Source organism: Gastrolobium bilobum, unplaced genomic scaffold (assembly GCF_033153095.1).
Source record: "Gastrolobium bilobum isolate Gb01-03AN ecotype WA unplaced genomic scaffold, APGP_CSIRO_Gbil_v1 utg8229, whole genome shotgun sequence".
In the NCBI taxonomy this organism is placed as follows: Eukaryota; Viridiplantae; Streptophyta; class Magnoliopsida; order Fabales; family Fabaceae; genus Gastrolobium; species Gastrolobium bilobum.
The window spans coordinates 101,988-174,076 of record NW_026896985.1 but is presented as its reverse complement, the minus strand read 5'-3'; the positions used below and the strand labels follow the sequence as shown (position 1 = coordinate 174,076).

Here is a 72,089-nt window from a genome sequence, read left to right as displayed (position 1 = left end):
GCCTTACTCGGAAGGAGACTCCATTTGTGCGGACTCACGAGTGTGAGGTCTGTTTTCAGGAGTTGAAGGAGAGACTGACTACTGCTCCTGTGTTGGTCCTTCCTGATCCTGCGCTTGAGATTGAGCTTTACACCGACGCCTCCCGGAAGGGGCTAGGTTGTGTGTTGATGCAGTTGGGCAAAGTGATTGCCTATGCTTCGAGGCAGTTGAAACCTCATGAGGAGAACTACCCTACTCATGACTTGGAGTTGGCTGCTATTGTGTTTGCTTTCAAGATTTGGAGGCATTATCTTTTTGGCTTGAGGTTTGTGGTTTTCAGTGACCACAAGAGTTTGAAGTACTTGTTCGACCAGAAGGAGTTGAACATGAGGCAAAGGAGATGGATGGAGTTCATAAAGGACTACGACTTCGAGCTAAGGTATCATCCTGGCAAGGCCAATGTGGTAGCTGATGCTTTGAGTCAGAGATCCAGTAGTTCATCCAGTTTGTTACTTGGTAACTTCGATGTGGTTGAGAAGTTCCGCAACTTGGCAGTGACCGTTCCGTGTGAGAGTGTACTTCTCGGACTGGAAGCATCCGATGTTGTGAACGAGCTGCTTGAAAAGATTAAAGATGCACAAGTTCAGAGAGAGTGTCTGGATTATGTGAAGAACCAAGACAGTGTGTCTTGGAATGAGGATGGATTGTTTTTGTTTCAGCAGAGGATTGTAGTTTCTCGAGGCCCGTTAACAGAGTAGATTATGGAAGAAGGCCATAAGGGTCAGTTTTCTATCCACCCTGGTGCTACTAAGATGTATCAAGACTTGAAGAAGAACTTCTGGTGGCCGGGCATGAAGAAAGATGTTGTTGTCTTTGTGTCTAAGTGTTTGGTTTCCAGAAGGTGAAGATTGAGCATCAGAGACCGTCTGGTGAACTTCAACCTCTTGAAGTACCACAGTGGAAGTGGGAAGGTATTTCCATGGACTTCGTGGTGGGATTGCCGAAGACTCAGGCGGGTTGTGACTCTATTTGGGTCATTGTGGACAGACTGACGAAGTCTGCCCATTTTCTTCAGTGAAGGTGAGCTTCACTACAGAGCAGTTGGCCAAGCTTTATGTCCGCGAGATTGTGAGGCTTCACGGGGTGCCCGAGAGTATCATTAGTGATAGGGACCCGAAGTTCACATCTCGGTTCTGGGAGGCGCTGCAGGAGGCTTTTGGTACGCAGTTGAGATTGAGTACCGCCTATCACCCTCAGACTAATGGACATACTGAGAGGACCATCCAGACCTTGGAGGACATGTTGCGAGCTTGTACGTTGGAGCAGGGCTCGGCATGGGATAGGTACCTTCCGTTGGTTGAGTTTTCTTACAACAACAGCTTTCATGCTAGCCTGGGCATGGCGCCCTACTAAGCACTGTATGGTAGGAGGTGTCGGACTCCTACTTGTTGGTCTGAGGTTGGGGACAAGGAGCTTTTTGGCTTGGACTTTGTTCAAGATACCACCTTGCAGATTCAGATGATCCGTGAAAAGTTGAAGCAGACGCAGAATCGCCAAAAGAGCTACTATGATGTCAAGCATCGTCCACTGGAGTTCAGTGAGGGTGAGCACGTTTTTGTGAGACTTTCACCTGTCACCGGTGTAGGTCGGGCACTCGGAGTGAGGAAGCTGAGCCCGCGATATATTGGGCCATACCAGATCCTTGGTAGAGTAGGACATGTTGCCTAGCGGCTTGCCTTGCCTCCGAACCTGGCTAACATCCATGACGTGTTTCACGTGTCTCAGCTTCGGAAGTACATAGCAGATCCGTCGCACGTGGTGCAACCAGATGACGTGGAGGTTCGAGAGAACCTAAAGACTCCCGTCAGACCACTCAGAATTCTCGATCGTGGCGAGAAACAGCTGAGGAGCAAGATCATTCCGATGGTCAAGGTGCAGTGGACCGGAAGGACTCCTGAGGAGTGTACTTGGGAGCGTGAGGACGAGCTTCTCCGGCAGTAGCCCGAGTTTCGACCAGGTATGTTCTGATTTTGAGGTCAAAATCCTAAAAAGGTGGGGTGAATGTAAGAACCCGCACCGTTAATTAAGGTATTTAATTAATTAATTATGCAAAAATAGGAAATGATTCCATAATTGACCCTAATAATTATTTATGAGGCTTAATAATCATAATAAGTGATTAAGAATGCTGAAAGTCGCTTTTCGGAAGAAAAGTGCAGATACCGGTTCTGCTAGTCGGTATAACTGTGTACCGAAAAAGTATCCCGGAAAATTAAAGTAAGTGCATGATAATTACTAGAATAATATGTAGGACTTGTAAAACGAGTTTCAAGTCCAAATAATGAGAACTGGTGCTAGAAACCGGTACTGACTTGGAAAAGCGCGTACCGGAAAGTTGCTCAGAAAATTATGAGAAAAATATGTTAATTCTTAGAAAATTATGTAGTTTCATAATCCAAAGTTTGGGATTAAAATGCTAAGCGTAGCAATTAAAGTTAATAATGTGCGCTTAAGTGAGTTTTGGCTATATATATGCATTTTAGCACATAACCCTAGGCACTCAGATTTGTCTACGTGACTTGGTGGCTGACTTGCACCTTATACATTGTTCCATTGCCTTCCCTTCCATTTCTTGAGCAAGCTTCCACCTTTGAGGCTTGTTCTTCCATTTAAACACTTGGTGAGGGAGAGGGTTGGCCTTGGGACTACATTGGGGTGGTGTTTCTGAGTTAGAGAACCTGTGTGAGGGAGTTTGAAGAGCTGTGTTTGCTGTTCTTGAGGGGTGTGACCTTTTGTTGGCATTTTGATGCTTCAAGGTGTCTTCTTGTTGAGTAAAAGAGTCATCTTGTGTTCATTTTCGTGCATCATCTTGTGGCAGTAGCTTGAGTCTGGTTGTGAGCTCCAAGAGCATCTCCCTTTGCTGTTTTTGAGCTTTGGTATGTATATCAACCTTTAACTTGAGTTTTAAGGCTTAAAAATGGAAGCTTGATGCATGTTAAGGTTAAAAGATGATAACTTGTTGTTGGGTAAGGCTTAACACACCTAGATATGCATGAATAGGTGTTTAAAATCGGTAAAAGGGAACCTTTAAGGGATATCTTCACGGAAATGCAGAAACTCCATTCTGTCGTGAAATATCCGGATATCTGCCCGTGGAATATCCGGATATGGGATATCCGGATATGATATCTGGATATATGTATTCGAATATGGGGTTTTAGGATATCTGGATATTGTATATTCGGATATGGGATTCTGGATATCCGGATATTGAATATCCGGATATGTACAGTGAGATATCCGGATATTGCATATCCGGATATGGTCCCGAGGAGTATCCGGATATTCTGGGATTTCGCAGAACAGTAGCTGTGCTGTGCATCAGTAGGCTATTGGGGGTTTGTAGACCCTAGATTGATGAAGTTGAACTTCTGTATTTAATGGATTAAGCCAGAATCATGGGATTTAGGGCTTGTGGCTTTGTTAGAAGCTTTAAGACTTGAAAACGTAATGAAAAGGCGTTGTCTTTAGTTTGTATGCATGTGGTATATGTTATTGATTTATGTTTGGTCCATATCAGATTGTGATCTGCTGTGACTGGACTTTGAGCTTGTGGCATTGGATAGCTAGCTTAGAGGTAAGCTTTCGTGTCCTCGGTTTAGCCATGTTGTGGTTCCACCATGTCCCATGGGGATATGGTATATGCATGTTGTGTTACATGCTTTTGATGTTTTGGAAATGTTGTTGAGCTATTATATGTTAGTGCCTTGTTGATATGCATGGAGGTGTTCCACCTATACGGTAAGCCTGAGTATGTAGAACATACAAGAGGGTGAGGCTGTGGGTGAGGTGCAAGCGGTGTTCGTTGTACTACATGTAGGGAATAGACGTATTCCTACATTTCTCTGGCCAGTAGATAGTGATTACACACATGCCATAGATATCTGTTGCACTACATAGTTTTGGAACTAATAATGATATAAATGCTTTTTGAACTTATATTGCACATGTAAGTGAGCTTGGGGTGGAAGATCCTTGAGGACCCCTTGTCTTACTAAGATTTCTAGTTTAGAGATCTCACCCCACGTTTGGAGAATGCTTATTTCAGGATCAGGTAATGTTGAGACCTCAGGCGGCAGGAGGCCGGAGCTGAGTTAGATTGCTGTTATATTATGCTGCCATGATTGGATGCTGGATTTGCATGCTGCTTTTATGCTTATAGTTTCAGTTTATGTTTTGGAGTATTATGTTGAGACTGGTTGTTTACTATGATTTATTTGGTGAGCGTGGGGATTGTCCATGACACATAGTATTATTATGCCTTGATTATGTCTTGAGTCTTTTGGAGTTGTAATAATGTATCAGGATATTGTCCGGATTACTTGATGTAATGTCGTGATTTAGATACACACTTTATCTATATATTGAGGTATTTCAGTAGATGTCTTGCTGCAATTTACATACAGGCGATATTTTATGAAATTGATTAAGTAATCAAGTTGGTAATTGATAATGACGTCATAATTGAAAAGAAAAAGAATATTCCGCTTTTTTAATTAAGCACCGCTTAATACGATGTAATGTTAATATTCCGGATATACACGGGGTAGGGGTGTTCATCAACCGATCCAAACCGATTCAAACTGCGAAAACCGAACCGAAAAATCGATAACCGAATAAATCGAAAACCGAAAAATCTGAAACCGAAAGAAAACCGCAAATTATAATTGGATTGGATCGGTTTTCGGATGGGTTGATGAAAATCGATCCAATCCAAACCGATCCAATATATTAATTATCCTCTACCTACTTGTCCTTTCTCCAATCATAGCCCAAAAATTTCTAAACTCAAGACCCATTAACTCATCAACTAAACCAAAAAAAAAACTTAGTCACGTCTCATCAACTATAGTATTGTTTAGTGATATTTTTTTATTTCAATTCTTATTTTTTTTTACAAAGCCAATATGTACAAAAGATGTTATTTGTACAATAATCATGAAACTAATTTTAGGATATTCAAAAAACCGAAAAACGACCCAATCCAAACCGAAAAAAATTGGATTGGATCGGATCGGATTTGAAAAAAATCTAAACCGAATGGATGATTACATGATCAAACCGAAGGATTGGATCGGATGAGTTTTGCTTCCAAAACCGATCCAATCCAGACCGCGAACACCCCTAACACGGGGTGTTACAATTAGCTTGTGAATATCGATTTGTAGATGTAATTGGTTGAATTATATTAAGTATATTTTGAATATTTAATGATGGGTGGTTTGATTTTTTTTGAATTTTTTATATAGAATATATAATTATATTTTTTTAATGTATAAAACAGGGTCAGCGAAGTGATTTCGTGACCCCCCAATTGAACTCGTGACCCCTGACCTCGGCTGAATCGATGGCCGGACCGAGTTTTTAAACACTGATTTCAACACTACACTTTCCCAAAGAAAAATATCATCTGACCCATGATATAATTTTTTTCCCACCCCTTGGGAAAAGATGAAGCAAATTGTTGGACAAAATTGCCCTGTCTTGGGAAACTATTAAACAGATGATATATTCAAACAAATGGATATTTTGTAATTCCATTCAATATTCTCAATATTTTACAATCAATCAAATATAGCATCAGAAAAATAACCCAACATTTTCGAAAAAAATTTGTCATACCAAACAACTTTTTGATAATATTCTCAAAAAAAAAAAATCCTACCATATTGCCATAAATCATGATTTTCAGATAAATTTTTTTCTCTCGTACCAAACACCTCCACTTAAACTACCAGATTTTATCTTGCTCTTCTTAAGAACGTGATTATATATTATCCTGAATTGGAATTCCGCGTAACACTAATCAAGAAAGATATGTTGCTAGTGAGTAGGGGTGAAACTGGGCCGGACCGACCTACAGGGGCCTACGGCTCGGCCTACATCAGGCCAGATCTGACCTAGTATATTTTGTATAATAGGCCGGACTTGGGCCTTAAAAAAGCCTGTTTAATAAAAAGGTCGTAGGCCCACTTTCAAAAGGCCGGACCTATAAGCCCACAGGCCAACCTATATTGTACTATTTATTTTAAATAAAATAAAATAGAGCAAGTATGTCTTGAAAAAAAAAACAAAAGATATAAATTTAATCAATTGCAATTATTTATAACTTAATTATATTCGATTATATTTTAATAGAAATCTTATTTTATTTCTTATATAGGAGGAACCAACATCTCAACATGTTAGATTGTATATATGAATATATTAAAAGATTTTTGGGAGAATTATACTTACTACAAGCAACATGATTTGTTTGTTGGATTCATGTAGTTATTTTAATTTACATAGTATGGATTTGTTTATTGGATCTGATGAAATATATGTTATTTAGTTTGAGCATTTTGCTTTCGAAAATGACTGAAGTGCATATTGTATGAGTTTTGTTATGATTCATGATTCTGTTTGGACGTTGAAATTATGATTTTTGGTGTAGCAACTGAATTTGAGTACTTTGTAAAGTTGATTCATGGTTCTGCTTGGAAGTTAAAAATTAACAGGCTAACGGGCCAAGCCAGGCCATTTGTTTTTTTATAAACGGGCCAAACCAGGCTAACGGTTAGACTCATACTAGGCTTGAGCCAGGCCAAATTGAAATTTTTTGACGTAGGCTTGGGCTTCTCGGGGCAAAGCTTGGCCCAGCCCAGTCCACTTTCACCCCTACTAGTGAGTGCCCATGTTAGCTGACTGCAGTGGTAACAAAATGTTCACAAAGAGAGAGAGAGGGAATTACGAATGCATGTACACAAATTAGGGCTTTTTGACCTTTTTACCCTTCATTAATTAATTAATAACTATTTTGCTATGGTGCACCGATAGCAACTATGTAGCACCGATACTGACACGGGACACGTGACACGATACGACACGACACTTCGTCACGTTAATTCTAAAAAATGTTAGATTTCGACACGTTAGGACACGTTTTGATATTAAATAATATTTTTAATTTATGTAGTATATATTATATTTAATATTCAATAATTTAACAAAAAAATGAATCTAAACTTATAATATTCATAAATTTTGCAAAGAAACATAAGATATCCCAAATATTTATATTAAACTCAATAAAATAGTAATCATAATCCAACGAATCTAATAGTTGAAACTAAAAACTCAACGCAATATAACCTTTGAACCTTTTTTTGAATTTCTATAACGCGTGTTGGAGTGTCGAGGAGTGTCGGAGTCTCCGAGAGTGTCGGGAAGTGTCGGACACGACACACCAGAATTTTTGAAGTGTCGGTGCTTCATAGCCTACCAATTTGCCCCTCTTTAATCGATTAACGTGAAGATTTAATCGATTAAATGGTCAAAACTGGCAAAAATGGTTGACTTGAAGATTTAATCGATTAAATCTTCAAGTTAATCGATTAAATCTCCCAACAGGCAATAAATGTCAAATCTCCTCCATAAACAAAAGCAGATTCCATGCATATTTAATAAGATTTGATTGCGATTTGTATTTAATAGGAGCTGATTGCATTTTGTATTTAATATGAGCTGATTGCGTTTTGTATTTAATAGGGGTTGATTGTGTTTTGAATTCATTTCATTGAAATGTTGCTCATAAATAGGCTTAGAATTACAAATTACAAATAAATTTGAATTGGTGACAATCTGTAACCAACTCGTAAAATGACAACTCCTAATAAAACACAATCAACTCCTATTAAATACAAAATACATGCAACTCCTATTAAATACAAAACGCAATCAGCTCCTATTAAATACAAAATGCAATCAGCTTCTATTAAATACAAAACGCAATCAATCAATACTTTCACACTCATTTGGTATAATTACTCATTTCATTGAAATGTTGCCCATAAATAGGCTCAGAATTACAAATTACAAATAAATTTGAATTGGTGACAATATGTAACAACTCGTAAAATAGCAACTCCTAATAAAGCGCAATCAGTTTCTATTAAATACAAAACACATTCACCTCCTATTAAATACAAAGCGCAATCAATCAATGCTTTCACGCTCATTTGGTATATTTAATCGATTAAATATAAGTTTTAATCGATTAAATCAATTAAAAGGGAGATTTAATCGATTAAGAGGGATATTTAATCGATTAAATCTTCAAGTCAATCATTTTTGCCAGTTTTGACCATTTAATCGATTAAATCTTCAAGTTAATCGATTAAAGAGGGATAGATTGGTAGATAGTTTTGGATAAGGGGCAAAATGGTTATTAATTAATTAATGAAGAGCAAAAGGGCCAAAAAGTTCACAAATTAGTCTCCCAAATGAGTTAGATAGTGAAATTATTATGTTATCTTTTTTAAAAAGTAAAAATAAAATATTATGCTATCTAAACCTTCCAAAACAATATAATACATTTTTATATATAAGTCAGACATACAAAGGTGATCTATGAAGCGTTTGGTACAGGAGAAATTTTTATTTGTCCGGGAATCTCAATTTTCAAAAATATAATTTTTACATTCAGTTTATGATAATATCTGAAAATTTAAAATTTTAAAAATTTCAGTTTCCATAAATTCAAAAAAAATCTGTGTACCAACGTAATGTTCACAGAACTAAATTCACGAATCAATTGGCCTAATGAGAAAAGCATGTAAGCCAGAGAACTTACAAAGTACAGATGCACGCCCAAATTCTGCTGACCAAACCTTGACAATTTTATCATCACCAGCGGAGACAAAGAACTTCCCTTTTGCACCAAACTGAATAGCGCTTATAATCCTAATGAGGTGGCCCACTAGAGTCGTTGACTAAAGAAGCTGCAGAGCCAGCACTCTGTGACCAAGTTAAACCATCCACAAAGTTATCATTTTTAACCTCGGATAAATATTAAAAAAATAAAAATAAAAATCCTAGTAAGTAGTAACATACATGGCTCTTTTTATTTTTATTTTTAGGAGCGGGCCTTATAATCATATTAATCATATTTTGATCTGTAAAAGGACAAATGAATTGTTGAATAGCAAACTTAATTTTGATTTACTGGACTTAGTATTATTTGGTCCAAATATATTAGGAGTAATTTAGCCCAATTTCAAAAATAGTCTGCTCTAAATTACTTACGATAGTTCTAGAGATTTGTTGCACCTATCATAATTAATAACTCTAGAGAGTCACTTATAGCCATTGAATGAGAAACGTGTTCCTATAATCCTAACCATTGGTACCATTAGTATAAATAGATATGTTTTCGGACATTTTGAATCAAGCCAAATAGAAAATGAATATTATTGAGTAGAAATAAGAGAAGCCTCTTCCATCTAATATAAATAACAGTAATTTAATATTCATACGCTTCCTGATGTTGCGATACATTTTCTTTCAAGGCATGGGAAAATGATAGTCAATAACCAAATAGCTTTTCTAATTAATTAAAACCAACAAAATAGTAGTACATCTTCATATCAAATTATTGTATTGAATATTCATTATTTACACAAGTACATATATCTTTTGTGGCAAGGAAAGCTAAACATAAAATTTAAGTATTAGCTCAAGTGTCTGTGACTCAAAATCAGAATTTGGAGATGGTTGAGACAAAACTCGCAATGACAAGAAGATAGAGCACCAAGGGGGAAGGGACTTTAATAGTGTTTCCATCAGATGAACCACCGTCAGTTGATGGAACAGTTTTAGATCCTGCACCTGCAATTGACCAAAATGTTATAATTAAAATATTGAGTAAACACCTTTTTTAGTCCCTGACAATATCTACGAAGTCATTTTCAGTCCCTGGCAATAAAAAAGGACCAAATTGGTCCTTGAAAGTACAAGAAAAGGGCCACTCTACATATTTGGGAGTTGACATAAGGACTAACATGGCCTTTTTTTTGTAATTTCAGGGACCAATTTGGTCCTTTTTTATTGCCAGGGACTAAAAAGAACTTCGTAGATATTGACAGGAACTAAAAGGGTGTTTACTCTAAAATATTTTCTGCAATATTCGCACGTGTAATTCTTCTGCTAACCGTCTCAGTAAATATTGATGGTATTATGCCTTAATTTGAAGAGTGATCTTGCCTATACTACCATGTGATAATGTTAACTGAGTGAATAAATAAATGATATATTGTTATTTTAAAGTAAAAAATACTTATATTTATACCAAACTTTATATAATTATCTAATATAAATTAATTTAGCACGCGCAAGTGCGAATTGAATATCAGAATTTCTCGACTTTATCTGTTTTTCCTAGTTTATTGTACAACTTCAAGGTGTTGTAATGTACCTGAGGGAAAGTCTGAAGCAGAAGGTGTAATAGAGCCTTCAGGTGATTCTGTTGGAGAACCAACTGGAGCAATTGAAGGAGATATTGGTCCATTGCCAGCTAAATTCATGACATGAAAACAAAGTTATGTTAATTAGCCTCTATATATATTAATATATATGTATATATATCGATCAGGATCATATTACATCGATGTAAGTTATACTCTCAACTTTGATTTGATCGTTATCCCATTTATATCTAATGGTTTGAAAAAAAAAAGAAAAGGGACTTGGGCTGTAAGAGTTATAATTACCTTTGCACTGGCTAATTGGTGGAGTTTGCACTTTACAAGCGGCAGGGAGAGAGAGAGCAAGAGTTTGATTTATGGTGATTCCAAAAGAGGAAGCACCACCATTAAGCACGGAGCAGAGGCACTGTGGCGAAGATTGAACTACACTTGAGAGCTGTGAGCAACATGAAGCTGATGGGGTTGATGAACTTCCCATTATGTAGTTCAGGCAAGGGCTCAAGCTAGTGAGTGCACTGGTGCAACCTGATTGGGCTGCACTTTGAGTACACATAATGGCCACAACTAGACTCAGGACAAATCCCCTAAATGCCATATTAGTTCTAATCTTTTGGAACTTCTCACAGATGTGGATACGTTGTGTTGCTGATACTGATCGATGTTTCAGTGAGAATGAAAAGACACTGAAGAATAAGTTATATAGAAAAAAAGTTCAAAGAAAAGAACAAGTAAATGCAGGTTACCTACCCTTTCTAATTAGAGGCCCTCTCGTACACAAAAAAGGCTAACCTTTTCCGAAAAGCTAGGTGTTTACCATAACTATAATTAAAGGATTACTTTATTCAATATTCTAGAATATGTTACTCTCTACCACCACAAGATAAATGGGACCTAATAAATTATAAACAGTTTTTTAACTTTTTTTCAAGACCAACATACAAATGGATTGTCAATGATTACATTGAGTCATTCAAAAATTTGTCAAAATATAAAATGTTCCATTCTAGCCAACCATACCAAACTATAAATCGGGTAATTAACAAGACATTCTTCCAATAGAAACGGTAGTTAAGGTAGTTGAACTCCCATATCATATTCAAATCTACCTGTTCCTCACCTCCTGCATGATGTTGAGTCATTGCAACATATAAATTATGTCATTATCTTTAATCAAACCCATCATCGTCTGAGACAGACTCATCATATTCTTCTTGCAGCTAATATTGACCCTCCTTTCATTCATTACAAACGACAGTGATATTAGCCCTTATAATCGCTTCAGTAAATTTGGTTACAGGGGAAACTAGGACGCCCTGCACAACCTCTATGATCAGAAGTTTCACCCCATGCGCCAATTAACTTTGTTACTGGAAGCACCAATAATGGTTTAAGGCCATTAACTACATGTTTGTGATGCATTACGGTCTTTGATGAACACTTGAATGGATTGTGCTTGCTGTTAGGTAGTAAAATCCAAAGATTAAGATCATGGAACGGTTGATTTAGTTTTCTTTTGTATTCTATTTCTTAATTCTTGAATTTTAAGTAATCAAGCCTTCAACAAAGAAAAGACTAAATGAATTGAAATTGTATTCTGATTTGTATTAACAAAAGTAACAGAGATATCTATTCAAATAAGAACAGCAATTATAAAATCCTGGACTCCTCAGTTCATGGACTTCCCTAAGCAATTCGCATTCCTGCATTTTATCATTGCTAAAGTACTTTTATCACATAGTTTGAACTACTAAAGCACGTTTATTGGAATTTCCCAATTCCAGTTTTAATCCTCAAAAGGATCATTTCGCAAGATCTTCTGATTCATTATACAAAAATGTCAAATCCTTCCTCTGGTTATCCGTAACCTAAAAGATTTAATTAGCAAAAGAATGCATTCACTTGATTTCCCAATCGCAATTATGCTAAAAATATTCCAAGATCCATTCCCATAGTTTTCTTGAAATTAAAATTGAAAGATTGCTAATTAAATGAAACTAAAGAAAGCATCACAGTGTTAATAAAAATAAGAGAATCATTCAATCATCTTGAATTCCAGAAAAAAGAAAAATTAGCTAGCCATTTCAGAGAACAAAATTAAATATTCTAAAATTGAAGTAACATGCATTACCGAATACGAAAAGGAAAAGAAAAGTAGAGTGCAGTGAGTTACAGACCAGTACTTCTTGAAACGAAAAACTCCTAATGCTAGAACTAATCAGAATTGCAGAATTTCAAAGCTTGCATGCCTTTGGTCTTTGATCTCTCCAGAAAGAAGCTTGTCAATTCCCTTTCTTCAGGAGGCAGAAGACATTACATCAAGTTTAACAAAATGTTCAAGAAAATTCTAAAGAAAATTCACTCTCAACTACAAATGAAAAATAAAAGACTTCAATGTGTACATCACAACCTAGAAAAAAACCAAAAATCATCCAAAGTATTGCTGCCGTCCTTCTTTATGTTCATCCAATTTGTTCCTTACTTACATTAACTTGGTCACGTGCTCATGTGCTCTCTCTTTTTTAAAATCTGCAAGCAATTAGTAAAATATATAAGTAAATTACTAAATTTCTATTTTTTTTAACCATTTTACCTTAATGGGCTATTTTCTTAGACTTTAGCCCACTTTTCACCTTCAACCTGAGTTATACTTAGTAATTCAAGCTTATTTAAAAGCTAACACTGGGCTATAATATAGCCAACGAGATTATTAGAAATTTAACGTGAGCGATAAAAAGTTACATTTCTAGAAGAAATGAGTTAAGCACGATACATATAAGTGAAAGCGCCATAAATTTAATGTTTTAAACTTTTTAATTTGAATTGATTATTTACTATCCTAATTACCAACTATGCGTTATATTAATATTCATATTAGACCTCAAAAAGGGCTAAAGCCCTGGGCCAACCCATATGGCCCCATGCAAAGTCCATTCAATTTTAGCCCTTTATTTAATAGGGCCAATATAACCTTGAGCCCATAAAGCCCTTTCATTTACAGAGCCAGGTGGGGCTGCCCCGAGGGCCAAAATTATTACCATCAGTTTACACTTTCTCTCCCAATCTCCCATGCCCTTTGGGCGTTTTCCACTATAGCCATAGTTTTCTCTGGAAAATACAAAATTCTTCATCCCCTTCTCAAAACCCCAGTATCTTTTGGGTTTGTTAGAATCAATTGCACGTAGATAAGCATCACACATTGCATTCTATTTTCTTCTCCAAACCATTCAAGGTATATTTCTCTAATACCCTGATTTTCTGCAATCACCTTTTGCTTTGAAATCATGGTGACGGTCATTCCCTAATTTACTTGTTCTTTATCCTCATAATACTGAGAAATCTGTTTCGATTTTATATTTGTTTTCTGTTATTGTTGCTTGGGTAGTGACTGAAAGAAAAAAAAAATGTTGGGAAACTTTTTCATTCGAAAATCAAGACTAAAATACTCACGTTGGAGCTGTTTTGGGATTTTTATTTTTTTAATATTGATAAGGCAAGTCCATTCATGTCAAACTGTTCTGAAATGCAAAATTCTGGGAGCTTTAGTTTGGATAAGGCAAGTCCATTCATGCTAGCAAAGGAAAACGTCTTTGTTCTGTTTGGTTGTTCCACAACATCTCCAGTGTTTGATTCAACAGAAGATTTCTGTGATACAGGTTCTGGTTCTCGTGTTTGTAGAGGAATGTATTCTTGCAAAGGGGTGACAGGAATTGGGTTGGCACAGAATGCACCAATCAACACTTGTTGTGTCTATGATTACCCCACTGGACTTGGCTTAGGCTATAGTTTAGATCTTCCAAAGTAAAAGAACGTGAAAAATGGTCACGAATCTTGAGTTTGGAAACAATCAATCAAGGGATAAAGTTATTCCAGCAATATTTAGGTCTTTTAATAATTTTATATCGGATAAATTTATATAGAGCAACGCCTATATAAATTTTGACAGCTTTAATTTTACCTATTTCTACTGTGCTTCATTTCAATTATTAGCAGGTTACTTTTTTCTTATTGTTATTTGATTATATGGAGATTTAATTTTAAAATGTCTAGTGTTTAATCAAACATGCAATGATCAAAGTTACCCCTTTTCTTTTTGGTTGTGTTTAATCAATAATTAAAGAAGATAAATCTGTTTAATATGTCCACACACACAAAAAAAATCTATTTAATATTGCACAGTCCTTTCGGGGTCGATTCAGGGCCATATCTAGTGACACAAAGTTGTTGTTGTCTTTCTTGCTTTGGTTGTTGCATAAATATGTAACAAAACCACATCTTTCTTGTAGAATTGTGTAGAGCTATCCGAATTCTGTGTTGTGCTGTTGGAACTGTGGTTTTCCAATTATCTGGTTTTGTAAGTCACATCTTTTTTTTTTTTTGTGAATAATAAATCTGATTGTTTCTAACTTAGATTTTGACCTAGTTAATTGGAAGACTGAATTCATGTGAGTTCTCTTCAAGATTATGTTTCTGCTTTTCATGTTTGTGGATGCTGAATAATTGTTTTAAGGGGAAATAGGGGAATTGGGTGGATCTGTTTAGGTGGGTCTGGTATACTTTTTAAGTAGTGGCATTGACATCTAGCTATGTTAGATTATTTCTCTTTAGAGGGTGGAGGTGGAACTGCTATCCAACTACTACCAACTGCATGGAAATATTATGTTAGTGGATCTATTTACTTACGTCTAATACATAGATGCATTCTTGACTTGTTAAATTCTAAAGTAATGACACTGAGTAGATATGCTGAGTTATATCTTTCCATATAACTCAGCATATTTTCCACCTAGTTACAACATGGGAATATTATAATCGCATGTGTGCATGATTCAATTTATTGATATACGGTATAACATATTTTCATCCTTTAATGGTTACTCAAATGGAATGTAGTTTAGATCATTGACGATTCTATTGGTTCTAGATGCAATTTCTGGAATTCAGCAAGCATTAGCTTTTAGTTATACTAATTATAGATGCATCAGTTGTATTGCAATATAGTTGGTTTGTCCTCAGAGACAATGGAAAGGAAACACTTGGATTACTCAAACTAAAAGTTGTCTGTTCTATATCCCTTATCTTTTTCTATCCCTCGTGTCTTGAGTCTAAGTGGTGATGGACTGGTGGTAACAAAGTGGTATTTCAAAGGCAATGAGAAATAAAGTTTTGATTCTGGAAACTATGTGAGAAGCTTTAATCTTGGATTGTAATATCTCCTTCCTTTTTGTCCGCTTCAGTACAGCCTTGAATTCATCTATCGCTTGTGGTATTGTATGGTAAACAATATGTCGAATCTAGTATATCATATGTTCAGGCTTGGCTTATCTACAATGTTATCTATATGGGCTTTTTTTTTTAACAAAAAAAAGACACATTAAATTTTTGGAAGGCCCACGGGCTGGGCCTAACCCATAGGGCTTTTGGCCCATGTGGCCCAATATCATTGTGGGCTTTTTGGCCCTAATCCACATGGGCTAGGGTTAAATGGGCCGGGCTAGCCCATTTTGACAGCTCTACATATGATGAATGGCTAATCCTGCTCCATGTATTCAGCTGCCAAAAATGAAGAACCAAATGAGAAATTTTCATATTCTTATTATTGGAATAAAAAATTCATTTAGTGAAAAAACAAGCCAACATTAATAACTATTGCTTCAAGTAATAAAGAATTTGATTTCCTCAACTAAAGATTTCAAATTAAAAATGGATTGGATAAAAAAAACAAACAAACGAACAAGATTGTGTTAAAAAAAAATTAGAGACTATTGTTAGTTTATTACATTCAAATTTTTTGAAATAAAAATGATTCTCAACGTAAAAGAGTAAAATTGTTTTCTATATAAGGTTGATAAAATTGATTTGTCAATGCATTTAATTTCAAACTTTTAATTAATTGAGTTATATAATTAAATTCGCTTAAACAAATAAATTAATTGGTTTAATTTTTTTATTTGTATTTTTAAATTTTCTTTTAGGGCTTTTTCAGCTTATGCCTTCATTTTTTCCCCCTTCCCAGGTGCGTAGCACACCACACCACACGACTACAGCAGCATAAGACAGAGTGACAGACACCCCTTCTCTTCCTCTCCGCACCGCACTCTACCGCTACCAGAGTACCAGGTACCATTAATTCGTTTCATTCTGAGTTTTCATTATGTTTGGTTTTCAGTTTTCTCTTCTTAATTACTGCTGAATGCTAAATCTGCTGTCGATATTGCGTACTGCGTAATATGTTTATTCTGTGAAAGGTTTTAATTATTTTCATTTTTGCATGCTTAATTTTTTTTCCTACTGTTGTACATTTTAGATTTAGCTCTCTTTTTTTATTTGTTTCTTAGCCTGTTATGCTATTATATATATACTCATTCAAATATGAAAGTTTCGGATGAAGTAGTAGAGAAAGAACAATAATTAATGCTGTGGTAGAAATATCTGCAAAGGTATGGAGATATCTTACTTTCTGGATTTATGATTACGCAATCACTCCTTGGCGTTTGGAAGGGTTAGAGCCAGGTGTGAACTTCAAAGTAAAATAGCAAATTTGCTAGAATTTTAGTTGGAATTTGGATAGGGAACAACCTAGAAAACTATCCCTCTTTATCCTCTGTTAAATCTTGATCAATTTTAGTTGGAGAGGAAGACTGGAGAAGTTCTTCAATTATGAAATGGCAATTTGTGTTACCGCTTCCTTTCTTTGTTTCCTCTCTCCCCTGTGATCCTTCTGCTTTTTTGAACAAGTTGTGAGTGAAAAAGGGTTATGTGTTCCCTTTATTCAACTTGAGAATTTTGGATTTTTGGTTTAGAAAATTTCTTCCTTACTTCCATTATTTCATTGACTGGCTCTCTTTCCAATTCCTCTACCTGATTCTTGTCCTGATTAAAATGTTCTCAATTCCAATCATCAAGTTCAGATCTAATGACTCTGACTTATTTTACCACATTTATAATTCTAAACTTCTATTTGACATAGTTAACATTTAACAAACATTTAAATACAGTACAAGCTTATATTTTTCCTATCTTTCTCAAAACAAATATGCTAGTGAAACGCTCACTTTTAGATTTTCCATTGCTGAAGTACAACTTGGAACATTAGAAGGCTTCTTTTTATATCTGAAAAAAAGAATCTTTAATATAATTAAAGGCAAAGAGATACATTGTTTTGCACTATATAAGATCAAGACTCTTCATATACACCAATTGTAAGTGATGATGTAGTACCTTAAATTGTAATTAGATGTTGCCAATTGTAATTCCTTGTGTTCATACAAGTAGCTAAAGATCCTATGCTCGTGGAGAAAAGCATTGTTTGTTTCCTTGTGTTTCATTGCTTATTATTTAGAAGGGAGGATTGGTGTTTACGAAGAGTGAATCAACGCATACCGTCCCATCCCATTTTTTCAGGTTAGAGGCAGGGAGGGGTGGGTCAACCCTCTCTGCGACCTCCGGTGCTAGAGTTCTTTTATAAAATTTATTTATTTCATCATCTAACATTTAAATATTGTATAAAGAAAATGATACTTTAATTTGAATAAATCATACACTGATATAACTCAAATATTAGCAATAAATGATATATCTTTAAAAAATATTTTTATTAAGTAATATGTAAGATTAACAAAACTATAATTGATGAAAAATAAAATAAAATAGATAAAAAGAATATATGTAGTAATGAATTGATAGAAGTGAAGATATTTGTTATGAAAGACAAAAATATGAGACGAGGCCCATATAGTGTGAGATCCAGTCCAGGCTTGAGCAATATTATTCAGTTGAGTACCTCAACTTAAGTTTCGAGTTCACAGTTTCAACGTTGCCCTAACTCTGTTCTCTTGCACCAACAATTTCATCCATTACCCCCTCTCCTCCTCCTCTATCTCTTCAATTCAAGCTTACCTTTGTTTTCACGGCGAGGAGGTTTGTGCTTTCTCATTCTTTTCATTTAATTAAGTGATGGGTTTTATTATGTCCAAAGGAAAGATGGATTCCCTTTTGGGGTTGGATTTGCAATTTCCATTTCCTGTGTGTAGAAGCTTATGTTATGGGATTAGTTGTCAAATTCATCTGTTTGCTGCATAGAATAGAACAGAGATTAACAAAAAAACAAACCTTCAAAGTTGGACCATTCAAAGATATAATTTTTAAGAAGTTGTTTTTAAACTGATCATTCGCTTTCTTGCCGTTTTTTCTTTCTCTTGTAGTTTTTGTGATTTTAGAGGGCAGGGCTAAGCTGAAATGGGTTGGAAAGCAGCTGAGAAACTCATTAGGCACTGGAAAGTTCTCAGAGGGGACAATGTAAGCCAAGCCATACCCAAAATATATTTTTCAATGCTCTTTCCTACTTTCACTTTTATTTTATAGTTATAGTCACATGCATGTTTTCATTTGACAGGTTATGATAATAAGGGGCAAAGATAAGGGAGAGACTGGGATTATAAAGCGTGTTATTCGCTCTCAGAATCGTGTCATTGTTGAGGGTAAAAATCTGGTGAGAGATAGACACAGCACTTATCATCACATTTGGGCAGTCTAGTTTTCTATCTTCCGTCGCATATAACTTCTTATTTCTAGGTTTTGACAAGTGCCTGTTTTTTCAATTCCATTATCAATGTGTCTTGCGTCAGAATCTTAATCAAATGTCTCATTGAGCATGTGATTATGTAAATTTTCCTGATAGATTTATCTTCACACCAAATCCTTTGGACTTCCTCTTTACAGGTAAAGAAGCATATCAAGCAAGGGCAAGGTCATGAAGGGGGCATCTTTACAGTTGAAGCCCCACTTCATGCCTCTAATGTGCAAGTTATTGACCCAGTGACAGGGTATGCACAAGTGTTCAGAAATTGCACTGATGATTGCATCACTGGAGGTTGGGGATAACATATTTTACTTATGCAGGAAGCCTTGCAAGGTTGGAGTTAAATATCTTGAAGATGGTACTAAAGTCAGAGTATCCAGAGGAATAGGAGCATCTGAGTCCATAATCCCTCGTCCTGAGATCTTAAAGATAAGAACTACCCCAAGGCCTTCAATCCGTAAGTATCTAAAAATCTTTCCTTTTTTCGTGTTTATTTTTTTGTTGAGAAACATGGCAAGAGTCAAGAGAGAATTGAAAGAAAGTGAGAAACTGAAAAAGAACTTGGATTGAAATGAGAAAGGTGTGTTCAACAGGCGAATATTGTGGCTTATATAGACTAGAGAGAACAACTAATCACTAACTAACTACATGTCTCATCAAACTAACCAAATGATGGTGATTGTTGATTTTTCTCATTTAATTCTAATGATGTACCTCTGCTCTTCTTCGGTACATGTCCATTAACATATGTGGTTAACCATAAGCTTGTTATCATAATTGACATTGAAGGAGAGCGGCCTTGCACTGAAACTGACTCCTCCTTTTGTTGAAATACATAATAGTTAGCCCAACATAAAAGAAAGCTTTTGGAAAAGGAAAAAAAAAAGAGGGGTTGGGGTGGGGAAGGAGGGGGGGGAGGGGGGAGTTGATTAAATGTTGAGGAAGATCAAAAGTGTTAGATTTGTGAAATGCATTCCATTGTCTTAAAAAAATTTGCTTCTAGAATGTATATTGGTTAGAAAGCATGATAGACATGCACTCCATATGCCCATATGCAGAAACACAAGTAGAAAGCTACATTTTGTATAGTGTAACACTGTAATTTGTTGGTCGGAGGAATTTGGATTGATGGATTTTAGTCTTCTGTAATATTCAATTTTGAGTCAGAAGCTAGGTTCAAGGCAGAGGTAATTGACGTGAACTAATTCTCTTGTTCCAACGTCAATCACGACAGCTGTTTTTTCAACCTAGTGTTTAAGAAGCTACTTCAGTTGGAGTGAATGTGCAAAACTTAAATGGATATATGGAATTCAGTGGCAAACCGATGATTTGTTAATTCTCAAAGATTCATTTGGAGGTGTTTGGTAGAGGAGAAATTTTTTTTTATCAGGGAAATGTAATTACTAGCAAAAAAGTAGGAAAGTAAGTTTAGTAGGAAAATTTTAGAAAAGTTGTTTGGTTGAGTAAAATATTACTGGAAAAAAGCACATTGAAAGTTGTAAGTTGTACGGGATATATGTTGTTTTTTTGCCATTTACCCAGTTTTCTCCCAAATACCATGTTGAAAGTTGCATTCTTATATAGTGAATATGTTGCTTTTTTACATACAATTGATAATGCCTGGGGAAAAGCATTTGATAGGTAAATTTCTTAATCTCTTCTACCAAATGGGGACAACCGAAAATGCTACATTCAGTCAATTGGGGAAATTTTCAAATATCCCGAACCAAACGCCAAACATATTTCATAAACGTACTGAGTATCTGACCCTGTTTGTTATTCATTGTTGGCAGTTGGTCCCAAAGATACTCCGTTGGATCTTGTGTTAGAGAAGACTTACGATGCTAAAACAGGAAGGGGCATGCCTGAACTTTAGGGAGATTAGGTGCCCTTATTCCAATTAGGTAGCTGCCATCACCTGAACAGGATATGGCATGAGTTTGTCACATGTTTCCGGTTATCGTGATTTGGTTAAATTGCTTTCAGATTTTCTAGCATAATATGATTGTATCTGGGAGTTACAAATTACTTGTAGCTTTCTTTTACCTATTTTAGACATTACTAGTAGCTAGCAAAAAAAAATTATTTTTTCTATTCAGTGGATGTTATAAGCTTCCTGTTAGTGATGGTTGTTTCACTCCAAAACTTATAAATTGTTAAAATGAGTGAAGAAAAAAAAAAAAAAAAAGGAACTCTTTTGATTGTGCTTATACTTTTTAACAACTTAATATAGCTCTGGTGATTTAATTAATTGAATTCTTCTTGATTCCAGCAAGGTTTTTCAAAGACCAATATGTCGTATCTCACAATTTATCCGTTGGAATTTTTTTCAACCAGTTTCATCAAACCTTACTGTGCGAAGTCAGGTTGCATGAAAGTTGTCAAAAAAAACTTTAGCTGAATGTTATGGCTCAAGCTTATGACGAGAGCAAACTCGAATGACTAGCTTATTGAAGTCATGCTCGGTGTTCGATGCCTTTGAATGCCTCGGCTCTTAATTTTCCTATCTTTTGCCACCCGCATTCTCACTGGATTTCGTATTTATGCAGTTGTAATGCCCTGAGATTCGAGCCATTTTTCTAGTTGTTATGTATGTATATACACGTAATTAAGTAAGCATTGACAGTGTTTAGAACTTACAGACGAAGTATTATTTAAAATTTTTTCTACTAATCATGCCTCAAATTTGGATAACCCTATTCTATCAAATGTAACGGGGGGAACATTTTTCCTTGTGTAGTGATTTTTTTTTTCTTTTTACTTTTTAGCAAGATAAAGGAATTTCATGAGTAGCAAATATAAAAATGACGTCATAAAATTTAGGAACATCATAAAACAGCGAGTGACCCCCTTAAAGGCTGATAATGGAGTGACATTTGGAGATGGAAAATAATGGCCACGAAACATGATATTTTGACGTTAGCAATAAGTGAAATTCGTTTACAAAGTGGGTTTTAGTAGTTTGTTAATTTTTTTTAAGGGTTTAATTCATCTACAATGAAAATAGCTTATCTTCCGTGAGTTCAAAATAACATCGTTTTGAGGTTGAATAAAATGTATTTTTATAATTCTAATTTATTCTAGGATTATATTAATTTTTATTATTATAATTTTTTAATCTTCTAACTTTAAAACGATGTCCTTTTGGATTCATTAGAAATAATTTTATCTTTTGAAACTGGCACACTATAAAACTCATTATTAACAAATAATTTAAGGGTTTGATGTTTCTTATATTGTAAGAGAAAAAATTATCTCCTATACACACATAAAAGTATGTGGCTATGTGAAGAAAAAAGAGAGAGAAAAAAATGATTCTCATACACGTAACTTTTATGTGTATGCAGAAAATAATTTCTTATGAGAGAGATTAAATCCATAATTTAATAGTTTTCAATCTTGATAAAATAATAGATTGAGCGAGTTGTGAAAAATGTTCAGAATGATTCAAGAAATGTTGCCCCACTGCTTATTAAAAAATAAAAAATAAACTATTGCACACTCAATTTAAGGTCATACTAACTCGAGAAAGAATTCTCATAATTCTTTTCCCCTACATTTTAATATAAGATCTTTTATCAATATAACTTGTCGCTATGCGAACTAGCGCATCAACGATGTGATTAGCGTTTATTTTCAATTTTTATTAGAGTAAAATGGTGTTCAACAAATTTCATAATACCTTTTTTTAGTTCCTAGCAATAGAAAAAGTCATGTGTGGTTTTTGATTTTTTCAAATTAAGCCCACGTTAATTCTTCCGTTAGTGGGGCTCCAACGTCGTTAATGACGCTTCTCAAGTGGACAGTTAAATCGCTGAGTCAGATTCCACATAAGATATAAAACGATTTCGTACCTTAAGAGGCTGTCTTCTTCTCTTTCATTTCTTTATTTCTGAAAATACAATAACACAACACACCCATCTTCTTTTCCACAACCAAATCTCACGCAAATCCTGTTGACGTTTCTTTATTTCTGACAGCAACTTGTTATCATCAACAACACAAGTATTCAACCCTCGGATATGTCTATTTCTGGCAAAAAAAAATTAAAATAATATTTTTTAATTAAATAATTATGTATTTATTGCAGTTTTGAAAAAAATTACGGATCTATTGCACACTGTGATGCCTCTTTTGGGCGTCACATGTTACGCCCAATTGAGGCATCTCATCCTAAGGGGAAGACGCCCAAATGGGATGTCTCTCATGAGATGTTGACATGTGTCACTTTTTTTCCCAAAAAAATAATTAATTTAATCATAAAACTTCTAAAGGCCATAGCTTTTGACTCGAGTATCCAAATCAGGTAATTCTTTTTTTGATTCCACATAACTTTTCGAGATCTACGCAATGACATCTCATTTGATATATTTTATTTCTCACAAACATAATTTAAATTTAAATCAAGTAATCCTTCTTCCTTAGATATTTAAAATATTTATTTAATTATTTTCTTTATTAATACAGATTTTTCAAATTGATTTTTGAGTTTAAATCACAAATCAAATCTTTATTTTGTTTTCCTTATTAATAATAATTGTTACTTTTAATTTAAATCACAAACCAAATTTTTGTTATAATAAAAATAAACAAATTTATTTTTTTAATTTAAATCACACATCAAATCTTGATTTATTTTTTGTATTAAATCACAAACGCAGAACTCAGAGGCTTCTAAGTTTAAAAATGTGATGCGTGTCAACACGTGTCAAAACCTAACACTTCACCAATCACGTCTAAATTGGGTTTCAATCAAGAGGCAATCACGTCTAATTAAGGTAATTTTATTTTTGAAAAATATTCATAAGCCATTATTAATTTCAGACCACGAATAATAACCCAGAAGCTTATAGAATTAATCATTAGTTTTAAAAATAATATCCTTCTTCCTTAGAAATTTAGAATATTTATTTAATTATTTCCTTTATTTCTACATATTTTTCAAATTGATTTTTTAGTTTAAATCACAAATCAAATCTTTATTTTGTTTTCCTTATTAATAATTTTTATTTTTATTTTGAATTTAAATCACAAACCAAATTTTTGTTATAATAAAAAAAATTATTATAAAAAAAATATAAATCAAAAATCAAAATTTTATTTATTTATTTTATATTAAATCACAAATCCGGAGCTAAGAGGTTTCTGGGTTTAACCGCTCTTATAATACCCTTCTTGCAAATTAAAATTGTGTTTGTGAGAAATAAAATATGTCAAATGAGATGTCATTGCGTAGATCTCGAAAAGTTATGTGGAATCAAAAAAAGAATTACCTGATTTGGATACTCGAGTCAAAAGTTATGGCCTTTAGAAGTTTTATGATTAAATTATTTATTTTTTTGAAAAAAAAAGTGACACGTGTCAACACCCCATGACACTTAGGGTGAGACGCCTCAATGGGGCGTCACAGTATGCAATAGATCCGTAATTTTTCTCAAAACTGCAATAAATGCGTAATTATTTAATTAAAAAATATTATTTTAATTTTTTTTCCTAATATCCTGTTTTAACAAATGTAACCATGACAACCAATTTCAGAGAATCAACAGAAAAAGAGACCCAAATCAAACCATAAAACATATGCCAAAAGCACGTTGAAGTAAGTATTGCCTAAAACATAGTTAGGATCAGTGTTAAGGAAAATCCATATACTAAACAATATAATGGCATCCAAGTACACTCCATCTCCTCAGGTAAAAGAACCAAAAATCAAAAATAAAAATTCTAGAGGCATAGATTTTGGAAGAATGCTTCCCAGCTCTCATACTGCTACTGATTTATACGGCTGGATAACCAACCAGTCTTTGAAACCCATCCATTAATATTCTGCAAAACAGACTCGTCAGGTTGACTGGTCCAACCCAAAAAGATCACCTAGTTGAGTAGCCCAATCTTGATGCTCAAAAAGTAGACTATTTAATTCATCAAGCTCACCATGCTGAGAAGCACAGTCCATAAGCCCATCAAATTGATCTATAGAACCTACAAGCACACTTTTAGAATCCATCATCCTATTAGTATTATAATCGAGTGACTTCGTGAGAGCAGGGATAAGTTGTCTTTGAGATATGTTCTGCATGAAATTGAATTGGCCTGGATCAGAGGTAGCACACTCTTGAGCCATATCTTGTATAAAACTGGCTAGACAAGAGGCAGCACTCTCATGAACCATATTTTTTATAATACTGAAGTTGGCTTCACTTTGAAGCTCATTTTGCATGTCAATTCTCTGATTACAAACTCCATTACTAGAACCAAACATAGCATTAATGATGTTCCCATTATTGAGTTGCTTCATAGGAGAAGCAGGGACAGGGATATGTTGGCTTTCAGATATAATCTCCATGTAATTGAGTTGGCTAGGATACGAAGCACCAGTCTTCTGAGCCATGTTTTGAATGAAACTGAAGTTGGCTTCACTATGAAGCTCATTTTGCATGTCAATTCTCTGATTACAAACTCCATTATTAGAACCAAACATAGCATTAATGATGTTCCCATTATTGAGTTGCTTCATATGAGAAGCAGGGATAGGGATATGTTGGCTTTCAGATATAATCTCCATGTAATTGAGTTGGCTAGGATACGAAGCACCAGTCTTCTGAGCCATGTTTTGAATGAAACAGATGTTGAATGAATGTTGGCTTCACTTTTATGCTCATTTTTTAGCATGTTAATTCTCTGATCACAAGCTCCAATCTTATCATCCAACGTAGCAATGAAAGCCTCCAGCTGCTCCTCTCCTAAGTTGTTGAAGCTTGGATGACAAGTTGGATACTTTGTCTTGAAGATATCTTTATTCACTCTGGAAATCTCAGCCTCAACCATGTTCTTCTTATTCTTGAAAAAGTCTTCAAGATCAAAGGTCTTGAGGGGTTTCTCATTTTTTTGACGCTCATACTTGTCAATGATGGAGTGTGCCTTTATAGGGTCTCGGGGCCAAGTCATAGGTTGAGCATCCCCATTCTCATCATACACAATTAAGCAAGCTTCAACTCCACACATAGTTGAAAATTTGGATACTTTCTTCATTAGTCCCTTCCTTCTCTGGATGGAAGTTGCTTTTCGAGCTCCATCATTTGGAATACGTTTGAAGGTTGTCCTTGAACGACCCATGTCCTACAACATATATATATATATACAAAAAGTTATCAATCATACAGTACTTGATGTTAGATCAATGGCTCTAATAATGTTATAATAGTTATCAATGGACGACTTCTTGAGCTATTATAACATTATCAAGAAGTCGTCCATTCCATACGCAGGAAAAAAAAATAAAAAAAATAAACTTTATCAATTCCTTAATTCTCTTGGGTTTCAAGTCTCAGAGGTAGATTCTGTTAAACTGTCACACGCTGCATTGTCAACAGTTCAAAAAAGAAAGGTTCTTTGGAATTGCATTTGACAGAGAGGGCGAAGGAACGAAGAAGCAGACATGGCCATGGTTAATGGGTAATTGAAAAACAAGATCTTTTAAGAGAAGTAACTATTCAAAGAGAGCAGAGCATCTCAAATCATCAAGAAACCAAGACTTTTATATAATCTAAGTTTTAGCCTATCAAACTCTTTTGACTATGAATTTGTGTTTTTTTTTCTAATGGAAATAGAATAAAATATAACAGAATTAAAATTGAAAATTCGGATACTTTCTTCATTAGTCCCTTCCTTCTCTGCATGAAAGTTGCTTTTTGAACTTTATCATTTGGAATACGTTTGAAGGTTGTCCTTGAACGACCCATGTCCTACAGCACACACACACATATATATATATATACAAAAAGTTATCAATCATACAATACTTGATGTTAGAGCTCGATAATTTTTAGATCAATGGCTCTGATAATCTTATAATAGTTATCAATGGACGACTTCTTGAGCTATTATAACATTATCAAGAAGTCGTCCATTCCATGCGCAGAAAAAAAAATTTATATATTCCTTAATTTTCTTGGGTTTCAGGTCTCAGAGGTAGATTCTGTTAAACTGTCACACACTGCATTATCAACAGTTCAAAAAAGAAAGGTTCTTTGGAATTGCATTTGACGGAGAGGGCGAAGGAACAAAGAAGCAGACATGGCCATGGTTAATGGGTAAGTGAAAAACAAGATCTTTTAAGAGAAGTAACTATTCAAAGGGAGAAGAGCGTCTCAAATCATCAAGAAACCAAGACTTTTATATAATCTAAGTTTTAGCCTATCAAACTCTTTTGACTATGAAATTCAGGTTCCCAAGAAAGAAAGAAAGAATTTGTGTTTTTTCTAATGGAAATAGAATAAAATAGAATAGAATTAAAAAGAAAGAATTTGAAAATATTATTAGAATAAGAAAAAATGACCCTGTAAATGTTGTAAGTGTAAAAATACAGAAGTCGTACCTCCAACAATTGAGTTTAGGGCTAGGGCTAGGGATAGGGATAAGGATAAGGATTAATGATGTTCCCATTATTGAGTTGCTTCATAGGAGAAGCAGGGATATGGATATGTTGGCTTTCAGATATAATCTCCATGTAATTAAGTTGGCTAGGATACGAAGCACCAGTCTTCTGAGCCATGTTTTGAATGAAACAGACGTTGGCTTCACTATATAGCTCATTTTGCATGTCAATTCTCTGATTAAAAACTCCATTATTAGAACCAAACATAGCATTAATGATGTTCCCATTATTGAGTTGCTTCATAGGACAAGCAGGGATAGAGATATGTTGGCTTTCAGATATAATCTCCATGTAATTGAGTTGGCTAGGATACGAAGCACCAGTCTTCTGAGCCATGTTTTGAATGAAACAGACGTTGGCTTCACTATGAAGCTCATTTTGCATGTCAATTCTCTGATTACAAACTCCATTATTAGAACCAAACATAGCATTAATGATGTTCCCATTATTGAGTTGCTTCATAGGAGAAGCAAGGATAGGGATATGTTGGCTTTCAGATATAATCTCCATGTAATTGAGTTGGCTAAGATAGGAAGCACCAGTCTTCTGATCCATGTTTTGAATGAAAAAGACGTTGGCTTCACTATGAAGCTCATTTTGCATGTCAATTCTCTGATTACAAACTCCATTATTAGAACCAACATAGCATTAATGATGTTCCCATTATTGAGTTGCTTCATAGGAGAAGCAGGGATAGGGATATGTCGGCTTTTAGATATAATCTACATGTAATTGAGTTGGCTAGGATACGAAGCACCAGTCTTCCGAGCCGTGTTTTAAATGAAACAGTTGGCTTCACTTTTATGCTCATTCTTTAGCATGTAATTATCTGATCACAAGCTCCAATCTTATCATCCAACATAGCAATGAAAGCCTCCAGCTGCTCCTCTCCTAAGTTGTTGAAGCTTGGATGACAAGTTGGATACTTTGTCTTCAAGATATCTTTATTCACTCTGGAAATCTCAGCTTCAACCATGTTCTTCTTATTCTTGAAAAAGTCTTCAAGATCAAAGGCCTTGAGGGGTTTCTCATTTTTTTGACGCTCATATATGTCAATGATGGAGTGTGCCTTTATAGGGTCTCGGGGCCAAGTCATAGGTTGAGCATCCCCATTCTCATCACACACAATTAAGCAAGCTTCAACTCCACACATAGTTGAAAATTCGGATACTTTCTTCATTAGTCCCTTCCTTCTCTGCATGTAAGTTGCTTTTCGAGCTTTATCATTTGGAATACGTTTGAAGGTTGTCCTTGAACGACCGATGTCCTACAGCACACACATATATATATATACAAAAAGTTATCAATCATACAGTACTTGATGTTAGAGCTCGATAATTTTTAGATCAATGGCTCTGATAATCTTATAATAGTTATCAATGGACGACTTCTTGAGCTATTATAACATTATCAAGAAGTCGTCCATTCCATGCGCAGAAAAAAAAATTTATATATTCCTTAATTTTCTTGGGTTTCAGGTCTCAGAGGTAGATTCTGTTAAACTGTCACACACTGCATTATCAACAGTTCAAAAAAGAAAGGTTCTTTGGAATTGCATTTGACGGAGAGGGCGAAGGAACAAAGAAGCAGACATGGCCATGGTTAATGGGTAAGTGAAAAACAAGATCTTTTAAGAGAAGTAACTATTCAAAGGGAGAAGAGCGTCTCAAATCATCAAGAAACCAAGACTTTTATATAATCTAAGTTTTAGCCTATCAAACTCTTTTGACTATGAAATTCAGGTTCCCAAGAAAGAAAGAATTTGTGTTTTTTTTCTAATGGAAATAGAATAAAATAGAACAGAATTAAAAAGAAAGAATTTGAAAATATTATTAGAATAAGAAAAAATGACCCTGTAAATGTTGTAAGTGTAAAAATACAGAAGTCGTACCTCCAACAATTGAGTTTAGGGATAGGGATAGGGATTAATGATGTTCCCATTATTGAGTTGCTTCATAGGAGAAGCAGGGATAGGGATATGTTGGCTTTCAGATATAATCTCCATGTAATTGAGTTGGCTAGGATACGAAGCACCAGTCTTCTGAGCCATGTTTTGAATGAAACAGACGTTGGCTTCACTATGAAGCTCATTTTGCATGTCAATTCTCTGATTACAAACTCCATTATTAGAACCAAACATAGCATTAATGATGTTCCCATTATTGAGTTGCTTCATATGAGAAGCAGGGATAGGGATATGTTGGCTTTCAGATATAATCTCCATGTAATTGAGTTGGCTAGGATACGAAGCACCAGTCTTCTGAGCCATGTTTTGAATGAAACAGATGTTGGCTTCACTTTTATGCTCATTTTTTAGCATGTTAATTCTCTGATCACAAGCTCCAATCTTATCATCCAACGTAGCAATGAAAGCCTCCAGCTGCTCCTCTCCTAAGTTGTTGAAGCTTGGATGACAAGTTGGATACTTTGTCTTGAAGATATCTTTATTCACTCTGGAAATCTCAGCTTCAACCATGTTCTTCTTATTCTTGAAAAAGTCTTCAAGATCAAAGGTCTTGAGGGGTTTCTCATTTTTTTGACGCTCATACTTGTCAATGATGGAGTGTGCCTTTATAGGGTCTCGGGGCCAAGTCATAGGTTGAGCATCCCCATTCTCATCATACACAATTAAGCAAGCTTCAACTCCACACATAGTTGAAAATTTGGATACTTTCTTCATTAGTCCCTTCCTTCTCTGGATGGAAGTTGCTTTTCGAGCTCCATCATTTGGAATACGTTTGAAGGTTGTCCTTGAACGACCCATGTCCTACAACATATATATATATACAAAAAGTTATCAATCATACAGTACTTGATGTTAGATCAATGGCTCTAATAATGTTATAATAGTTATCAATGGACGACTTCTTGAGCTATTATAACATTATCAAGAAGTCGTCAATTCCATACGCAGGAAAAAAAAAATAAAAAAATAAAAAAAATAAACTTTATCAATTCCTTAATTTTCTTGGGTTTCAGGTCTCAGAGGTAGATTCTGTTAAACTGTCACGCTGCATTATCAACAGTTCAAAAAAGAAAAGTTCCTTGGAATTGCATTTGACGGAGAGGGCGAAGGAACGAAGAAGCAGACATGGCCATGGTTAATGGGTAATTGAAAAACAAGATCTTTTAAGAGAAGTAACTATTCAAAGAGAGCAGAGCATCTCAAATCATCAAGAAACCAAGACTTTTATATAATCTAAGTTTTAGCCTATCAAACTCTTTTGACTATGAAATTCAGGTTCCCAAGAAAGAAAGAATGTGTTTTTTTTCTAATGGAAATAGAATAAAATATAACAGAATTAAAAAGAAAGAATAAGAAAAAACGACCATGTAAATGTAAATGTAAAAATACAGAAGTGGTACCTTCGCCTGAACAGAGAACTCAAACTGTGCAGTGAGAGTCAATGAGAAAGTAGTTTTAGAGTTTAGCTAGCAAGGGGTGAATTTATAGAAATTATGTTTATGATAATTCTACAGATGCCAGAATTGAAAAGAAGACGAAGAAGAAGAAAAGAGAAACAAGGATTCAAGATTCAAGATTCAAGATTGATTAGGTCAGTCTTGAGAGGACGTTTATTTCGTTTGCTAAACTGCCTTTTATATAATAAGGATTTAGTAAAGACAAAATATATTAATGTCTTATTATTTTTATTATTATTATTATTATTATTATTATTATATGTAGCATGTTACATGTAAAAATATTAATGAGATTCCTAATTAGAGTTGAATGGAAATTAAGTACTGGCTTTGATGGGGGTTTTAAATTTTATTTATTTTAAAGAAAAAATTTAGTCAAATATATTTTTGTAAAAAAAAAAAGTCAATAGTAAATTTAAAAAAATAAAAATTTTCTAAGAAGAAAGTGTGAGACTAATCCTTCTTCAAAGAGAAGGCAAATTTCCTCAAACCCCTAAAGAATTTCAAAAATTTGATTAATAGTATAAGAGTTTTCCAATTTATTTATATTACTAGCCATTGACCAGTTAGCATATATGATCAAGTTCTGTGTGAACACCTGCATCAATACAAAGACTTCTGTATGACATTATTATCAAACAAAAATTTTCTTACCATTTTGAAGCCGCCATTAAGTGCCAAGAAATAATTTGATATCAAATTGTATAGGCGATCTTTGTACTCTTCAAACAATTTTGCTAGATACTAAATTTAAACCTGTATCACTAGCATTTTTGCCTTATTGTTGGACCTAATAAGTGCACATAACCAACAATCATTTATTCAAATGTTAAGGAGATTCTTCCCCTTATCAAAGATTTTGAGTTCGAATTTTGAGAATGAAAAAAATGATGGTATGCAATGTTATTAAAATCGGCTCGATCGAGGTACTGGGTTATTGGTTCAACTAGGGGGTCACTGGTTGAACCGCATGACCCGATAATTATATGCAATTCTATAATTTATATCAAAAAATTATAAACATACTCAAATATCTAAAAAAATGATAAAAATATCAAATATTTTAATATAAAAAATAATAAATCACACATTATTATCCAATAAATGATCAAACAAAAAAATAATGATCGTGATATGAGACTTCAGTAAACGACATTTCTATGAATGGGCTTATTACCCAACCAAAAAGCAATCAGCATCATGGAACCCAAGTATTAGTTTCATGTGATGATTAACACTTTGAAAGGTTGGAATTAATAAATGAATTAATGTACAATGATCCATTGGTTATGAATAAGAAGTGAGTTAATAAAGAAAAAAGAGAAAAAGGGAAGATGAAGAGGTGTGTGGGTTTCAACAAGTCCCACATTGGACAATTAGTAGGAAATGGGAGAGTATATAAGCTCCCACTTCCCTCTCTTAGATTGGCCCTTGGGTCACTACATGTTTTATGTAGGGGGAAGAGCTAGGTGAGCATTGGTTCACCACGCGCCGCCGCCGCCCGTCCGGCCGGCTCGGATCGGATCGGTTCGGTTCGGTTCGGTCCATAGTGTGTAATAAAAAATAATTTTTTATTAAATATTTTTTTAATATTTTGTCCAAAAAATTTACCGGTGCTTCCCTCCAACCACCCGCCGGATTTTTTGAGCAGTATTGAACCGAACCGGTTCTTTCCCTTCGTGAACCAGTCATCGGTTGTGTCTGCTCGCCGGTCACCGGTCGTATCTGTTCGTCGAAACAGTCACCGGTCGCACCCGTTCGCCGCCATCAGACACGGCGGTTCGCCGCCGATGACTGTTCATCGTGACCGGTCAGTGTCTATAATTAGACACTGACACCTTCAGAAATCTATCCAGTTTTTTCTGCACTTAAACTCTGCCAGAATTTTTCTTCTTCCGGTTTTGCATACTGTTGTTCATCCTCCGGTGTGACTTCCTCTGGCATATTGTTGTGTTCGTTTGGCCTGTTGATTGGTAGTGCCACCATTCTTCAGACGAAATCTGTTCTATCTTGGGAGACAAGTGTCCATCAACCTTAGGCATCAGTGAGGGGGCAAATTGTCTTAAGGAGACACGTTCTGTGGGCTCGGATTTAATTCCTATGATACTGCATATATTCATCCTTTCATTCTGTCTGTTTCATCATTCTACCACTGACAAGTAAGTCTGTTTTTAATATTTTTAATTACACAGTGATAATTCTGATCATCTACCTCCTCTGCTTTATACATGGGTTCAAATCTATTAGTGATATAATATCACCTACTGTCTTCAATAACATGAAATAGTTATCAAAGCAAGTTGTAGCATAAATAATTACTGTTTTATGTATACATGTGTGAATCTGGCCTGAGACTCTGTTGTGCTGTTTTGGACACTTAAGTTCTCCACAGTGGACAGAGGTTTTAGGCCTAAATAAATGAAGAAATGTGAAATTTCTTCTCAATCATATAATACTAAACAGTTGTTTTATTGTGTATCATCAAATAATGTGACTAAGGATTGTCGTATGCTCTAAGTGATGCGTGACAAGCTCGGGTGAATTATGATACGCAACTAATTATGCATCATGAACTTATAACTTAGGATAGATAAAATTTGAAATAATTGAAACACATACAAGAAGGACGGGTATCACAAAATTAGTGTTATTTCCTCGTTGATCTTTAACTTACAACCATGAAAAGATAAAATTCCAAATAATTGAACACATACAAGATATTAAAAAACGGAATTCTTCATCTATTTTACTTCCAAAACTCCAAGTATAGGCAACGTAAGAAACTCAAATATACCAATAAAAAGACTAGTTACATGAATAACCAATAAAGAACCTCTTTACGCTATCAACGGTGAATACAGTTGACTAAGGGTTTGGCTCATATCCCACAAGAACTTGGGTTCAAATCTCAATATCAATAAGCAACTATCAATATCCATTACATTACTCGAAACACCGGACCATAATATTCCTGGCAAAAAAATTAAAATAATATTTTTTAATTAAATAATTATGCATTTATTGCAATTTTGAGAAAAATTACGGATCTATTGCACACTGTGACGCCCCATTGAGGCGTCTCACCCTAAGGGGAAGACGCCCAAATGGGACGTCTCTCATGAGGTGTTGACACGTGTCACTTTTTTTCCAAAAAAAAATTTAATTTAATCATAAAACTTCTAAAGGCCATAACTTTTGACTCGAGTATCCAAATCAGATAATTCTTTTTTTGATTCCACATAAATTTTCGAGATCTACGCAATGACATCTCATTTGATATATTTTATTTCTCACAAACATAATTTAAATTTAAATCAGGTAATCCTTCTTCCTTAGATATTTAGAATATTTATTTAATTATTTCCTTTATTAATACAGATTTTTCAAATTAATTTTTGAGTTTAAATCACAAATCAAATCTTTATTTTGTTTTCCTTATTAATAATAATTGTTACTTTTAATTTAAATCACAAACCAAATTTTTGTTATAATAAAAATAAACAAATTTACTTTTTTAATTTAAATCACACATCAAATCTTGATTTATTTTTTGTATTAAATCACAAACGCAGAACTCAGAGGCTTCTGAGTTTAAAAATGTGACGCGTATCAACACGTGTCAAAACCTAACACTTCACCAATCACGTCTAAATTGGGTTTCAATCAAGAGGCAATCACGCCTAATTTAGGTAATTTTATTTTTGAAAAAATATTCATAAGCCATCATTAATTTCAGACCACGAATAATAACCCAGAAGCTTATAGAATTAATCATTAATTTTAAAAATAATATCCTTCTTCCTTAGAAATTTAGAATATTTATTTAATTATTTCCTTTATTTCTACAGATTTTTCAAATTGATTTTTTAGTTTAAATCACAAATCAAATCTTTATTTTGTTTTCCTTTTTAATAATAATTTTTTTTTTATTTTGAATTTAAATCACAAACCAAATTTTTGTTATAATAAAAAAAATTATTATAAAAAAATTTAAATAACAAATCAAAATTTTATTTATTCTTTTATATTAAATCACAAATCCAGAACTCAGAGGCTTCTGGGTTTAACCGCTCTTATAATACCCTTCTTGCAAATTGAAATTGTGTTTGTGAGAAATAAAATATGTCAAATGAGATGTCATTGCGTAGATCTCGAAAATTTATGTGGAATCAAAAAAAGAATTACCTGATTTGGATACTCGAGTCAAAAGTTATGACCTTTAGAAGTTTTATGATTAAATTAAATTTTTTTTGGAAAAAAAAGTGACACGTGTCAACACCTCATGACAGACGCCCCATTTGGGTGTCTTCCCCTTAGGGTGAGACGCCTCAATGGGGCGTCACATGTGACGCCTAAAAGAGGCATCGCAGTGTGCAATAGATCCGTAATTTTTCTCAAAACTGCAATAAATGCGTAATTATTTAATTAAAAAACATTATTTTAATTTTTTTGCCGCCTATTTCTTCGTTCCACTTTTCAAAGGATAGTCAATGGCGCTTTTGTACGCCCTAGGAGAATACTTTTGGTCAAAACGCAGCATAGTGACATGATGAAATAAAAATAACCCTGTCGTTGGTTATATTGAACACGTCCGATCCAACTCTATTAGTCGACCACTCGACCCTTTGGACCATGATCCACCGCCAAGACTCAGGTCAACTAGACTTGTGCATATATTCTCTGCTTTCTATTCGTCCCTGGAAAAACTGAGGAATCATTCAAAGTATTCTCCTAGTACTCTTTTCAATCTTTTTTCTATCTGGTCCAACGCATATGAGTTAGTAAACAATTGTAGACAGTAGCCTACAACGCTTTAGGATCTACTTTGAGGGTAAAAATATCCTCAAAAGATATAAAGTGAAATGGTCACTTGTACCATAGTGTTGAATGACAGGTGTAAGGGGAGAAGAAAAAAGTGCTTAAATCACCATTTTAAATTCTATACTTGATAGTTGAATTTATTTGTGAGTGCTTGAACCACCATTGCAATGGAATGGTGTTGAATGAAAGTTGTAATTGATTGCTTAAATGTGTATTTGGAAATGTACCAGTTGAGATATATACTCCCACATTAGTTTATAAGGCCTTTGGGCACTCCCACCTTTTGAGCTAGCTTTTGGGGTGGTGTATCCCAAGGTTCTTTACATGGTGTCAGAGCCTCGTCGCCCTCCGCTTTTTCTTGTGGCATTTCTTAGCACAGGTAGGCTGGGCCTGTTGCATTGTCCACTCTTCAAGTCCAATGAGTTCTTGTGTGAGGGGGCGTGTTGAGATATATAGTCCCACATTGGTTGTATGTGCAACTAATGTGGGGCACTGGTTGTATGTGCAACTAATGTGGGGTACTCCCACCCTTTGAGCTAGCTTTTAGGGTGGTGTATTCCAAGATTCGGTGTATCTCAAGGTTCTTTACAGTATTATAGGTGTTGTTGATGAGAATTAGATATATAATTGAATTCATATTGTGTGTTTGGGGTATGTCTTACATTTGTGCAGCCGTTTGACACCTTGTTAGGACGCATGACCTCCAAGTGGCACACAAAATGGCCACCTCATTTGGTGCATGGGTAACACTTGTCATGCGAAAGCCATACAAGCTTCCACATTGCTCATTCTAGACCAGCCAAGGCCCACCCTTTGACCAAGGCACACACATAATTCAAACCCATCTATCCACGATACCATCCACAGCAAGAAGGAAAATGAAATCCTCAAGAACTCATTTTTCATCAACTTGGTCTCACGCACACCCACTTTCTTTCCATTCTCGTGGTTCTCAAGCACATCTCCATCCACCCTTCCTTCTTCATCACAGCCGAAGTAAACACATACCCTTCTTTCTTCCAAAGGTTATACTCCAAATTAATTCCTAAGCCCAAAATGGTGATCCATTTACACCAAGTACAAAATTTCAGTCAGACCTATTGTTTATGTCTATCGCAAGTTGGATGGATGGAATCAACAAGCATACACCAAAAAAATCTATCAAATGTAATTTCAAGAATCTCAATAAATGAGAAAAGATAAAGTTCATCAAATTTTTTGAAAACTAGATCATTGGTGATTGATGATGAAAGTAAAAGAGAAAAAGTTAGAAAAAGTAAGGGGTGTTAGAGCACTGATGAAAAGGATAAGCCAAGGTGGGAACTTGTTGCATGCAAGACTAGGAAGGAGCCCAACATTCTCACTAATATCATTGGCAACACCAAGCAGGGTAATTTGGCTCTGAAAAAAACCAAGAACAGATTTCAAGGAGTGAGAGTAAAGAGAGAAAATGTAGTCATTTCCTGAAGCAATTTGAATCCACACATCAGCTCCAAGTCCCACCCATGGTGGTCTCGTCCCTCCTTTCAGATTCAACATTGGAACTTAGCTTCTAAGTTGTGCTTTGTTGTTTAAGCTGAAAAGTAACGGAGACTCACGGACACAAAACACAAATGACGAAGCAAACAAAGGGTCATAGTCAAAGTGTGGAGTGTGGTGGAATCATTTACTTTGTGCTACTTGCACTCAACGATGGGGGATGGTGTAAGAAGGGTTCTGATCTTGGACGAGGGAGGAAGAAAAATCATGGCAAGAGGCATGGCGGAGAAGGAGAGGGGCAGCAGGATTTGGTTGTGGAGAAGAAGATGGGTGTGTTGGGTTATTGTATTTTCATAAACTAGTGAATTACCCGTGCGATGCCCGGGGGAAAAAGAACAAAATATTTGTCGTCCGCTGTGGTTGGTTAATCGCACTGCAAACCTTAAGCTTACAAAAACCCGTGTTGCTATCCAGAGTGATCAATATTATGCAAATCAAATATAGTTATCTACTCGATGAGTTATGAAAAAAATAAATACGTCATAGTTGACTATGTTAAAATAATGATGGCTAAAAAGAAAAAAATGCATACAACTTATTGCTAACTATAACAGCCACTAATAAAATCAAGGTAACAAACAGACTAAGTAAATAAGGAATTAAAAGATCAGCTTGTACCTATAATAAGAAAACACTATTATTTTAGTATCATTCTGTAGCAATTATTAGAGGGATGAGTTCAACACATACCAAACATGTGATTTTCTATGTTTAAGCATTACCAGGAACATCCTCTTCTACCATCATATTTATGCCTACGATACAAAATGAAAATGTTCATTAAATAAATTACGCTAATATGTTAACACCCAGAAGTAATAGTCTCAGCAAAAAAATGGGTTTTTTTTTTTGAACCCAAAAAACGTTGTCTGAAAGGGATTTGAAAGCAAATTAATCAAATGGTCATGTATGTGTCATATTTTTTTGCTTACACTAGAACAAATGTGTCTAAACAACATCAAATCAATACACATGCTAAAAACTTGTAACAATATAAAAAATCCACGATGATACATTTTTAAAAAACAACAACATACATTCAAATCCACCAAAGACTTAAAGAATGAGGTGACAATAGCTTCTCTGCTTGAACCATGATATCTTGGCTCATTATATGACTCCAAATTATTATTTTTCGTTGACCTTAAATAACATGAATTTTTCATTAAGAATGTTAAGTTTTCTTGAATAATATTCCAAATCAGCACCCTACATAAAAAACTCCTTCAAAGTTAAGTATAACTCGTGCGATGCACGGAAAAAAAAGAATAGTGAAATTTTAATTACAAAAAAAGAATAGCGAAATTTTAATTTAATTATAAAAATATGTTGGTGGGCCAGCCCTCCGGGCCGAGCCCAATTTATCACCTCTAACTATTAGCATGTAATAGGTTTTTATATTTATCCTAAAAAAAAAGCTCTTATAGTTGTGTCTAGGTTTTTATATTTTATCTCAAAGATGAATTTTCATTTATTACAATTAGATTTACAAAATAATAATAAATAATTTTTTTTTGCAAGGATTTGTGTCGTTAGTATTTGAAATTTCATAAATTAGTATTTACAAAAATTGAAATCTGAATTAGGAATTTAATTATAAAAGAAGAATAGTGAAATTTTAATTTAATTATTAAAACGTGTTGGCAGGCGGGGCGGGCAGGCCCTCTGGGCCAAGCCGAGTTTGTAACATTTAACTATTAACATTTTATGTAAATAACTATTTTTTTGAAAGGATTTCTGTCATTAGTATTTTGAATTTTACAAATTTGTATTTACAAAAATGAAAATCAGATTTAGGAATTAATTATAAAAGAAGAATGATGAAATTTTAATTTAATTATAAAAAAGTGTTGGTGGGCCGGCCCTTCTGGCCGAGCCCAGTTTGCCACCTCTAACTATCAGCATGCAATAGATTTTTATATTTATCCACAAAAAAAGGTTTTTATCGTCACATTTAGGTTTTCATATTTTGTCTCAGAGATGAACTTTCATTTATTACAATTATATTTAAAAAATAATAATAAATAATTATTTTTTGCAAGGATTTGTGTCGTTTGTATTTGAAATTTTACAAATTTGCATTTACAAAAATCAAAATAAGATTTAAAAATTTAATTATAAAAGAAGAAGGATGAAATTTTAATTTAATTATAAAAATGTGTTGTGGTCGGCCCTCTGGGCCGAGCCCAGTTTGCCACCTCTAACTATTAGGATGTAATAGATTTTTATATTTATCCACACAAAAAAGGCTCTTATAGTTGCGTCTAGGTTTTTATATTTTATCTCAGAGATGAACTTTCATTTATTACAATTAAATTTACAAAATAATAATAAATAATTTTTTTTGAAAGGATTTGTGTCGTTATTATTTGGAATTTTATAAATGTATATTTACAATAATTGAAATCTGAATTAGAGATTTAATTATAAAAAAAGATTAATAGAATTTTAATTTAATTATAAAAACGTGTTGGCGGGAGGGATAGGCAGACTTTTTGTGCCAAGCTCAGTATGCAACCTTTAACTATCAGCATCCTTATTTTTTTTGTTTAACCTATAATTTTATATTAAAATTCAACTTTCATATATAAATGTATATATATATATATATATATATATATGTATATATATCTTTTTCTCATTACAGAAACATTAGATGCTGAACTATTTTTTCACTTATCAAATTCAAAATTAAAATATAAAAAATTATAATTTTAAATGTTAAATAATTTCTCACCAAATAAACATAATAATTAATATTATTAATAGGTTCGATAATTTTTCATACAAAAAGTAGTGGAAAAAATGCATAGAAGGATGTGCACATTCTCCAAGTAATAATTTCTAGTTTTCATTTACAATATAAGAAATTGTGTTTTTTTTTTTTACTCTTACTTCAAAAGAATGAAAGTTTATTTTCTTTCTTATATATTAAATTAATAATCGTATTGTTATACAGATTAATTTTTATTTTTATTTTTTTACAGAATGATAAATGTCATTTTTTTATTTTTTGTTTAAATTCTTTTATTTTCATTGTGCATATTTTTATTATATTTGTAACACAAATATGATGAACAAACATGAGTTGATACAAAAAGTATTATACTAAATCGAATGTTTGGGGAATTGAATTGAATTGCATTTAATATAATCGATTTTTTTGTATTAATTAGACATACTTTTGAAAAATTTAAATTTTTTCTCTTTTAATTTATAATTTTTATACTTTTTAATATTGGTTATACATATATATTTAAAACGTTTATGTTAAAAAAATACTTGTGTGGAAATATTTTTCTCTTTTTGTATTTCGATTTAGTAAACTTTTAATTTATTTAAGGTATAAATATGTCATTTATAATTTTTTCATTTAAATTTTAAATTTAAATTATTTTTTTATCAACCATACATATTTTTTTATAAATTTTAAATACTTTTTTGATTAATCTATAATTTAACATATTAAATTTAATTTTACTATATATATATATATATATATATATATATATATATATATTTTCACTAGAGAAACATTAATGCGGAATTCTTTTTTCACCTATTAAGTTAAAAATTCAAATTTAAAAAGTTTGAATTTTGAAATATTAAATTTTTTTCACCCAATAGACATAATAATAAATATATTAATAGATTTAATAATTTTTCATACTAAAATTTGTGGGAAACATGCATAGAAGTAATGGACAATATTAAATGCTGATCTTTTCTCACCTCCCAAGTTCAAAATTCAACTTTAGAAAGTTTAAATTTTAAGTATTAAATATTTTCCCTCCCAATAGACATAATAATAAATTAATAGGCTTAACAATTTTCTATGCAAAAAATAAAGGGAAACATGCATAGAGTTCTGTACACATTCTCCAAGTAATAGCTTCTAGGTAATCATTCACGACATAGGAATTTGTGTTAATTACACTCTCCCATCAAAAGAATGAAAGTTTGATTTCTTTCTAATATATTTAATTTAAAAATTTAAAAATCAACATGATAATAGAATTAATTATACATACTTTTAAAAAATAAATTTTTTCTCTTTTAATTTATATTTTATATATATATATATATATTTATAATTTTTATCTTAAGTATTTTTTAAAAAGTTTCTTGTACGAATTTTTTTTCCTTTTTGTATCATTATTTTTATTTCAGATTTTAATTTACTTTATTTTAAAGTCTATTTTTATAATTTTAAATATTTTTTCGTTTAATTAATAATTTTTTATTAAAATTAAATTTATTTTATACATATCTTTTTTCCAATTTTATAAATAATTCTAATAGGTATAATAATTAAGCTCAATAAACATAATAATAACTATCATTAATATGCTTAATAATTTCCTACGCAGAAAGTAGTGGACAATATTAAATGTTGAATCTTTTTTCACCTCCCAAGTTCAAAATTCAAATTTAAAAAGTTTAAATTTTAACTATTAAATATTTTCCCTCCCAAAAGACATAATAATAAATTAATAGGCTTAACAATTTTCTATGCAAAAAATAAAGGGAAACTGTATACAGGTCTGTACACATTCTCTAAGTAATAGCTTCTAGGTAATAATTCACGACATAGAAAATTGTGTTAATTACACTTTTACATCAAAAGAATGAAAGTTTGATTTCTTTCTAATATATTTAATTTTAAATTTTAACATTCAACATGATAATAGAATTAATTATACATACTTTTAAAAAATAATTTTTTCTCTTTTAATTTATATTATTTATATATATATACATTTAAAATTTTATCTTAAGTATTTTTAAAAAAGTTTATTGAACGAATTTGTTTTCCTTTTTGTATCATTATTTTTAGTTCATATCTTAATTTACTTTATTTGAAAGTTTATTTTTATAATTTTAAATATTTTTTCCGTTTAATTAATAAAAAAGAAGTGCGATATTAATGCACATGTCTGTCACTAATTAATGCTGAACTCTTTTCTCTAAGTCTTTGGTTTTTCGATAAATATGAAAAAAAGTATTCAATGTTTTTTAAAATGTGGGTTAACAATTCCCATGTAGTAAATAGTGAAAATTTAATACAATTGTCTTATACTAAAAGATGTTAAATTCTTTTCCCATCTATACCAACTTCAAATTCTTTTCACTTGACACCTATAAAATTATTTCAATTTCAAATTTGAAAAGTTTACTAATTGACATAATAATTAAGCTCAAAAGACATAATATATACTTTGAAAATTTTACTAATAGGTATAATAATTTCCCACTTAAGCTTCTTCAAACAATAAGTCACCGCTCATCTTGCCAATGAAAATCACGTCTCCATGCCAATTTTTTTTTGTGAAGGATTAATTTTTAATTATGGAGCTTGGTTTTTGAGATTCTCTAAAGAGTGAGAAGAATAAAACACCAATTTGAAAATTTATAGAATATTGGAGGGTTTAATTATATTTGCATCAAAGATGGTGCGCTTGTCATGGAAAAGCTAAAGGTCACGTCACTTAGATAACAACTAATCACTTCTCAGAAACTATCCATATACTGATTATTATAGAAAATGAATATTAAAAAATCTTTTTTCAAAAAATAATTTAATAAATGCAGAACGTATAGTGATATAGTTGCTGCAATTACCAATGCAGAACGTGTAATGGTATAATTGCTGCATTTTTGTTCTTTTTTAGACCCAAAAAATTAATTAATCCCAATAAACATAATAATAAAATGCCCCCTCTTATTTTTCAAATTAAACATGTTACATCTAGAGGTGGCAATACAGGTATTGACCCGCGGGTTGACCCGTGACCTGACCCGCCAAATCACGTGTCGTGTCAACCCGCGGGTCAGGGCGGGTCGTGTTAGGGTTGTGTAAATGTGACCCGTTTATTTTCGTGTCGGGTCACGTGTCAACCCGCGGGTTTTCCGGTCAACCCGCACAGTGTCATTTTTTTATTTTTAATTAAATATTTTATTATATTATTATTTTTATTCATTTATATATTGATATATACAGTCATTGTTTAGTATAGAAAAGAATAGAAGGAACTAAAAATCTCAAAAAATAGAAGCTAATCTTTTTTTATTTTTATTTTTATTTTTTATTGTTTTTTATTTATTTATTTTTCAAAAAATCCCACTTTTTTTTAAATTTTTAAATTTTGCGGGTCGTGTCGTGTCGACCCGTGACCCGCAACGGGTCGTGTCAGGGTTTGTGTTTTACGACCCGTTTACAAAACGGGTCGTGTCAGGGTCGTGTCAAATAGTGTACGAGTCAAAAACGTGTCGTGTCGGGTTGACCCGTATTGCCACCCCTAGTTACATCATTAATTTACGTATTGAGTGCTAATATAGCACTCGCTATGAGTTACATCTCCAAAAAAGTTATGACTGTGCGTGCTTTAAAATCTGTTTGTAGGTAACATATACCATAAAAATCTGTTTGTAAGTAACATATACCATAAATGGGGTGCTATCTACATTAACGATAATTGATTAACATAACAAAGTAAACAACTCGAATTGTAGTGTAAGACAAGAGGAACATATTATAAATGACTCTAAAAAAATTAAAAACGTATCATTTTAGTTTTAATCTTTTTAAACTTATAAAAAAATATAATGAAAGAGATTAGCAATTATTATTAGTAAAATACATGTAATGAATCTCGTATAATTTGAGTGTACAATCAGAAGCTACAAAAGATTCTATGGTTTGAGAAGGCATGCCTAGGTGGCTTTTCGAATGAACATGCCTAAAACGCGAGAATAAAAATCAAGGCTCACTTTGGGGTCTTTGATTCGAAACATATGCAATTGAAATAACAAATAAAAAAAATCAAAATTGAAAAACTAAAAGAGAGTAACCCATATCTTCTTCTTCCATCTAATATACTCACAAACCGTTATTCTTCTTCTTAACCTTAATTTCATTGATGATGTTGATTTTGTGGTAGATTGTTTGCTTTCACTATTATAAAGCCTTGATCTTTTAATTTTCCACCATTATGCATTTTTCGCGTTTTCCTCATTGATAACCCTGAAACATAAGCATACAATTAGAAAAAAATATCCCTGAAATCTTTTTTCAACATTTTGAGGAGATTGATTATTTGCCAAGAAAGTTTGTACTTGATCTACATACCGCTCCCACAAAGTACACTCAGGCTTGTGATATTCCAAATCCTTTCGTCGGCTTTGCTTTACAACAGAGCTGCAAAAAAAATAAAAAATTACATGTTCATCTAATAGAAGAACAACTTGACAATAGCATGGATTCTTCCACCCTACAAAACGCATACATACAATAGTTAAAAAAAAGCATATCACAACATTGTGTTATGGAAAAAAATACTTGTAGAAGAAAAAAGATAGAGAAGAATGTCATACCTTCCTCTGAGGAAGTAAAGAAATACATATTATAGTGATTCCAAATCATCCCATCAGCTTTACTCTACAATAGTGCTACAAAAAAATGAAAAATATTACATGGTCATCTAATAGAAGAACAACTTGATAAGATGAAGAAGATAAATAGACAGAGAAGAGAAGAAACATATGCACAAAAGCTAATTACCAAATGAAAAGTCCCAGTAACACATATCCTATTTATACACAAAATAATTTCATTTTTTAATAATTAAGCCTAATAGTGGAATATTAATGGGGTTAACAATCACCTATGCAGAAAATAGTGGGATATTAATGATGACATCTTTTTTCACCTTTAAGTTTAAATTTTGAATTTGAATACTTTTTCACCTACCAATGCAAAAAGTAACGAGATATTAATACTTTTCCACCTACCCATGCAAAAAGTAGTGGATGATTAATACATGTGTCTTCTACTATATATTTTGAATTATTCTTCCCACCTATTTCAAATTTAAATTTCGAATTTCGAAGGTCATTAATACACTTGTCTGTCACCAAGTATTTTATAATTTTAGAGACTCTTCCTCTTTTTTAGAATTTTTTATTTACGAAATAAAAAGAATTTCCAAAAGAAGTAACTTTTCAAACTATCCTCCAGTGTGAACACAAAGCTGAGAATGAAGGAGAGAGTGACACGTCAGCAAACTTTTCAAAGTTTGCTTCTCCTTTCTATATAGTAAGATGAGAAAAGTTTTTCCATATATATATATATATATATATATATATATATATGTGTATGTATATCTTTTATATGAAATATAATTTAAAGATATAGTTTCTTGAAAAAAAATTAGGAGTGGTGTCACATTTTTTATAAAAGCTTGTGGGATAGGATATTGTGACACACAAATAATGTTACGCACAATGTTACGACCACATCTTAACCGTTGATTTTCGTCAATCAACAGTTATCATTTTTAAAATCAAACTCATTAATTAATTATTAATTCGCAATAAATGATAACTGTTGATTGACGAAAATCAACGGTTAAGATGTGGTCATAACATTGTGCGTAACATTATTTGTGTGTCACAATATCCTATCCCAAAACGTATTTAACACAATGTCCTTTTCCTCTCTATTTATATATATTTTATTTTATCCTTTAGATTATAGTTTCACAGCTGTATTGTTTAATTTTCAAAATAATAAAAAATTATTTGATTACCCCTTATTCCTTATTTTTCATCATACTCGTTGACTTTCATGCTCCTAAGCATTAATTACTTCACTAACTAATTTTTTTTTTATTTTTTTAAAGTTTTTTGTTGCCTTCGACCAAAAGTTTTTCATATGTCCATATCTAATTCAATGACTTTTCATGCAAGGCAAAAAAAACAAGAAGAAAACCTAATAGGTAAAATAATGCATTAGGGTCAGAAGAGGCAATAGACATGTCGGAAAATAATAAATATCATGTGTAGGTAAACTAAAATAAATTTCTATTAGTTTTAAAAATTAGACAATATAGCTGAAATCTCTATTACAAAGGATTAAATAAAATATTCTATAAATAAAAATAAAAAGTGTATTAAAGAAGCTTTGATTAAGTAAAGAAAAAGATTTAACTTTTCGCTTCCCTTGAAAAGTTGTTGAATATGGTATATTAATTTTAAACTTTTTAACTATGTTCTAAATAGTTGATTGTGCAATTTATTCTTGTAACGATCAGAAATTATTTTGAAAAAAATAAATAAAAAATATGGAGTCATCATTAATTTTATATAATTTGAAAAAAATTGAAAAAACTTTTATTTTAGCAAAACTGATTTTTTGAATCATGTTTTGGGAATCTAATTATGCACAGGGAAGGGTGAAAACTTAATCCACTACAACCGTGACACGTTCATTTAAAAAACGATTCCCTTAAATTAGTTGTGCAAATTTTTAATAATTTTGAAATATCTGTTTAACCCAAATAAAATAAAACGAATAATAAAAAAAATTTAGAGAAAAGAAAATTAAAAAAAGTTTTATTTTGAGCTTGATGGAAAAATTTCGCTCCAACGTATCCTCTGCTGCAATGAGGAACTCAAAGCGTTTGGTTTTGTTAAATTTAAAACTTTCAAAAATCAACTCACATTTGCACTGGGTATAAGATATCATGGCTATACTACGTACGTATATCCTTACGAAACATACGACGCTTGAGGGTGGCCAACCACACGATCAATGTCGTACATCGTCACATGAATTAACGGAAGTTTAAAACAGATTTGTTAAAACGTATAATGACCCCAACTGGTAAATCTTAGTTAGAGATTTAATTTAAGGATTTAAATGTCATAATTAGATTCAGAATGTAATTTCGAGTGTTTAGACTGTAATCATGACTAGGTCATGAACAGTGACTTCTGCCGGGTATTTTGCACTGCTGTGTAGCAACTAGTAGAGCTCGAAAATGAGCAGAATGATGTTAGAGACCTAATTTGGAAATTCTGATGCCAAATATGAGTTCAGAATGAAAAATTATGTAGTCTGACCTTTTTTGCGAAAATCTCATAAAACGTGTTTCTGCCGGATATTTTGTATTGTCGTTTAGGCAACCAGTAGAGTCCAGAAATCTGAAAAAGTTCAGTAAAAGTATGTTCAAGTCCAATATATGTCATACAAGTCATTTTTAGACCAAAAGTATTCAGTTCAGAAGTTTTACGATTTTGCGTGCAAAATTGCACATATAGTAATTCACAGTGCATGTTTTTGGAAACAGTGTCTGAATTCATCTGTGAATAGCTTAAAATATTCTTTATGGAATATAAGTGAATGTAAATTAACTCAAAAAATAAAATTATATTCGTAGCTTTGAGTGAATATCGAGTCAAGTTAAGTGAATTTAATTGAGAAGAAAACATCTGTTAAATGACTACATGTCTTATAAGAGCAAGTGACTTAAATGACACACTATTCACTCACCTTCTTCCTCTTCTCTATTTTCTTGGTCGACCCCCTCCTTCTCTCCATTAGAGTTAGGTTTTCAAGTTTTTTCCTCTTGATTTCTCCATCCTCACTCAACCAAATACAAAAGTGCATTACACGATATTGATATTAGAACACCCAAGGAATCCATTCCACTACTTGGTTTGGGCTGAAATTGAGTGTGTGAAGAGTTTCTCCCCTCTCCATTTTCATGGCACTATTCACAAGGTCAAGAAAGTGGGGGTTTTTGATGAGCCAAGTTTGGTAGTTGATCTTTGGGCCTTGGATTGTTGATTAGAGGGAAGAAATGTCTATTCCTATGGCTCCAATTTTGATTCCCAAGTCTTGAATGTTTAAGAGCATGTTAGGGTTTAATGATTATGCCTTGTCTTTGGAGTTTGAATTGTGAGTAGGGAAGAATATATGTTAAGAGTTTAAATTGTGTATGTAGTTATGTAAATAAAAAGAAAAATCATATGGCTCCTCTCCTATGCATGTTCAACCCTAAGGGGGAAAATAGGAGTTTGAAATGCAAATTAAATTTTGAAAATGTGTGTAGGCTTTGGAATATATGTATGTATGTATAAGAAAGTGTAGGAGTTAAATAGTTGAAGAATTCCTTAGTTGTGAAAATGCCACTTTGAGGCATATGTCCTTTAATTGTGGAACCTTGGGAAATCATGAATATGTTAATGAATCTTGGATTAGAGGTGTATGATAAGCTTGAATTTGATGAACTAAAGCATTGGAAACATGAAATTGGTATGTTTTAAGAGTGACTGTTTATGCTAGTTAGCACTTATACAATCTAAGGAATATATGATTAGATGTTTAAACCTTTGGTTGGTTTAGATAAAAAGAAAAAATGAATAAGTTCTTTCTTTGGGCCTTATATGTGAATCTGGCCATTTTCAAAGGAGGTATGTGCTAGGAGTTACTGTTTTGCAAAGCGAGCACACTTTTATGCGTAGAATAATGTTCTAAGGTGTGTGAACCTTCACTTTGGTGGAAGACAAAATAAAATAAGGTAGCTCCTTTGTATGACCTTAAAATGAGTTTTGATTATTTTCAAAGGAAGTATACGTTCGGATATACTATTTCGCAAAGTGAGAACACTTTTATACGTAAAATAATTTATATAAGTGTCTAAGCTTGGGTTTAGGAACTAGACAAAAATAAATCTTATAGCTCCTTTGTAATGGGCACTCTGCCTTAAATTGGAAAAAATAGGCTTTAAGGTGCTAATAGGAGTAATGAGTGTTCTGAAGGCCTTTTGAGACTATCCTAAGACTAGGTAAATGTGTGGAATTATGTGGGGATCTGTTGAATAAAGAACCACCCAAGCATGGTCTAATATGGTTAAGTTAAAAGAAAATTGGTTATGACTTGTGTGTATGGCATAATATTGGCATAAGAATTGATAAGTAAAAGATGAAATCAATAAATGATGTGTCTGGTTAATTACTTGGTTTTGAACCATTTTATTGATATTTGTGTGGATTCCATATTCTAGGTGCGTCTAGGAGTCTTGTTGAGGGTCCTACATTAGAGGAGGCTAGGTAACTCGTATTTCGGGTAGGGTATTTATACAGCTTCGAGAGGTAAGCTCTATGTTTAAGGGGTTTGCTCCTACTTTGTGTGTCGCCATAGTGTACGGACTATGGTCGGGTTGTATGATATGTATGAGATATATGACATAGATGCATTCATATAGAGCTATATGATGATGTGATATGACATGTTTTATGTGATATGTATGATGATTCTTGGCCATTGAATCGATGTGCATCAACTCCATGTAGGGGAGAGACCCTTAGGAATAAAGATGTACACCAATGATATATGAGATATTCTATGTAAAGGAGAGACCCTTCGAAATAAATGTGTTGATTTCCACTTGGAGAGAGGTCCTTGGGGAATGACTACATATGTTGCGATTACACAAGTATACCGATCGTTTCAAGTAATAAAGTGTGAGTAGAGTATCATTCCACGAGGATTAATGCACCAAATACTATTCTCACTATTCCCTCTAATTTGGACAAATCAATTTGATGTAAAGAATAATTTTTTGAATTAAAATTAAAAATAATTGAAATGCAATTGCAATGAAAATAAAGAATATGCAATAAACCAAAGAATTTAAAATTGATTTTTAAATATCAAAGATGAAAACTGTAGTTAGGAATTAGTTAACCTCTGATCCTCCTAAAGTAGTTTAAATTAATTTCAATAATAATTCACCTCAGATATTTTAGACAATTCATCTTCTAAAAATAATTGGTTAAATCCTAATGTCTTAGTGAGTTTAACCCTTTACCTTAGTAGAATCCTAATGTCTTAGTGATTCCTCTTAGAATAAGTATTATACACAATGAATTATAAAGTCTGCAATTCAAGCAAGCCTATGTCTAGATCATGCAAGAATTGATATTTTACCCCGTCGGGATTGAAACCCCAATATGTCTATTGTGAGCCCTAACCTTCAAATGCCTATAAAAGTGATCAATTCATACAAGAATATAGAAATTCATGCAAGGTAAAACACAAATAACCAAAACAATTTATTAAAGAAACTAAATTCAACCACAATTAGGCTTCACGTCGGATCCATAATCCTAACTACGAAAGAAAACTAGCCAGACATAGCTGGCTTAAACAAAATAAAGAAATAAAAAGAAAAAGAAGAAGAAGAATCAATGTTGCTCAATTTCCTTTAAGCTTCTGTCTCTAAAAATCTCCATCTCTCGCTCTTGCCTCATTCTTCCCTGAATGTGCTAGCCTCTATTGTGTTTCCAATAGTTGCCTTTTTATAGTGATGAAATCATATCTTTTAATTTTCCATAATATCTTCAATGGAATCTTCACTAGAATCTCCAATCATATTTTTAATCAAATCCTTAAAATCTTTCCTTTTATATTTAAAGGAAAACTTTCCTTAAAAATATTCAAGGGAAGATTCAATAAGATCTTCAATGAATTATATGATTTAGAAATCCAAAGCAAATCCACTTGAGCTCTCTAATTTATCTCTTTATTGAGCAGAAAGTTACTGCAAAATATAAGAATTTTTATAAGAATATTACTGAGAACAAAATAACACTTTAATTATAATTTTCATAACTTTTAATTATTTTTAAATCAATTTCATACTCATATTAATCCTTAATATATAATAAATTGGAAACTCATCAGCATACTTCAGAGATGTTATATGAGATATGTTTAGTACAGTATGATATATGATGTATATGATGTTTTGTATATTATGTATCTGACTGTCATGTAGGAAGTGGGCCCTGGGTATGGAGAGTTCTCTATAAACCTAGAGCTTACTGGAGATTCGTCTCTCACCCCGGTTGAGGATATGATTTTAGGTACACAGTTAGTTGGAGAGCCCTCACGAGGTAAGGACCCTACCTGTGGCTAGAGGTGCTAGCACGAGGATATGGAGTTTTGGGTAGCTGGAGGCTACTATTTATTATAGATGTTATTTTTGCAAAGCATGTACTATTGTATTTGTTCTCTATTTATTTAGGGATCATGATGTCTGATCCAGAGTTATGTATATGGCCTGTATATGTGCTGTATATGTTTTTCGCTTTTGATGCATGTACATTTTAGAATTCAGGCATTATTATGAGATGAGGTATATTCTGATATGTGATTATTGCATGCTGTTAGATTTAGAGGCACGGGAGCCTTGTATGCATGCGCCCATAGATGGGTTTTACAGTCAATATGTGATATATATATGATATATTATGATGCATGTGCTTATCAGGACATTATGAGAGTGAGATTATATCCCTGTTTATCCGAGAAAAAAACGGAACTCTGTCCGATTTGAGGCTCCGTCTGGAATTACACTTGTGATCATATCCTGATGGTATGTGATCTTTGACTATGGTCATTGATCACGAATGTATTAGAGAATGAAAGGAAAGAAAGAAAGAAAGTATGTTATGAACAGTAAGAAAAGATGTATGTGTTGCAATATATAATGTGAATTAAAAGGAAAGAAAAAAAAATTAGCTTGTACTTCCGCTAATCGAGTTAAAAGATTAAGTAAGACTTCCGCTTATGCATGTTTAAATATCATATGTATGTTAATTGAATCGGCTTGAGACGGGGATGTTACAAAACATATTTTTCGTTATAAAGAAAATGATAAGAATTTTGTTTTGAAATTAAATCCGCTTTGCACAGAGTCCAAGATAGCATGGCTATACAAAGACTCTTACGATATGGACAACACTTGAGGATAGCGAGTCATACAATTAACGTCGCCGATAGTTGCACAGATTACCAAAAATTAAAATAGATTTAATAAATGTGTTGTTGCGATCACGACATGTATATCAGTAGTACAAGTAATAAAGAAGTGAGTAGAGTATCGTTCCCATGAGGATCAGTGTTTCAAGCACCAGTTCACTATTTTTTACTTAAGTTGGACAAATCAAATTTGGTTTAGAAGAATAATAGCAATCCAATTTTAAGCAAAACAATTAAAAAAACAAATGCGAAACAACAATTAAATGCAAGAAAAGAATTCTAATAATTAAAGATGGATTTAAAATCAAGAATGAAAAGCTTAGTTAAGATTTATTTCACCTCATATCCCCCTTAAGTGATTTAACTCAATTCAATAGCTCTTTATCCAAATTGTTTCAAACAATTCATCATCTAAATATTTAATTGGTTAAATCCTAATGTCTTAGTGCATTTAACCCTTTAACCTAATTGGAATTCTAATATCTTAGTAACTCTTTTTAGATTAAGCCTTAAGCGCGATGAATTATATAAATTCACAATTCCTACAAGCCTATGTTTAGATCATGCAAGAATTGATGTTCTACCCCTGTCTATATTAAGATCCCAATATGTCTATTGTGAACCCTAACCTTCTTTATTCCTATATGCTTGACCAGATCATTGATGAATATGAACATACAAATCAAGGTAAACACAAACAATTTGAGACAGATTGTTATTGAAAAGTAATTAAATCAAATAAAGATTCACGTTGGATCCATAACCCTAACTACAAAGAAAATTAGCCAGACATAGCTGACTTAAACGAAATAATTAAATAAAAGAAAATAGATGAAGAATAGAAGAAGAAAAATAGTTGATCTCCACTACTAAGCTTTGGTCTTCATTAATTTTCGTCTTGCTCTCTGAAAAATGGGATTATACTCTAGTCTTTGCGTTCCTCTCTTTCAGAATGTGCCAGCCTCTCTTTCTGTTTTCAGGAGTTGCCTTTTAATAATGATGAAACCATATATTTTAATTTTCCATAAGATCTTCAATGGAATTTTCACTAGAATCTCCAATCATATCTTTAATTAAATCCTTAAAATCTTCCCTTTTATATTTAAAGAAAAACTTTTCTTAAAAATATTCAATAAGATCCTCACTCAATTATATGATTCAGAAATCCAAAACAAATCCACTTGAGCTCTCCAATTTATCTTTTTATTGAGCTGAAAATTACTGCAAAATATAAGAAATTTTATGAGAATATTACTGAGAATAAAATAATACTTTAATTACAATTCTCATATTTTTTTAATTATTTTTAAATCAATTTCATGCTCATATTAACCCTTAATGCGTAATAAATTGGAGATACGTCACGTATTTTGATCACTGAGAAATTAATGAAACAGACTATGTTTTGAAATTAAATTCACATTACACGGAGTCCAAGATAGCATGACTATACGGAGACTCTTACGATATAGACAACAATTGAGGATGACGAGCCATACAATCAGCGTTGTTGATTGATGAATCTCCAATTTATTATGTATTAAGAGTTAATATGAGCATGAAATTGATTTAAAAGTAATTAAAAGTTATGAGAATTATAATTAAATTGTTATTTTATTTTCAATAATATTCTCATAAGATTTCTTATATTTTGCAGTAAATTTCAGCTCAATAAAGAGATAAATTGGAGAGATCAAGTAGAGTTGCTTTGGATTAATGAATCATTCAAGATCTTATCAAATCTTCGTTTGAATATTTTTAAAGAAAGTTTTCCATTAAATAAAAAGGGAAAGATTTGAAGGATTAGATCAAATATATGATTAGAGATTCTAGTGAAGATTCTATTGAAGATATTATGGAAAATTAAAAGATGTGATTTCATCCTATAAAAAGGCATCTCTTGGAAACACAGAAGCACAATTCGATAGAGGCAAGCAAATTCAGAGGAAGGAAGAGAACACCGGATACCAGAGTTGGAGATCTCCAGAGAGAAAGGAGCTTGAAGGAGACTGAACAACATTGATTCTTCTTATTCTTCTTTTTCATGAGTTATTCTTCTTTTTATTTCTTTGTTTTGTTTAAGCCAGTTATGTCTGGCTAATTTTCTTTTGTAGTTAGGGTCATGGATCCAATGTGAACCCTTTATGAATTCTGAATTATTTTTATAATTGTTTTAATTCAATTAGTTTTATTTTACCTTGAATGAATCTTTCCATATCCTTATTAGAATTTATCACTCTATTATAGGGCTTTGAGGGTTAGAGCTCACAATAGATATGTTGGGGTTTTAATTCAGACTGGGGTAAAATAACAATTTGTGCATGATCTAGACATAGGCTTGTATGAATTGCAGACTTTGTAATTCATCCACTTAATAATTGATTCAAGAGGGATTACTAGGACACTAGGATTCTAATTGGGTTAAAAGGTTAAATACACTAAGACATTAGAGTTTAACTAATAGATTTGAGAAAGATGAATTGTTTGAACTATTGAGTTAATTAATTATAAGAATTAATTCAGATTTCTAAAGGAGAATCAAAGGTGAAGTGCACCCTGGCTACAGTTCTTTATTATAGTTCCTTAATCGTTCTTTAATCATTCTTGCGTGTTCTTTAATTGTTCTTGCAATTATTTTTTGTTCTTTTATTTTTATTTAATTCAAAAAATTATTCTCAACAACCAAATTGATTTGTCCAAATTAGAGGTAATAGTGAGAATAGTACTTGGTGCATTAATCCTAGCGGGACGATATTCTACTCACACTTTTATTACTTGAAACGATCGGTATATTTGTCGTAATCACAACATTGATCGCCGCATGGAAAAAAAGGAAAATAAAAATAGATTTTTAAAACATATTTAAATTATAAAGAAATTGATAAAAGAATTTGTTTAAAAAAAATTTGCATTGCACAGAGTTCAAGATAACATGACTATACGAAGACTTTTACGAATGGACAATGTTTGAGGATGGTGAACCATACAATCAACGTTGTCGATCGTCGCACGGAACAATAGAAAAATTAAAACAGACTTTGTGAAAACATATTTTAATTACGGAGAAATTGATAAGACAAACTTTGTTTCGAAATTAAATCCACATTGCACGGAGTCCAAGATAGCAAGGCTATACGAAGACTCTTACGATATAGATAACGATGGAGGATGACTAGCCATATAATCAACATTATCGATTGTTGCACGGATTAATTTTTCATTAGTAATTTAAATGATGAAAAATAATGCCTTTTATTAGAAATTATAGAAAACAGGGAATGTAACCTATCACTAGGGGTGTAAATGGGTTAGGCCGGCCTACAGGGGCCTACGACCTAGCCTATATTAGGTCAGACTTAGCCTGCTACAAATAGTAAAATAGAACAGGTTTAGGCTTTTAAAAAAACCTATTTAGAAAATAGGCCATAGGCTTTTTTTGTACATATCGGGCATATAAGCCTACAGGCCGGCCTATATCATATTATTTATTTTAAATAAAATAACTAAAATAATTATTTTAATAAATTTGAATAATAAAGTAATATTATTTTAATTATTCTTTTAATTGTTGAATGTTTAATAGGCTTAAACAGACTAACAGGCCTAGGCCAAGGCTTTTATTTTTAAATATAGGTCAGACCAGACTTGTAATTCAGGGTATACACAGGTTAACAGGTCAGGTCAGACCCGATATTTTTTACACAGACTTGACATATTTAAGACAAAGCCTAGTCCAGCCTATTTACATCTTTACCTATCACAAACAAAATCTCTTAATATAGAGTTACTGATAAGTTAAAATAAAAAGTTATTTACCAAAAAAAAAAAAGTTAAAAAAAATCTTTTTACCATTTTTAATTAACGCCAAGTACCCAGAATCAAATAATATTTTTAAAGCATGTTATGAGATCAAGTAAGCAGAATGTACACTTTTGCATTGGAACCAAAACCGACATGAGAAAAGGGATCCAAAACTTTGTTATATTTCTCTACATGTACCACAGTCCACAGAAGCAAACGGAATTTTAATACTTTTTTTTTTCTACACTACACTCCATCTTTGAAATCAAACAAAATATTTTTAACTATCCTACCAACAAGTTAAAAACACTATACATGACAGTACGGATTGGATAGAGTTCTCCCGTAAGGGTCCGACAGTACTCGCCTGAGATTAGTCTCATCCGCAAATGAGGTGGGGATATCGATACCCTTGAGAAATATACTAAAAAAAAAACACTATACATAACGTGAATCTCTTAACATTTTTTTTAAAAAAAAAACGCTAACACATAACACACTTTAAAACTAAACAATTTCTTTAACGAGACAATAACAAGTTAAATCTGAACATAAAATAAAATAAAATAAAAATAAACGGCCCTTCCTTACTATAAATCAGTTTCTTTTGTTTATAAAAAAAAAAAAATCAGTTTCTTTTTAATAAAGCAAAGGACAAATTAATGCGGACCAAATTTACGATGAAACGGATTAAGAACAGCGATTTTGATTAACATGTAAACAACACATCATTGTGAGAACATAAACAAAGCATATATATATTTTTAAAATAAAATATGTAAACAAAGCATATTAAAAGCAAACTAAAAAAACGTATACGTACACCTTCTAGTCCCACCTAACTTTTCTAATCTTATTTAACTTTTCCATTCGTTATCACATTTTAAAAGGAAATAAACAAATAAAGAGAACATGCAACCTTTTTAACTCTACCTAACTTGTCCATTCTTTAACCTAGTTTCCTAATCCGCCAACATCATTTCAACTCACTAACCTGACCTTTGTTCTTTTTATTTTTAATATGAAAATAAAAGGAAAAGCTACATGGGTTTAAACTTGAACTTGGTGAATGTTATCGTGTAAACCAAAAATAACATACACCTGAACCACTCTCCGTTTTCAAAATACATCAACATCATCACTTGGAGATCACACTACCAAAATAGTCTTGCAAACAGCCTTTGATCCCATTAAAATAGTCACACACATCCAAACTAACTATGATCAATTAATTAATTCTACTTTCTTTCTACTTGGCGAGACTCTTCGTGTGATGGTGGGTGAGCTAGCACTCTATTACGTACCTTCACTTGATTAGGTGCATGCTTCAACGAACAGGTGTGAGAGGAGGATCCAAAGAAAAGAAAAAGAAGGCCTTGACGGTTCCGATTCATTTTGGAGGGTAGGAAAGGGATGGAGAGATGGAGTAGTTAGGCAATTTTGTGATAATTCCTCGGTCTAGGTACGTAGGAGGAATGAAAAAGAAGTACTTCTTGCATGCACAAAGCGATCGAACAAGAAGATGATATCTACGGTGAACTCAAGAGAAGGTAAAAAGATTACATGCACAAAGGTCCGTCACCTCTTTTTTCTTTTTGTCTTCATCAGTTTTTTCTTTTTTTATAAAACTTTTTGTTACTATGACGACATCGTCCTCTCCTCTTCTTAAAGGTGGTATCTATTAAAATTTACATAATTTTAAGGAGAATGATATATTTATAAATTTTTTATTTATAAATTCTTACAAACTACACGAAGTATAACCATTCATATTTCAATTAAGAGTGTATGACTGGTCATACTTAATGTAATTTATAAAAAAAAAAAATTATAAACGGATATTTTCTCAAATTTTATTTATTTAATATTGAGAATGATTATATTGACAAAAAAATTTTTAAATTTTTTTACAAATTATATTATATCTTACCAGTAAAATTTCACTCAAGAATATCTTATCAATAAAGCATAATATTATTTGTAAATAAAAAGTCTGAAAATATAACTTTTTCCTTTAATATTTATTTAAGCAATAGAGACTCTGGCAAGCAAAATGTGAAATAATAAAAATTTTCTTTAAAAAAAAAGTTAGGGTCCTTTTTTTATTATAAAATATCTCCACCTCTTTCTAAATAACCACTTTTCACTACTCCAAAATAGTTTCCTCACGTTTGACACACCGGAGCTCATTTATTATGCTGTGAGAGTTTGTGCTCCTTTTCCAAAAGTAGAAAAGGAAAAAGATTGAAAGGGGATTTAGATGCTTTTTCGTCATTATAGGCTTTTTTTTTTTTATAATTAATTATTAAATTAATCTAATTTATAAATTATTTCAAAAATTTAATCTCTTCAGAAAATATAACATCAATCTGCCATTATTTGATCGTTGACCATGAAGCCTACCTGAGTACACCTCTCACTACTCGAGTATATTTTGAAATTTTTTACCTACCCGGTTACACACCTCCCTACCCAGGTATATTTCTTGAATCTGAAAAAAGTTTGAATTATTTACCCGGCGGGTAGACAGAGGTATACCCGGATAAATAATCATATATTTTTAGAAGAGGTTCTGGTCTATGTTATGAGGCTTCTGGTACTAGTGATTTGAGTTTGCGGTGACAGTGAGACTATTAAAACTAAGGATGATGGTGTGTTCAAGAAGGAGCTACGAGTCCTTTCTTCTTTCAGTACCTGTATTCTCTCTTCTCCTCCAACTCTAATTTTTCATTTTTTTTTGTCTTCCATGATGAAGGGAATTGTGAGGTTAATGGTGGTTGAGGATGGAAGAATGGGTAGGTCTCTTCCCCTCTTCCCTTGGTTTTTCTTCACTCAAATAAAAATATCACTCCCTTTTTTTTTTTAATCGATCGCCCTCCTTATATAAAAATAACTTCCGCGCCCTCTTCATGGCTTCTTCCTTTTTTTTCTTTTTTTTAAACCTGATGCCTCTCTTTTTATCATACTTTAGACATAGTTTGTTTTTTATGTGGGTTATTGCCAAGGTTGACCAAGCTTGGGTCTTTTTCTATATCCTCTCCCATGCTCCATTCCTGCTCCCTATCCTTTCACGCTTCCCATCCTCTATTGGAATTTCCTTTGTTATCCAGTAATTTTTTTTTTTAACATTAGCCATGACAATCTTCTGCTCCAAAGCCTGCACCCTTATTCTGATTATATAGCATCTTTAGGCTTTGTAGAGATAAACCTTCCCCTTTTAATGTTTGATTTCTTTGAGCCTCTTTGATCCTTGCACCTTCTTGTTTCATGCTTAGAAAAAAGATTCTAAAGCTACCAACTTTCCCTCCTCTTTTCTATAGCTATTTTTGACTAACCCATCTGATTACTTTTGTTCAGTGTGCGCAGGTAGGATTTGTCTTCTTGCAAAGAGAAGTTGACCCAACAAGCCATCAAACATTTAGCTGAAAATATCACCTTTGATTTTACTGACTTTTGTATGATGAGATTCCCATAATATTCCATATTTGCTCTGCTTCTTTATAACCCATAATCATATAAATAATCAATCGGCAGGGTATGATTATTTACCCCGGTACATTCCTCTTTGTTCGGGTAAATAATTCAAACTTTTTTCAGATTCAAGAAATATATCCGGGTAGGGAGGGGTGTACCCGGGTAGGTAAAAAATTTCAAAATATATCCGGGTAGGGAGGAGTGTACTCGGGTAGGCTTCATAGTCAACGGTCAAACAAGGGCAGATTGGTGTTATGTTTTTTGAAGAGGTTAAATTTTTGAAATAATTTATAAATAGAGTCAATTTGATAATTAATTATTAAAAAAAGACTATAGTGATGAAAAAGCCGGGATTTAGAAGAAAGAAAGGGATATAAATGAAAGAAAAAATTCTTTTTTTTATAAAGGAATATCAAATATATTGTGCTCCAGAAGCACATTAAAAAAATCCTACACACACACTCACGTACAAAACTATTTGATGGGTGAAAATCACTATAAAATACGCTAAAGAATAAACTGCACAATAAAGGATAACTTTCTGCCTATTTTATTGGTTGCTGATTATATTTATTCGACTTTTTTTATAGAAATATTCAATAAATTATTTAGTAATTATTATAAAACCAAAAATTATTAAGGAGTTGAAGAGAGACTATCGAGTTAAAACCATGACAAAGAAAGATTTTATTGGCATAAATAAACAAAGGTTTAAGAACTCAATTCACCTTAATTCTATTATTTAAGAACCTAGAGTCTATTAATTAATATAAGGATTTGGGGAACCTCTTAAGCTCAAGAAACAGTGTCCTCTGGCATCCCTCTCAACTTTGAATTTGTTCTAAATTATACCATAAAGAAAGTCATATAACTAATTTCAGTTTCTTGTACACATGTATTCCTCAGAGATGACAGAAAGTGGCACAACATACACAGAAACACAATTGCTCAGCAACCTCAACATCAAAGAACACAAACGGTGGTTTCGTGTATCCTTGTACACAATCTTTCTTCTTACAGGCCAATCTGCATCCACTCTTTTGGGAAGGTTATACTATGACAAAGGTGGTAATAGCAAATGGATGGTAACATTTGTTCAATCAGCTGGATTCCCTATACTACTACCATTTCTTTATTACTTCCCACCACATGAAAAATTTAATAATATTACCATCAATGATTCCTCAAAGACCAAACCAAAATTTCCCACCTTAGTTTCCCTCTACATAGCTTTTGGCTTACTTATGACAGGGAATGACTTAATGAATTCCTATGGACTTCTATATCTCCCTCTTTCAACTTATTCTCTATTATATGCAACTGAATTAGCCTTCAATGCATTATTCTCTTTTTTCTTGAATTCCCAAAAGTTGACAGCATTTATATTCAATTCTATTGTCCTCCTTACCACTTCAGTTGCCCTGCTTGCAGTCAATGCTGATTCTGATAAGTCAAAAGGTCTTTTCAGAGAAAAGCATATAATTGGATTCTTATGCACCCTTGGTGCATCTGCTACATTTTCTTTATATCTCTCTCTTGTTCAGCTTTCTTTTGAGAAAGTTGTAAAGAAAAAAACCTTTTCTGCTGTCTTGGACATGCAATTGTACCCTTCCTTTATTGCTACCTGTGCTTGTGTTGTGGGGTTGTTTGCAAGTGGAGAATGGAAAACTTTGGAAAAGGAGATGAAGGAATATGAAAAGGGAAGGGTGTCATATGTAATGACTCTGCTTTGGACTGCTGTGACATGGCAAATAACCTCCATTGGTATGTTGGGGTTAATTTTTGAGGTATCTTCATTATTCTCTATTGTGATAAGTACCTTGGAATTGCCTATAGTTCCTATCATTGCCGTTATGTTCTTTAATGACAAGATCAATGGGGTGAAGGTTATAGCGTTGCTGTTAGCAATATGGGGCTTTTTGTCATATATGTATCAACATTATCTTGATGAGAAAAAAGCCAAGGCAGATAAAAAAAGTGATAGCCTTGAGGTTTCAAGGGGTGAGGGAGAAATTTGTTGATGGATTGGACCTACTTTTGACGAAATTCTAGCAATCTCTTTAGGAATTGAGACAGGGATAGGTTCTCTATAACCGTTCATGTTCAACAATCACATAACAACAACATGAATAAAGATTTTAAAAATTTATGATTTTCACATTGTTAAATTTATGATTTTCCCGCTTGGCTTATGTATGAATGTCATTTTTGCAATTTAATAAAATATCAATCATAATGCTCATAAACATGGCTAAATTTTTTATAAATTAATTGCAATAAGGTTCATGATGATTGTATATCATCAAATGGAGTCTCTTCCATAAACTACTTTATTCGTTTTTCTCTCAACATGACAATTTAATAAGAAGTAGTACACATTTATGTGTAACAATGATGTCTTCATTAATTAAGACAAGGGAAATCATTTTCTTATGTAATAGGAGATAGTTTTCTCATGTTGTGAGACATTGAAATTCGTGCTATCTTTTTAGTTTTTTCTTCTTTTTTAATAAGTGGTGGGCCCCACCACTTATTGTGTCTATGACATGAGAGATGATATCTCATGTGACATGAGAAAAGAGAAGCCCTTAAGACAAATTCACCAAATGACCGTACGTGGTGAGCATGGAGATTAAATCGTTACAATCTCCTTCTAGAATAATTTTCTATAGGCCCAATGACCAAGCCAACAATTAAGCTTGAAAAGCCTCCTAACCAGCTTCCATTAACCTAACGGATGATAGCTCCACAACCAGCCATCCTCGATACCCCCTCCCCTTTAAAGCACCATCAAAGTTAACTTTCACCCAACCATCAGCTAGAGTCTCCAACATTGGGAGACACTGCTGCTTGGGTACTGCATTAATTAATTGGAGACTTCAGGCCTGCCCAATGTCCAGTTGTGTGAATATTATTGGCATACGAGAGAATCACACTATTTGGCGAGTGTGGTCTAGTGAATCCTGAGTCATGTATTTTCTCATTGCTCCAATTCCACAAATACCACAGAGTTACATAGAAGATATATCTTTATAACACCCCCTCTTGAAGATTCTTGGCTTTCCCTCTTTAGTTATGTTCAACTTTTTAAAAGTTTATTTAGAGATGGTTATTCTTACCACTTCTTTTTATTTATAATTTCTTACAATATTTTTTTTTACCATTGTTATAATTTATTTGGTAATATTTATTAATTAATTATTAATTTTCAATAAATTATAACCGTTAAATTTACGAAAATCAATGATAAGAAATAAGTTATAAGATGTTATAAAATTTGTAGGTTGTAAGAATAATGCTCATAGTTTATATTTAACTACAAAATCATATTTTATGTTATTAAAAATGCCTAATTTGTCTGTTATCATGAAATATTTTTATTGTTATTATATTTACTAATACTACTATTATTGATTTATTTAAATTTATAGACTTATTAGTTTATTTAAAAGTTATGGTTCATTAATTTATTTGTACTTATTTAAATGTTTAATTTGCAAAGTCTGAATTAAATTGATTTTCAGGCTATATTATTGAACTTTTAAAAAGGGTTTTAATTTGAACCAAAAAAGGTATATATAAAATAAATATGAGAGATTCAAGCTTAATATTGAAGAAATAAGTCAGATGTGTATATTCACCAATAAAAATAGTCAGATCAGTCCACCAAAAAAAAAAGTCATATCTATTTAAATTATATCTTAAATAGATCTGACATTTTTCAACTTCTATAATTAAATAATATGTGCAGATATGGTTACGTTATATGAAATAAGAAAGAGAATGATTTTAAAAAGTAATTATATATCTTTTGATAAATTAAAAATATTACATTAAACTTTTTTTTTATAATTTTTAATGATTAAAATAATGTAATTAAGAATAAAAAAAATACTTCTCAAAGATAGGCGCACAGTATTTAATACCCACATTTATTGCATATAAATTGGATTTATTTTGTTTTGCATTAAAATTACTAATTTTTAGATTTAAACAATTTTTTATGCCTTGAATATCTTTCTGTCACTTTTAATACATATTACTTTTTTTTCTTTCATTTTAATTGCCCTTATTTTTTGTTTATTTTGTCTTCAGTTTTGATTTTATGTATCTACTGTAATTATATTTTATGTTAAAATCATAGGTATATGTTTCTCTTTTAAAAAATGACAATTTCACGTATAAAAGCTTCACAAAAGGCTCCCACAATTATTATTTTTTCATCCACTTCACAATGTCACCTGTGAAAGTTTGTGAAATTGTAAGGCATGTATCATCTTATATTTTATTTAACATGATATTATCATATGAAGGATTATAACTATATAAAAAATTAATAATGATAATTTTGGTTTACCGAAAAAAATGATAATAATTTTATAATTATCAATTTTATTATTTTCTCCCTCTCTTCCCTTATCACTAGACAAGGTGGGCGACCTGTCACACTTTTGAGAGTGGATTAAAAACTCAGTCTGTCGATCCAAACCTCTTTCACATTAAAAAAAATTAAAAATCTCAGCCCGACAGGTTGGCGAGTTAGACGGGGCGGGCTAGACGGGTTTTAAAACTCGGGCCGCCACAACGAGTTTGTTTTGCAGGCCCTAATCACTATTTATCCACTTTCATATAATTATGATTTAGATGTAACTAAGAATACAAAATTACTTCTCAAAGATAGGTGCACAGTATTTAATACCCACATTTATTACATATATATATAAAAGCTTCTTTTATATTTAAAATAGCTTATCATTAAAACTTTAGAGTAAAGTATATTTTGGGTCCTCAATAACTATCGCATGGTCTAATTTAATCTCTTAGAAAAAAGCTAACTCATGGTCCCTCTGAAATTTAAAATAAATCCATATTAGTTTTTTTGACTTTGAAGAACTAACATGTGTCTTCTTTGAATTTCAGAAGGACTACGATTTTGACTAACTGGATCTATTTTAAATTTCAGAAGGACCACAAATTAATTTTTTCCCCTAAAATATTAAAATGACTCAATGATTTTTATTAAGGACCCAAAAGGTATATATATATATTCAAAACTTTATTATTAATTTAAAAAAAATTAATTTATCTTAAAAAATTAATCAAGACTAAACATGCATCATTAGATACATTCTTAAACAATAAAAAAAGACGTTAAAAGAAGTAGCAAATATCACCACATATTTTTAAAGTTAACCATCCTTATCTTCCAAAATAATAAGAAGATTAAGTAATTTATAGTATAAGCAGTTCATAGCATATATACTTCTTAAACATTAGATCAAAATGCAAAACATCAATACTTTTATTAAAAATAAAAAAACTTCGATACATATTTTTTTTTTAAAAAGATGAAAATGTCCCGCCAGAAGCATGTTCAAAAGCTCTCAACTTAAAATATCCCAAAACCGAAGGTCAAATAATAAAAATAGAAAATGAATTGACTAAACTAAATGTTGAAACGGGAAAGCAGAAGCAGTTCAGTTCCAAAGCAAAGAGGGTCCACCATCCAAACACTTACGTGGCCCCATCATCCAAACACTCTCTCTACTCCTCTCTCTCTCTCTCTCTCTCTCTCTCTCTCTCTAAGCAAACAACACAAAATTTAAAAAATTCACCGAGAAAGAAAAGCGTGAGTAACGTAACAGAAAACAAAAACACAGAACTAACCAAGATAGCTTCCCTGATTTTTCTCTTCCTCCTCCTACTCTTTCTACTATTCTTCTTCATCTCTTTCACAGCTTCGTCTTCCTCCGAACCCGAACCAGAACACGAACCAATGGCTACCATGGAGAACTTGATCGGCCTCGTCAATCGAATCCAGCGAGCCTGTACGGTCCTCGGCGACCATGGCGGCGATGCTGCTTTGCCTACTCTCTGGGAAGCTCTTCCCTCCGTCGCCGTCGTCGGCGGCCAGGTTCATTCCTCTTTTTTTTCTCCATTCCTTTGTTTTCTTCCGCTTTAAGTCGATTCACCTTCTAGATAGTTCTGTTGCGCTCTCTTCTCACTATATGTGCTTGTTATTTGTGCGGAATGCAGAGTTCTGGAAAGTCTTCGGTGTTAGAGAGCATTGTTGGCCGTGATTTTCTTCCCAGGGGATCAGGTTGGTTACTTTCATTGCTTCAACCGTTGGTTTGATTTTTTTATTTTTATTTTTAACTCTTGTTTGGTGTGGTTGAAGAAGAAAATTGAAGGATATTTTGAATAGTGAAGGAAAAAAATCCAGTGAAATTTATTTATCGCACTATCTTTTTTCTGGTGAACGATGCTTCTATATTATTGCATTTTGATTGATGTTTAGGGATTGTGACGCGGAGGCCTTTGGTACTGCAGCTGCACAAAACCGAAGAGGGGCTACAGGAGTATGCAGAATTTCTGCACTTACCAAAGAAACCGTTTACGGATTTCTGTATGTCTTCTTTTGCAATGCACTATTTGATTTTGAATCTCCGTTTGACGATTGTGGAAACTAGAGTTTGACTACACTACATACTCTGCATGCATTACTTTTTATTTGCTTTTTCCCTTTCAAATTGGTAATTTTTTTTTACACAATGGTGGCACTGAGATTTGAACCTATGATCTTATACACATTACTCAAATCCCTCACCACTAGACCAATCCTAGGGGCTTCAAATTGTGTAATTTATAATGTAGTGTGGTGTACTAGCTCTAGCCTCATTTATCTCTGTAAATTTTAACTTGTTCACCTGTCATTCTCACTGGTATTAATTATTTTCTGCATTGCTTGTTAGCCTGCTTGCTTATTGTAACATCCCGGGCGTTGACGAGGGCGGGGAGTAGATAGTCCTTTGGCATGTGGGTTGGACTGTACTACCAGTTGAAATCCTAGTGCCTGGAGTCCAGACTCGCTAAAGTAGGAGGGCTTTGACAGTAGGCTCCTGGCAGGCTTCCTGCGGGAAGGGTACATAATGAATCGAATCAATACCCGAATGAGAGGGATCCAGAGGTTGTGCATTTGTGCATGTATGGGACTGTAAGTTGAGGATGGCTTAAAGGAATTAATATGTACTACTATAATAACAAGATGCATTTACTTTTCGGTAGCCCATAACTTGAGAACTTCATAGTTAAGTGTGCTTGACTTGGAGCAATTCTAGGATGGGTGACCTCTTGGGAAGTTTCTCAGGAAGTGTGTGAGTGGGGACAAAGCATGTTGAAAAGTCTCGTGTTAGTTTGTGGGGACAGTCATTGATCCTGCAAGTGGCCAGACGTTACAAGTGGTATAAGAGCAGGGCCTCTCTCCCAGTACGGTGTGGTTCGAGGACAAACCAAGAAGAAGCTGATGGGCATGTAACATACTGGGCACTGACGAGGGCGGGGAGTAGAAAGTCCTTTGGCACGTGGGTTGGATTGTACTACCATTCGAAAATCCTAGTGCTTGGAGTCCAGACCCGCTAAGGTAGGAGGGCTGTGACAATAGGCTCCTTGCAGGCTTCCAGCGGGAGGGGTGCATGAATGAACCGAATCAACACCCGAACGAGAGGGATCCAGAGGCTGTGCAGGTATGAGAGTGTACAGTTGAGGATGACTTAAAGGAATTAATATGTATTACCTATATTAACAAGATGCATCTATTTTTCGGTAGCTCATAACTTAAGGAACTCCGTAGTTAAGCGTGCATTACTTGGAGTAATTCTAGGATAGGTGATCTCCTGAGAAGTTTATCAGGAAGTGTGTAAGTGAAGACAAAGTACGCTGAAAAGTCTTATGTTGGTTTGTGGGGATAGTCATTGACCTACAGGTGGTCAGGCGTTACACTTATCTTAAACTCACGGTGTGTATATGCCTTAGTCTCTATTAGGCTTTCCATATACGCAGTGGACAGTGGTTAGGGGGAGCCCAAAATTAGGGAGACTATCATTCATCTACCAATGGTTCTAAACGACAACCCTCAGTAAGTGAATCTGACATCATATCTCATCCAAAATCTTAAGACATTAGAATTATGGTTCCTTTCATTTATATGTTTTATATTTAGCACATTCCTTCTTGACGCGAGACTTTTTTTCACTTACTTGAATTCCCAACAATATTCCCCTAAAGTATGTGCTAGTGGTGCGGAGAGACTGAGGTTGTTGATGTGGTTGGCGCTGCTAGCGCCATTTCGTTGCCTTTAGTGTAGTGAAACCGAAGATTGATCCAAAGTTTGGTGCATGCTAGCACTTTTAGCGTGGTTGTGCTGAAGCTTCTTTCTCGTTCTCTTGCACCAATTTGAGCTTCCTAACATGTCTTTCTTCAATTGGTCAAAATTCCGACAAAGACACAATAATTGCGTGAAAATAGTCCTGAGAGTGAATTGACAATTTAATCTCATGTCTTTTGATTACATTTAGATTGAATTCATTCTCATTTTGACCCTTAAAATATATTAAGTTGGAAGCACATCAGTTACCACTGATACACAACGGTTAGGGGAAGCCCAAAATAAGGGAAACTATCATCCACATATTAATGGGCCTAAATGACAACCCACAATAAGTGAATCCGACACATCTCAACTCAAAACCTTAAGATGTTAGATTTATGAGTCTTTTCACTTATATGTTTTATGCTTAGCCCATTTATTCTTCATATGAGATTTTTTATCACTTACTTAGAATTCCCAACACCATATTTATGCAATTTCCCCATGGTAATACCTAGTCAACGAATTAAAAGCTCATCCGATGTTTTCTGGAGTATAGTGATGACATGAGTAATACTGTTTTTGACAGTTTAGGATATTTTACGAAGATTATCCTTGTCTTAGCCCATTTATTCTTCATATGAGATTTTTTATCACTTACTTAGAATTCCCAACACCATATTTATGCAATTTCCCCATGGTAATACCTAGTCAACGAATTAAAAGCTCATCCGATGTTTTCTGGAGTATAGTGATGACATGAGTAATACTGTTTTTGACAGTTTAGGATATTTTACGAAGATTATCCTTGTGCATTTTGATTGCAGTGCACGTATTTCCTAGGTTGTCTCAAAGTGATATAACAATATTAGCTGCTAGTGTTATTTCTTTTTTGGTAATTGTTATGCGAGTTGACACTGGTGAAAATCTTTTAATATATTGTTTACGCCCACTGTTTTCTTAGGATGTTTTCTCGAATAGTTAAGCAATTCATATTTTCTAATCTATATTTTTTTGATTATTTTTCTTTTCTAGATTAACTATTTTCAACTTGTTCGATCTTTTACTATCTTTTGTAGCTATGGTTCGAAAGGAAATTGAAGATGAAACTAATAGAATGACAGGCAAATCAAAACAGATATCTCCTGTTCCTATTCATCTCAGCATATATTCCCCAAATGGTAAATAATTTAGATTTTACATTTCATTCAGGTTCCATGTATCCCTTGGTTTAGATGAATTGTGGATTTTTCATTTTGTTTTGTGAAATTCAAGTTCACCTGATCGTTATCCTTTTTTGTTGGTAGTTGTCAATCTAACACTGATAGATCTGCCTGGTTTGACAAAGGTTGCTGTAGGTACGCTTTCTTTTCATTCTCTTTTCTCAAATGAACATGGATTATCAATTTCCTTTTTTTATATTTTTTATTTATTAAGCTAAATATTTTTAATTTGTCAGAGGGACAGCCAGAAAGTATTGTTCAAGATATTGAAAGCATGATTCACTCATATGTTGAGAAGGTAGTTAAAAGACGTACTTTTATCTACATTGCTACAGAAAAGAATCCCCTCTTGGTTCTTTTTTGAAAAGTCTGATGTTGTGTGTTTACTATGATTGAAAAGAGAACAGAAAAGGTCATTCCAAAGTAATGGGGAAGACCGAGGTCGACCTCTTACTCGTAGTTTCTACTTTTTAGTAATTTATTCGTTAAAATATTTTTTTTAACCAGTAGTACAAATAAGCTAAAAATTACAAATTTTTTTGTCAGTTTTTGTAGTTTAAACAGAAATATGAAGGTAGTTGACAATTTGACATAGACTCTAGCCTATACAATTTAATTTTCCTTTTCTGGAAATCAAATCACAAAAACAAAAAAATGATAAGGTTTTTTTTTTTTTAGTACAATGATAAGGGTTTTAGACTTTCATCAAGTAGGTTTTACAGACATGCGTTTCTTTAATTTTTCTTATCTTGCATTTACTTGCTTTTTGATGGCCTTTAAAAGTCGTTGCCACCACTTTGGAAGGTGAGATAATAAGTTCGCTGTCTTAATTTTTATCACTTCACCAATAGCAGCGAGTGATGAACCGGCGATAATTGGTCATATTCCGAATTCTAAATCTTGGGGCTTTTTAACCTTCTCCATTTTGACATAATGCTCTTGAACCAGTGGCAAAATAATAATAATAATTTGAAGTTACACCTTCCAATTAAGTTACCATTTCACGACATTTGATGTCATGATTGATTTACTATTGCTTCAGTTAATCGCACTTTTAACTCTTTTTATGAATCTATTCGTTACTTATATATTTTTTGCAATGCAGCCTAATTGCTTAATTTTGGCCATTACTCCTGCAAATCAAGATATAGCAACATCAGATGCCATCAAGGTTTCCAGACAAGTTGACCCTGCAGGTATGCTTGCAGCATTTTGTTTACAATTATGCTTCAACCATACAAATCGTATGCATTTATATTCTTAATCTTATTATGCTATTATAGTTTTCCTTGATAATGCGTTCAAAATGTTTTTCGTTTAGGTGAAAGAACATTTGGAGTGTTGACAAAGCTTGATTTGATGGACAAAGGAACAAATGCTTTGGATGTAAGAATCTTAACTTTCGTGAGATTATACATTTGGCTCGGTGATAAAACTTAGTCTAGATTTTCTGTTACTCTTAACTGACACGGATACAGAATATTTTTCGTACTTTGGCCATAATGTTCCCATTTTGATAATGTTGTAGGTCCTTGAGGGAAGATCATGTCCACTTCGAAACCCTTGGGTGGGAATTGTAAACCGTTCTCAGGCAGATATTAATAGGAATGTGGATATAATTGCTGCTCGGCAAAGGGAGCGTGAATTTTTTGCCAACAGTCCTGATTACGCACACTTGGCCAGCAAAATGGGCTCGGAATATCTAGCTAGGCTTCTCTCAAAGGTTTCTGTTTATCGTACTATTCTGCATTTAAGAGTGTTGGATGGGCATGTTTTGTGCTATTTTTTTCTTCTTGCAACTCTCCACCGAGTTACTTGTTTACATATAGAACTGATTTGGTTTCAGCATTTAGAGTCTGTGATAAGAGCTCGGATTCCAAGGATTGCGTCTTTAATTAATAGAAACATTGATGAGCTTCAAGCAGAGTTGGCACACCTTGGTAGACCAGTTGCTGTAGATGCTGGGGTGAGGAATATCTTTTGCTATCTACTACGAATATGAGTTGAAATGATCCCCGTTAGGATATTTTATCAAATTTCCTCTCATTTTATCAGGCGCAGCTGTACAATATTCTAGAACTATGCCGTGCCTTTGACCGGGTGTTTAAGGAGCATTTAGATGGAGGGTAAGAAATCCTTTTTAATTGGATATTCTTTATTGATAAACAGTTGAAAATACAACCACATGTTCGTTTTAGTTTTTTATTATTATTATTATTTGGGTGTGATTGTGTATTGTTATTCATTCAATTTTTTTTTCATTCATCAATTTGACTTCATTAATTTATAACAATGTTATGAATACTTATTTGCTGCAAAAACAAGTAGTTATTTTAACAAGACAGGAAACTATGGCAATTACAACAAACTGAACGAAGTATTGGAGGGTTAGACGGACGGAGGACTTCAAGAAATTATAGTAACTATAGATAGGGGAATAATAGGGATATAACTTATTTAAGTGGTAATTTGAGGTAATTTGAAACATTGGCTTTGCTAGTCCTTCATGTTCGTCAGCATTAATCTGTCTTAACACACTGCGGGGATTACAGATGATAAATCAACCAACTTTGACGTTTGAGAGCGTAGGGATCTAGTTTGAAAAACTGGACATAATGGAAGGTTATACAGATTTAGGTATATATAGAGAAAGGAGACACAAAGAATAATAGACAAACAATATTATAGATTGATATGATAAAATGTGATATAAAAATAAAACATTAAATCTTATTTATACTAAATAAAAAATATTAAAATAAGGAAATAAATCATTAATATAAAAAAGGAAAAAGTTCACCAATACTCTTGTGATTTGCTTCAGAATCATCTACGTTCCTGTGGTTTTTTCTCTATTACATATGCCTCTGTGGTTTGTAAAAAGGTATGTTTTTTATCACATATGCCCCTGTGGTTTTTTATTTTTTACAAAGCACAGGGGCATATGTGATAAAAAAAAATGACAGAGACATAGGTGATTCTGAAGCAAACCACAGGATCATTGTTGAACTTTTTCCTATAAAAAATAAGAAAATCAATTGATAGTCTAAAATATTATGAGATACAATCATAATATCTTGATATGCCTTGACCTTTTTACATTTCTTGTATTTCCCCTATTAGGCGACCAGGTGGCGACCGAATTTATGTAGTTTTTGATTACCAGCTTCCTGCTGCACTGAGTAAGCTTCCACTGGACCGTCATTTGTCGTTGCAAAATGTGAGAAAAGTGATTTCAGAGGCAGATGGGTACCAACCTCATCTAATCGCTCCAGAACAAGGTTACCGACGCCTCCTAGAGAGCTCACTAAATTTTTTCAAAGGTCCTGCGGAAGCTTCTGTGGATGCTGTAAGCGTTTCTGCTTTTAAGTAGTTTGATACAGTGTAGCTTTTATTTCAAAAAAAGTTTTTTTTTTTTAAATAAAAGTCTTTTGAGAATTTTTAGAAGTTTGGATAACAACTTTTAAAAAATGCAAAATTTAAAATAAAAGTTAAAATATTGTTTTTTTTTTATAACCAATAGTTGATTATTTTTGAAAAACGTAAAAATTAAAAGATAATATAATTTTTTTTTGAAAAAAAGATAATATAAATTTTTAAAATATAATTTTAACCTTATCCTATCATACCTATTTTATCTCTCTTTATCTTACTATCATGCTATTTTATCTCTTTTTTATTGTAATTTTATATATAAAAAATGTTTTTTTTTCTTTTAACATCCAAATAACTTTTTTTATGTAAAAGTTATTT

The 72,089-nt window shown here is 32.9% G+C and overlaps 6 protein-coding genes and 1 pseudogene across 9 annotated transcripts in view; 3 read left to right on the top strand and 4 right to left on the bottom strand.

Annotated features, from left to right (window-relative positions):
• Positions 1–9,556: 9,556 nt before the first annotated feature.
• On the bottom strand, positions 9,557–10,878 carry LOC133303224 (non-specific lipid transfer protein GPI-anchored 5-like). The gene is made up of 3 exons (XM_061503106.1): positions 10,569–10,878; positions 10,274–10,372; positions 9,557–9,687 (listed from the first exon to the last, which is right to left on the bottom strand). Exons 1-3 carry the CDS (start codon positions 10,876–10,878, stop codon positions 9,557–9,559), a joined length of 540 nt encoding a protein of 179 aa, XP_061359090.1.
• A 2,448-nt stretch (positions 10,879–13,326) lies between these two features.
• Positions 13,327–20,978, top strand: LOC133303225 (uncharacterized). 2 transcript variants are annotated; one of them, XM_061503108.1, is made up of 8 exons: positions 13,327–13,512; positions 14,567–14,634; positions 16,297–16,400; positions 18,485–18,578; positions 18,676–18,771; positions 19,002–19,105; positions 19,182–19,318; positions 20,655–20,978. In XM_061503108.1, exons 4-8 carry the CDS (start codon positions 18,519–18,521, stop codon positions 20,735–20,737), a joined length of 480 nt encoding a protein of 159 aa, XP_061359092.1. In that variant the 5' UTR covers positions 13,327–13,512; positions 14,567–14,634; positions 16,297–16,400; positions 18,485–18,518; the 3' UTR covers positions 20,738–20,978. The 2 variants fall into 2 exon arrangements, with proteins under 2 accessions (XP_061359092.1, XP_061359091.1); XM_061503107.1 differs by lacking the exon at positions 14,567–14,634.
• A 3,725-nt stretch (positions 20,979–24,703) lies between these two features.
• On the bottom strand, positions 24,704–25,977 carry LOC133303217 (agamous-like MADS-box protein AGL17). The gene is made up of 2 exons (XM_061503098.1): positions 25,456–25,977; positions 24,704–25,372 (listed from the first exon to the last, which is right to left on the bottom strand). Exons 1-2 carry the CDS (start codon positions 25,975–25,977, stop codon positions 24,704–24,706), a joined length of 1,191 nt encoding a protein of 396 aa, XP_061359082.1.
• Positions 25,978–28,074: 2,097 nt separating this feature from the next.
• On the bottom strand, positions 28,075–28,816 carry LOC133303216 (agamous-like MADS-box protein AGL82; annotated as a pseudogene).
• A 388-nt stretch (positions 28,817–29,204) lies between these two features.
• Positions 29,205–30,062, bottom strand: LOC133303215 (agamous-like MADS-box protein AGL82). The gene has a single exon (XM_061503097.1). It carries the CDS (start codon positions 30,060–30,062, stop codon positions 29,205–29,207), a length of 858 nt encoding a protein of 285 aa, XP_061359081.1.
• A 29,798-nt stretch (positions 30,063–59,860) lies between these two features.
• Positions 59,861–60,988, top strand: LOC133303214 (probable purine permease 11). The gene has a single exon (XM_061503096.1). The coding sequence runs from the start codon at positions 59,861–59,863 to the stop codon at positions 60,986–60,988; it is 1,128 nt and encodes a 375-aa protein (XP_061359080.1).
• A 3,755-nt stretch (positions 60,989–64,743) lies between these two features.
• The window catches only part of LOC133303212 (phragmoplastin DRP1E-like), an 8,697-nt gene continuing 1,351 nt past the window's right edge, over positions 64,744–72,089 (top strand). The window contains exons 1-12 of one of the 3 annotated variants that reach the window (XM_061503092.1): positions 64,744–64,881; positions 65,004–65,067; positions 65,266–65,373; positions 68,193–68,294; positions 68,421–68,471; positions 68,573–68,634; positions 69,442–69,532; positions 69,658–69,722; positions 69,865–70,059; positions 70,183–70,302; positions 70,392–70,462; positions 71,460–71,685. In XM_061503092.1, coding sequence (XP_061359076.1) covers positions 64,744–64,881; positions 65,004–65,067; positions 65,266–65,373; positions 68,193–68,294; positions 68,421–68,471; positions 68,573–68,634; positions 69,442–69,532; positions 69,658–69,722; positions 69,865–70,059; positions 70,183–70,302; positions 70,392–70,462; positions 71,460–71,685 — 1,293 coding nt within the window. The remainder of the gene's footprint in view (positions 64,882–65,003; positions 65,068–65,265; positions 65,374–68,192; positions 68,295–68,420; positions 68,472–68,572; positions 68,635–69,441; positions 69,533–69,657; positions 69,723–69,864; positions 70,060–70,182; positions 70,303–70,391; positions 70,463–71,459; positions 71,686–72,089) is intronic. The other 2 variants (XM_061503093.1, XM_061503094.1) reach the window with 2 other exon arrangements.

Excerpts from the sequence above, each read along its gene's own strand:
- LOC133303224 (XM_061503106.1), bottom strand. The coding sequence starts at position 10,878 with ATGGCATTTAGGGGATTTGTCCTGAGTCTAGTTGTGGCCATTATGTGT. Across the intron at positions 10,373-10,568 it reads ACCAATTAGCCAGTGCAAAG|CTGGCAATGGACCAATATCT; the intron begins GTAATTATAACT and ends TCATGAATTTAG. Across the intron at positions 9,688-10,273 it reads TGCTTCAGACTTTCCCTCAG|GTGCAGGATCTAAAACTGTT; the intron begins GTACATTACAAC and ends GGTCAATTGCAG.
- LOC133303225 (XM_061503107.1), top strand. The coding sequence starts at position 18,519 with ATGGGTTGGAAAGCAGCTGAGAAACTCATTAGGCACTGGAAAGTTCTC. Across the intron at positions 18,579-18,675 it reads AAGTTCTCAGAGGGGACAAT|GTTATGATAATAAGGGGCAA; the intron begins GTAAGCCAAGCC and ends TTCATTTGACAG. Across the intron at positions 18,772-19,001 it reads TTGTTGAGGGTAAAAATCTG|GTAAAGAAGCATATCAAGCA; the intron begins GTGAGAGATAGA and ends TCCTCTTTACAG.
- LOC133303217 (XM_061503098.1), bottom strand. The coding sequence starts at position 25,977 with ATGGGTCGTTCAAGGACAACCTTCAAACGTATTCCAAATGATGGAGCT. Across the intron at positions 25,373-25,455 it reads AAACATGGCTCAGAAGACTG|CAACTCAATAATGGGAACAT; the intron begins GTGCTTCGTATC and ends TCTCATATGAAG.
- LOC133303215 (XM_061503097.1), bottom strand. The coding sequence starts at position 30,062 with ATGGGTCGTTCAAGGACAACCTTCAAACGTATTCCAAATGATGGAGCT.
- LOC133303214 (XM_061503096.1), top strand. The coding sequence starts at position 59,861 with ATGTATTCCTCAGAGATGACAGAAAGTGGCACAACATACACAGAAACA.